At 41.6% G+C, this 72,089-nt stretch overlaps 1 protein-coding gene across 1 annotated transcript; it reads left to right on the top strand.

Moving 5' to 3' along the window:
* Positions 1-30,983: 30,983 nt before the first annotated feature.
* Positions 30,984-59,265, top strand: LOC147610629 (serine/threonine protein phosphatase 2A 57 kDa regulatory subunit B' beta isoform-like). Its single transcript, XM_086786132.1, has 2 exons — positions 30,984-32,463; positions 58,700-59,265. Exons 1-2 carry the CDS (start codon positions 31,315-31,317, stop codon positions 59,024-59,026), a joined length of 1,476 nt encoding a protein of 491 aa, XP_086642258.1. The 5' UTR covers positions 30,984-31,314; the 3' UTR covers positions 59,027-59,265.
* The last annotated feature ends 12,824 nt before the right edge of the window (positions 59,266-72,089 follow it).

The following is a 72,089-nucleotide window of genomic DNA, read 5'->3' as shown; positions in this document are numbered from 1 at the left end:
TATTCTAAAAGACTAGGCCAGCGGCTGTGCCTTGCATGGATGAGGAAAAAAGTGTTGCCTCTAGAAATCAAGTCTAGTAGTTGCCCAATTGATGATCAATTACCCTATGGGTGATTTGATTTTTAGAAGATCACGCTCCCCCTGCGGGATAGGACTAGGTCTTACCTATGAATCGTATCCTTGAATCTCTACATGGTCAAGGTTTCGATAAATATGAGATTTTCTCCAAGTTAAGACTTAGTGGACTATCTTAAGTGTTTCTCCTATTTTAGAAGGGGTGAACATTACAATTGGTATCAGAGCCGATCTTAGCTCCTAGGAATTGCCATTTAAGGACTGTTTTACAATGAATGTTTTACCTAACATAATGCTAATTAATAAAAATATCCTACTAAAAAAAACAAGTTGAATTAATGTTTGAATGATTATAGAAAGAGGAAGATGCCTACTCGAAGTTTCTAGTTTTCCAATGCATCTTCACGAGACTGCTAGTCACTCCTCAAATTTTGAGTTCCGTGACACCATGGTGCAAATACTAGAGAGGATGTCCCTCCCTCATTTCTCTCGTATTGAAAGAGGATGGGGTAGAGATTTCTGGAGTCGATATTTCTTCATCCGAGCAGATCGAATTGGGAACCTTACCACCGACCTAAAGTAGATTCGTTGGATTGAAAAGTTGAAGATGATCCGTTTATTTTGGTTCGTCGGTACCCCCAGGGCCGACACTTCTGTGACTATAGATGGGATTCGCATACCTCAAGATCGTTGGGTGTATGACCGAGTGATGCAAGTCTTACCTACTGAGATAGAGTAGCTGTGTTGGGACCTACCCCAATCTAGAGTCTACCACCCTTACCATCAGTTTTTAGAGTCTTAGAAACTACAGCGGAACCCCAATATTTCACCTATGTGGACCGCTCTACCCTTATCTCATAGTCAAGCTTAGGAATTTCCCTTGATGGCAAATAAGACTAATTATATTAGTCTCAGATCTTTGTAATAAAACTCGTCCTTGTAAATATTTGGAAATAAAATGATTTCAATGCTTTACTCTCCAAAATAAGCGTTGTGCAAGTATGAATCTTGTAATCTTAAAATTATTTTTACAATGATGGCCAGGACGATCACTCTCCACTTCCCAATGCGCTTTACACTGATATCCAGGAGAAGAAGCTCCTGCTCAAGCAAATGCAACCTCCCTCCTTTAAAGGAGAAGGTTCAAAGATTGAGAAGGATGCTGAAGTCTGGATTGAAACGATGGACGATTATTTCTCTGCCACCCGATACTGAAGTAGCAAATCAGTCTATGCTTGCACGGTTTGCCTCATCGGAAATGCTAAACTCTGGTGGAAACAATGGTGTGACAAGGAAGTCACCGAGCATTCTCAAACATGGGAAGACATCAAGCAGGCCGTGAAGGAAAGATATCTTCCCCCATCCCATGAATCCATAAAGATGAATGAGTTTTTTAGTCTTAGGCAATGCAGCTTAACTCTTGAGGACTACTATTCCAAATTTATCACTCTTCGGAAGTATGCCCCAGCTATGACTACTTTCCAGCAAGTGGCTCATTTTTGCTAAGGGTTAAATGAACCCTTAGATTCCCGCCTTGAAGCAATGAGGCCAAGAACATTACAGGATGCTCTCATACGAGCAAAGCCCCTTGTGAAAGAAATGAGGACTGACAAACCTAAGCCTCAAAAGAGATCTTACCCTAAGGCAAATCCTAAAGATCAACCCTACAAGAAACCCTAACAGAATTTTCCCTACTACAATAGAGGGCGACAAAGCAACTCTTTTATCCCCCGCTCGTATGCTACTTCTTCCAGAGAAGGCCCTCTGCATTTTGAGTGCAATGAGCTGGGACACTTTAGGGCCAACTGTCCCAAGATGGCAACATCGTTTCCCCAAGGTGGCAGAGAAAATCAAGACCGTGGAACCTCTATCCCACCACCAAGGTGCAAGAGGCGGTGGGCGTGGCAGAGGCCCCTGCGGAGGAGCAGTTGCTAGGACCGCCTGTATTATAAGTGAAGAACCAACCTTGGAAATGGCTGAAGAAGAGCGCGCCACCGTCCATGCGGCAGTAGAACACCAAGGTCCGAATAAACAATTTGGTGTAATCCAAACCCCAACCACTCATCATGGTAAGCCATTCCAGCTTTTGATTGATTGTGGCAGTACCCATTCATTTCCTTCTCCTAGGTGTTTGCAAAAATTAAATTTGGGTCAAAAAACAGCTAAAAGAATGACTGTAGAGTTAGCTAGTGGAAAAGAAGTAGTCTCGCCACTCTATAGAAAACCTTGATTTTGAGCTGGGTAATGAGCAAACTCATGGCCACTTTAGAGTCTTGCCATTAGGAATTTATGATGGAATCCTTGGGATGGATTGGTTAATTGCAAACAAAGCTAGCATTCATTGTAACCAGGGGAGTATCACTTTTGAAAATGAGCATGGCTAAGTAATATCTATTCAGGGAATAACAGGAAATCTAAATCTAGGGTAGTCAAGGCAAAATATCTTCTCAAGGGAACACGTAAGGGTTAGCAAGTTTTCTTAGTCAAGCTCAACAAATCCATTGAACCTACTAGTAAGGAGACAGAACCCTCTTGGCTCCAAGAATTCTCTGACATCTTCCCTGATGAGCTTACAGGGCTACCGCCTCCTCGAGAAGTCGATCATGAAATTGAGGTGATCCCTGGAGCTCAACCCGTCTCAAAAACGCCCTATAAAATGTCCCTTCCTAAAGCTATTAAACTTAAAGAGCAACTTACCCAACTAATTGAGCAAGGATTCGTACGCCCTAGTAGCTCTCCTTGGGAGGCACCTGTTCTTTTCCAAAAAAAGAAGGACGAAACTCTCTGCCTTTGCATAGATTATCAAGGACTAAATCAAGTCACTGTCAAGAATAAGTATCCTATTCCTTGTATCGACGAACTTCTTGACAGGCTTCATGGGGCCAAAGTCTTCTCAAAAATAGATTTGAGGTCTAGTTACTATCAGATCAAAGTCAAGGAAGCAGATGTACCCAAGACAGCCTTCAATACCCGTTATGGCCACTATGAGTTTACTGTAATGTCATTCGGGTTAACCAATGCTCCTGCAACCTTCAACCGCATGCAAGATATATTCCGTCCTTACTTGGATGAATTTGTGCTTGTTTTTTTTATGACATCTTAATCTACTCCAAATCAATGGAAAAGCATGAAAAGCATGTGCGTAGAGTTCTGCAATTGTTGCGCAGACACAAACTCTATGCCAAGAAGAGCAAATGTACCTTCTTTACTCATCAAATTGAGTATCTTGGGTTCATCGTTTCCAAATATGGCATTTCAGTAGACCCCGCCAAGGTCAAAGATATTCTGGAGTGGCCACCCCCTAAATCAGTTCGTGGGTTTTTGGGAATCACGGGATGGTATAGGATTTTTATCAAAGATTATATCTTGGTAGCTGCACCTTTAACGGATCTTCTTAAGAAGGATTGCAAAATAGTGTGGCTGCCAATCCATCAAAACAGTTTTGATCAGCTCAAGGTTATTATTACTCTTACCCCAATCCTGAAACTTCCTGATTTCACCAAGTAATTTGAAGTGGTTACTAATGCCAGTAGTCTAGCACTTGGTGGTGTCTTAGGCCAAGAAGGAAGACCAGTCGCTTATACTTCTCGCAAGCTGAAGCAATATGAAACAAATTATGCCACCCATGATTTGGAGCTCTTAGCAGTTGTTCATTGCCTCAAATTATGGAGACATTATCTCGTGGGGAGCAAATTCCAGCTTATAACTGACCACAAAAGTCTGAAGTGGATCTTCGCCCAGCCTAACCTCAACATGCGGCAAAGGAGATGGATTAAAATTCTACAAGAATATGACTTCGACATCAAATTCTGACCTGGGAAATATAAGAAGCTCAGCCCTAGGTATTGTGGTCCCCCTATACAGTTATCAAGTGTCTAGGTAAAAGTGCCTATAAACTCCAACTCCCAGTCCGTATCAAAGTCCACAATGTATTTCATGTAAGTTTGTTAAAACCTTATGTACCCAGTCTCACTCTTGTAGAACATCTAGTACACTGGAAAGATTACCCTGAAAAGAGGATGCAACTTGGGAAGATGAAGCTACACTCTTAAAGGATTATCCCCAATTCATGAACGAGATAAGGAGATCTCGATTTCTTTAAGGGGGGAAGGATGTAACATACCCATCTTCACTAATAAAGAAATGTCCATGTAATAGATAAATTTATGAGTTTTTATCGTATAAAAATCAATGATTTTATTAAATGAGTCAATTCTACTTAGAATCTTTAAATTTTGAGCCCAAATTTGAAATTTGCGTGCGATTTTACCCTAATATAGGATTTTATAGCATCCAAAACGGACACCGAATCAAGCTTATACGCAAATTTCAGTCATTTTTAGTTAAAAAGTGACGACCTTTAAACCTTAATAAATGCACGACCGAGCGTCCGATTGACGAACGGTCTACAACCCAACGACCAGGAGAACATCTCAGACCTTTAAAAAAAAAATCGCCCCCCGGGGCGGTCCGGCACGCAAATCGAGGTCGACGCCCCAAATTTGGAGACCCCGCTCCAAAATTTGGACCGTACACACTTACTAGGGTGCCCATATGATGGCCGTACAAGAACCAAAGGACGGTTGCCCATTGTGTGGTCCACACGTACCGCTACATGGACACCCATGCTACCCCTAACCAGATAAGGTACATGCGTACCACTCCTTTCCCTGTTAACCGACACCGTACCTTTCCCCCAGAGCCATACAGGCCGCTAATCTACAGCCTTTGCTGGTACACCATCCTTTCGTCCTTGCTTTGCGCAATGCCCATACCCGTACCCCATAGTTATATAAACCCTCGGGTTACTCCATGGGCAACACGCATTTCTACGTAGCTTATTCTCTACTGTGCCGCCGTCCGTACCGTCGTCTGTCCCTGTGTAGTGTACTTGTTGTAGTACAGCCGCCCCTTACAGCCACCCCTCTCCACACCCCCTCATTTACCACTTTTCAGATGAGGCAATTTTCCTCTATCCCTCTCTTGCTAGGAGGCAGTGTCCTTGACTCTTCTCCCCCCCATGTGAAGAGACTTACACCAGCCTTCTCCCCTTCAGCAAAACGTTTTTGTGTTAAGGACATCTCACAATCCCCCCCCATTTGCGTAAACTTTAGTAAGAGGTTTTAGCCTTAAGAGAGGGTTCATGTGCTGTGGTCTTTTGCTCATACGGTGAGCAAACCATCTCAGAATTGAGATTTGACTGGAGCGTTTCGACCGCGACAGCGAGTTCTACAAGACGACGTCCAAGATGGCCCCTTCCCAAAAATGTCAGAATATTGCCTCAAAAGAGGAGCGCGCAACAACGAGATTAGAGAAGATGCTCCCGATGCGGCTCCAACCCTCCCTTTACAAGCTCCTCAAGGAAATGGTGGCTAGGTTAGCTTGGTCATCTTTTAAAGAAGAGTTTTTTTTTAATATTAGTGTTAATAAATGTGTATTTATCTTAAAGAGTGCAAGTTTTTCCTAGCTTCGACACTAACTCCGTTCCGTGCTTGTGTAGTCGAGCAACGTCGTTAGCAAAGCTCGGGAATGGCCCAAGGTATCCCTCATACCATTGGGAGAATAAGGTTCGCCGATTGAGGCGAGAGATTATGATGCTATCTAGTTCTGAGGGCCTAGGCTAGTGCAGTGATGAAGAAGCCCACCCTAGTGTGCAGACATCCCTCTGAGGGACGGGAGGATCGAGCGATGGAGCCTGAGACGGTGAGAGGTCGTCGGCTTGAGTCGTCGCCAGCGATGAGGTGTATGGTCCCGTAGGGTTTTGCCTAGCATGTAGAGGCTGAGACGGCGAGAGGCTGCCGGCTTGAGTCATCACCAGCGGTCGACGATGAGGTGTATGGTCCCGTAGGGTTTTGCCTAGCATGTAGAGGCTGGAAGGCCGAATTCTAGATCATCGGCAGTATAAAGGAAAAGAATAAGAGAGCCGGTTTGGCTTGTATAGAATTGATTCATGTATAAACTTTTTATATATATCTTGTCTTTGGCATTATTGTATTGTGGAAAAAGACTCTTTTAACAAATCTTGTGAAAAGGGCCTTAATTAAGGAACATGTTTATTTATGTCAAACAGTGCGGTAGGATTAATTAGAAAACAAATTGACGCGTGAGTAGGGTGGACAGTGGGAGGATGGAATGCCCCGACGGCACCATCCTATGGACGGGTGGACCCCATTAGTCGGGTAGCTTTCCAACAGATTAAGTGAAAGCCCTACACTAGATAAATTGGTTCTTGGGCAACTCTGTTCTAGAAGACTAGGCCAGCGGCTATGCCTTGCATGGATGAGGAAAAAAGCGATGCCTCTAGAAATCGAGTCTAGTAGTTGCCCAATTTATGATCAATTACCCTATGGGTGATTTGATTTTTAGAAGATCACGCTCCCCCTGCGAGATAGGACTAGATCTTACCTATGAATCGTATCCTTGAATCTCTACATGGTCAAGGTGTCAAGATTTTCTCCTCCAAGTTAAGACCTAGTGGACTATCTTAAGTGTTTCTCCTATTTTAGAAGGGAGAAACCTTACAATTTAGTTGGGAAACTCCTTCTTACTATCCAAATGCTCCCAGCCAACTATGGCAACACATATTTATAGCTGCTTCTGGGAGGACAATGCACCATCACTAGATTCCCTTATAGCCTCTTATGGGAGGATGCCGCACCATCCCTAGATTCCCTTATAGCCTCTTATGGGAGGATGTTGCACGTGTAGACGCTTGAGAATGCCGCACCATTGCTGGATCCCCTTATACTTTGCAAAGCAACCATATGTAGAGTTTGTATTGGGACTAGAGGTGGACTACATTAGTGCCCATCCTCATGATGGTGCGGGTAGGTGTCGCTTGGGCGAGTAGATATGCCACACCCCCCCAGTCCCTTCAAATTATTAAGGCCAACCCAACCTTTGTGCAACTTTCTAGTGTTAAGGATCTTGGATCTCAGATTGGGGTTCATTAATGTACTACCACCACAGAGACTATCTAGCACGTGGTGTGGCTATTTTTGCACGTAGCACCCATAGTGACTCAAGTTGGCATCTCTCTTTGATTTTCTTACTTAAATGTAGATCAATTTCTCGTGTATTTTTCCTATATATCGTAAATTTCATGTTTTTTCTTTCATGAAGACCACTTACAAATACAGTGTAGATAGTTTCTACATAGGTGGAGCATATGAGATTGGAGATAGAGAAAATGAGAGCATAGATGGGGGACTAGAGACAAAGGCTCTATGAGCAGGTTACAGATGGCACATGGCAGAGCATAGAGCCAATCATTTCTTCTAGTAGACTTGATAGATTTCTCACAGTCAAGGAGGAGTGTGCAATGACCCCTATCTTACTCCGTGATTGGTTAGATTTGGACACTAATGGTTAGAATGTGGGGGCCACACGCCTTCTTTTTCATGTATCTTGGCCTTAGAGAGCCCCCTCAAAATTAGGCCTTTAGTCCACATATTCTAACCAAATGAGCTCTGATGACCAAAATTTATAAAAGTGAGGGAGGAGTCCACGTACACACTTGTAAAGTTTGTTCGATATCAGAGCACATTTGGTTAGAATGTGCAAGCTAGACATCTACTTTTGCTAATGTGTAAGGCCTTAGAGATCCCCCTTAAAATTGGGCCTTTGGTCCACTACAACCAAAAGAGCTCGAATCATGAAGAAAACTTGCAAGAGTGAGAGTAGGGTCCACATGTACACACATGCAAAGTTTGGCTACCATTCGAGCACATTTAGTTGAAATGTGCGGGCCAAACGCTTACTTTTTAATCTCTCTTGGCCTTAGAGAACCGCCTCTAAATTGGGACTTTGGCCTGCACATTCTAACCAAATGAGCTCTAATGGTGACCAAAATTTACAAGAGTGAGAGCAGTATCCATATGTATACACTTATAAAATTTGTCACATATCGAAGAGCATCTGGTTGGAATGTGCGAGCTAGATGCCTGCTTTTTAATGTGTCTTGGCCTTAGAGAGCCCCCTCAAAATTAGGCCTTTAGCTTATACATTGCAACCAAATGAGCTCAGATGGTGACAACTTTTCAAGAGTGAGAGTATGGTCCATATGTACACATTTGTAAAGTTTAGTCACCTTGGAGCACATTTGGTTGGAATGTGTAAGCCAAATGTCTACTTTTTAATGTGTATTGGCCTTAGAGAGCCACCTCAAAATTTGGTTTTAACTTTGCAAGAGGATGGCTTCCGTATGTACACACTTACAAAGTTTAGTCCACCATGGGAGAACATTTGGTTGAAATCCGTAGGCCAAATGCCTACTTCTTAATGTAAAAAATACACTCAATACTTGCATCTCATCACGTATCTCACATTGATGTTTGGTTCACATTTGTAAAGGCCCCCATTATGAGGAGAAGCCATTGGTGCATGTTTCTTTGGTGGGAACCATGGCTTAGATGCCGAGATGGTCACGAGTTCAAGCATTAGCTGGGACTTAGTGTGTTAGCCCTAGCTGAGGCGACCATTGATGGGGGTTAGGAGATGGTGAGGGCTTAAAGCACTAGTTGGGACTTGAGGTATATCCTTGGTGGCTAGGGTGACCACATTGATGGTTAGGAGATGGTCAGGGGTTTGAGCATTAGCTAGGGCTTGGGGCATTGGGCTCTAGCTGTGAGGGCTCTAGCTGAGGAATCCCATGGGGGCAAGGGTCTAGGGGTTGGGATCCCCCATACCAATGGCATGGATTCATTATTAGTATTAGGCAATGGTTTGGTCAGTTGGCTGCATTGAGGGTGGTGACCATGCTTATGACTCATCACCCATTCTATATACATTTAGCACTATAACCCATACCAATGTATTTAAAAATCATACATAGCTATTTACAATAACACTCTACTCACATTCCCACCTCTTACAAAATATTACAAAACAACCTTGGAATCCTTCATGTGAAACCAAATACTTGGAGCCAGATCATCATAAATCCATGCCGCTGCTAAGCCGCCAACTTCTCAGGCAAGTTGCCATCAAAATCTCATGAAAAAGTATTCACATAAGCTTAGATTCTTCTTAGTGATCATGATTGGCATACATGCCGAGTCATCCCCCCACATGGATAATCACCACACATATAAATTCTACATTATAATAAATAAGCATCAACAAAAGGAAATTTTTTATATTACATCTCCCCTAAACCAATATGGAACTCTATCCTCAAAGTTTGACTACATCCCATAAAGATCCACGTGCATGAAATAAAGTCAACTTATACTAATTCACCCAATGTGAGCATGTCTCATCAATATCCTCTAATTCATAGTGTGCCTCCTTCACATAGTATGGACCAAACCACCATGGTAAAAACTTATTACTAATCTACTTTTCATGACGGGCATTAAATTTCTTCATCATGTCACCTTCATTAAACAATTGTGTCTTCAATTTTGCATTAAATGCCTTCTTATACCTGATTTGTGCCCTCAAAACATTATTTTTTGCAGCTATATGATGGCATTCATCAAGATAAGGCAAATCTAAAATATGATGCTTAAGATCTCCTAAATGCTTTATGGTTGAGGTCCTCTAAGTAGCAATATCATACTCAATAGGAAGCATCCCCTCAGCACCATAAACCACTCTAAAAGGAATAAGATTAGTAGAAGAGCTAGGAGCACATTATAAGACCATAATATAGCATGATCCTTCTTATCCCATGATCTTTTCTCTTCTAAGACCTCAACCTCCTTATAGCAATCATTCTACATAAAGTGTGATTAGTTTTCTTGACCAATAGGCTTATAAGATGTGGTGACTCTTGGAAAAAACCAAGAGTAACCACACTGCCCCATGATGTGTCATGGTTCACACACCAAAGAAGAAATTGACGGTTGGCCAACATCTGTGCCGCCCAATGTTCCCCTTCTACGAAGCATCTAGCACCCCTAGAGGAACACACATCCACATGGTCCTATGGAGACTCTCGCATGCTAGGTCAGGTTCCCACTCTACCTAACTAGCCCTCCAATCTTCTACATAACACAATCCCAGGGGAGTTGAAGATAGGAGGAGGTCCCTTTGGACTATATATACCCTTTCATCTTCCACGTTGCCTTGCATGTGGGATTACTTGGTATCCCTTTTTCCATCTTGTAATCCCCACTACCCATGTAAGATACCCATGTAAGATCTACACCTCCAACACCCGCTCCAATCGAGCATGGAAGGAAGTGGCCTTGGATCATGAACCAGGGCTGTGATACCATCTGGGAAACCAAGAGTTTCCACAATACCCATGATGTGTCATGGTTCACACACCAAGGAATAAATCGATGGGGTTAGCTAACATATGTTCCCAACATACCCCTTTCATGAGGGCCTCTAGCACCCTTGGAGGCATACATATTTACATGGGCCTACTGCAAGGCTCTAGCATGTTAAGGCAGGTCCCCACTCTTCCTAACTAACCCTCCAGCCTTCTAGGGTGAAATCAGGGTAAGGTGGACCACTTACACAACTTCTTTGGATTTTAAAAAGCACCTTGGAAGTGGTCCACCTTACCTTACTTTATGAGTTATTCTAGTGTTTCTAGAGCTTTGAAGGTATAAGAGATCCTAAAATCACATTACCTTATGTGGATTTGTAGTCTAAGTACCTTAAATCACCCAAAAAAACAGTGTAAAAGTAGTGTTAAGGACACAGCTTTTGGGTCCACCTTAATTTTCTTTCATCCTCCACAAAAGAAAAGCTTATCGGAGTTGAAGATAGGAGGAGTCCCTTTAGACTATATGTACCCTTTACATGTTGGATTACTTTGGTATCCCTTTTCCCATCTTGTAATCCCCACTACTACCCATGTAAGATTCTCCTTTTCCCATCTTGTAATCCCCATTACCCATGTAAGATTTTCACCTCCAAAAGTGACATGATGCTTAATACAAAACCTATCTATCAATGCTACCACAACATCACCAAGAAAGTTCATACCTTGATTAGACACTATCTCCTTTGGGCATCCAAAGTGAGTAATGATCCTTTCATACATGAAGCATGCAATCTCCTCCCCTATCAGATTCTTGATAGGTCTTGCATCAACCCATTTGATGAGATCCTTAGTGGCTACCACAATAAACTACTTCCTCCTAGGTGTTATGAAGAGTGTGGCCCAATAATTTCTATCCTCCATTTTTCAAAAGGACTAAGAGGAGGGATAGGATGAAGTGGTCCCTGTAGTTGGCCTATTTGCAAAGGTTTGACAAATATCACAAGTACAACAAAAATTAAAATCATCCTTAAAACGATAAGGCCAATAATACCCTACAATAATAAGGATTTTGTGAGTAGTAGCCTTGCCAGCATAATGACCTCCACATAATCCTTCATAAAACAGTTACTCCTCAAGAAGCTTTTTCCCATCTGTATGTGAAACCACCTTACAAAAAATCCCATCACCACATTGGAAATAGATATTATTTCTAATTACTATATAAGGTCAACTACTTTTCTTCTTCTTCTTATCTGCACTAGTAGGATATTTTCCTTTTGTAAGATAATCCCAAATTTCTCGAAAACCCTATAAGGTCAACTACTTTTCTTCTTCTTCTTACATTGGAAATAGATATTATTTCTAATTACTATATAAGGTCAACTACTTTTCTTCTTCTTCTTATCTGCACTAGTAGGATATTTTCCTTTTGTAAGATAATCCCAAATTTCTCGAAAACCCTATGGAACAACATCTATAACCATAAGGTTAGCATCAAGAAAATCATCATCCTTTGATTTGTTCCCCACATCATAATATGCTCAAGATAATGCATCTGCATTAATATGCTTAGACCATGTCCTATCAAAAACCTCAAACTCATATTCTTACAAAATAATAATTCATCTTACAATGCGACTAGTTGGATTAGGTTTATTAAAAATAAACCTTAAAGCTCTATTTTAGAAATGATAACAAATGAACTTATTCCCCAAAAGGTAATGGCAAAACTTTTTTGTAGCAAAAGCTTCTCTCTTTCAATGACATAGTAGCTTCTTTCTACTGGTATGAACTACCAACTTACAAAATGAATAGGATAGTCATGTCCTTGTTTATTCTTTTGGCTCAAATTACTCCCAATAGCATGTAAATAAGCCTCTATGTACACCAAAAACTCTCTCTCCCAGTTAAGTCAACTCAAAAAGAGGTGTAAGAGTGCCACCTACTTCTCAAATTCATCATATGCATTCTCATCAGGATTAAAATGTAAATCCTTCTTAGTCAAGTGATGATGATAAATTTGAGAAAACATAGAATAAACCTTGTATAATACCCCACATGCCCTAAAAAATACCTTAACTTTGTCTTTGTAATAGGAAAAGATAAGTCAAATATCTTTGTAACTTTATCTAGAGATCCATAGCAATTCCTTCATAATAAAAAGGAAAAGGAAAAGAGAAGCAACAAGATCCCAAAAATTAATTATCTCCTTCTCTATGTATATGGCAAGGACATAACACTTGCTGCTGCAAGTTTTTTGGCATACCAGGCATACTATATTTTGTATCCATGAGTCACACCCATAAGGAAGAATCCTCACTCCTCTTAAGCAAAGGGTTGCCATGCATATTAGGAATAAGAGGTAATTGATGCATAGAGGATAACAAAAAATATCTTTTTTTCTTCTTGATTAAGATTCACAACCTTAAAATAACATCAATACATGCACATGCCATGATATTTCATACTTAAGAATATGAAGGATAAGATTGCAAGATTTCCCTTAATCTCTCAGAACCAAAACAAAAATGATGAGTTGTTGATGGAAAATCTTGTGACTCATTATTATAAGATTCACAAACAAGGTGGGGGAGGGTTGGTTAGGTTGGACGCAAGGATTTGGATGATGAAATATTGAGTCATGAAATGGGTTTTTACATCCCCTTCACGTCTCTTTAATTTGGTGGCAGCAGTGAAGAACCCAAAATTGATGACTCTAAGGTAAAGCTCCTCTACTCCTCCCTTGAATTTGATGAGGTCCTAACAATAGAACCAAAAGATAAACACTCTCACTAATCTAAATTCTAGGGCTCCTCATTTCTGACCTTATTGAGTGCATATAATTTTTGAAGTATAATGAGAAGTTAGGAACAAGATTCAACTCGACACATTCTAAAAGAGGTAATGAAGAGACACAATAAAGAGAACACAGACACAAGCATGAGTCACTTCACATATATATGTAGACAAGCTTATTAAATAAGAATATGACCATCAAGATCCAAGGAAACTAGAATTCCATTACTAGCACACATCAAGGAGGAAAGCAATAAGCTACAAGAGTGAGGGTATCTCTAACATCTACTAGGGAAACACTATGGCTCAATATGCTAATATGCCTCAATATTTCTAATGTGCTTTATAAGTGAGCAATTGAGCTTTTTATATAGGAGATTTCTCACCCTCTTCTCAAGAATTACGTTAAGAGATAAAAGAAGAATTCAACTTGGAATTGCCTAAGCATGGATGTCACTATCACTCATCCTTCTCAGCTACTTTTGGCATGTGTCTCCTTGAATTATTTAACCAATGATTTGTTGGGTTAGAAGATAGGATCAACCCCACCTTGAACCCACATAAAGGCCCCTCAATTACACATCCAAAGTCTTCTTAGTCCACATAGGACCTCTAGAATAATTCTTCCCTATTATGCATACTTCCACACTCTTCCACATGCTCTCCACATGCCTTCACAAGCTTGGCATGTGTTATGCGTCTTGTTTTACTAGAATTACCGTTCTATGTAGACATAAGACCCACTCGTATTTTATGACTCATCACCCATTATATATACGTTTAGCACAATAACCCATACCAATGTTTTTATAAATCATACACATAGTATTTATAATAAAAATTCCACTCATTCTCACACCTAATACAAAATATTACATAGAAACCCTTGCAATCCTTCATGTGAAACCAATCTTTGGAGTTGGATCATCATAAATCCATTTGAAGATGATTCACCATGCCACTGCCAAGTCGCTAGCTTCTCATCTTGTTTTGCTAGAATTACCATTCTATGTAGACATACCAAGCCCACTCATATTTTATGACTCATCACCCATTTTATATACATTTAGCACAATAACCCATACCAATGTTTTTATAAATCATACACATAGCATTTATAATAAACACTTCACCCATTATCACACCTAATACAAAATATTACATATAAACCCTTGGAATCCTTCATGTGAAACCAAATATTTGGAGTTGGATCATCATAAAGCCATTTGAAGACACCGCCAAGTCACCAACTTCTCATATAAGCTTCCCGAGTTGCCTTAAAAAATTCATGAGTAAGTATTCACATAAGCTTAGCATCTTGTACAACCTCCTTCTCAGTGTGATGAGCCTTATTGGAATACCAAATCCGGGTCCCACATGGATAGTCACCACATATATATTATACATTATAAGCCTCAACAAATGAAAAATTTTTAGTATTACAGGATGTCAATATTTGTGAGCCTAGTGGCTCCTGGCCCATTAAGCCTAATATTACAGGATGTCAATATTTTTGAGCCTATGTGGGTCCTGGCCCATTAAGCTCAACCCATATTCCGGATGAAATTCCTCTTTGGTTTTGTAGAACTTCTCCTGCTTCATGACTTTATATGGAGAAATTACCTAGCAAGCCATCCTAAATAGCACAATAAGAAAACACATAACCTTTTTAGAGATCAGGACTCAATAGTAACTTAGACCTATTCCATAGTAGGGAGAAATCATGTAAGGATAGACTTATCCTTTCATAAGTTTAGTATATACTATCCATATGAGTATTGTAATCAATGTTATGGGGTTCTAAGGAGAGAGAGACCTTAATGAAAACTCCCATACTATCCCTATAAGTTCTACAATCACTATCATAAGGATAAAAGGAGAGAGAGCAAACAATCAAAACTCACTAAACCATGTTTTGATGCAAAAAATGTAGGAAATGTGGTGTGTGTGCACGCACGCACGCACATGTGTGTGTGTGTGTGTGTTTTATACTAATAAAATATCCATAGCCAAACCAAAAATTCAAGAACCCAGACAGTCTTGATAAATGAAGTGTTAAACATGATTACAATACAAAAGTATTGTCTACAATAATCATGTTATCGGTAATGAGAGACTGTCTCAAGTAGTAAACCATATGTCTTAAAGCTTAAACTGTGAGACATTTGAGAGGGTAGAACTTGTTACCTGCATCCATCCAACACAGACAAACAAATAGTTAACCTGTGTGTGTATTACATATGTCTTAGGACCTACCACAATGGAGAGACAGATACATAAGCAATGCTTCTATCACCGTTGTCCTACTATTCCATGGGGAAGGAGATGCATACAGAGCTAGTCAAAATGGAGGGAGGGGGAAGAAGGGGGGGAGGTATAACACACTTTTTTTAAGGAAGGCTTAAAATCCCACACACTTTTTTAAATCATCATATGAGGCCCGCACACATTTTTGAATCATCATATGTATAATGTAACTATATTTTTAGAGTTTTTTTAAATGTTCAAAAAACATGCTATTAGTGTCATTACCAAGAGCTTGTTTGTGAGAGCTAGTAAAGGCTTGCTATTTACACTAATAGTGTACCACCTTAACATGCTTCCACCCTTATGGGCTAATTAGGGGGCTCTTCAAATTTTGATTAAAAGCAAGGGAAATTTTTGCTTACTATATAGACAATTAGGGGGCAAGGCAAGAGGCAAAGTAATAAGCTAACTAAATGCTTTAAATGAGGCAACCTTGAAGAGGGATTAAGGGGAGGGGATGGGAGAAGGGATTCTCTAACTTTCATAGAATTTGGGCCTTATTTGAAGAACCCAATCCATACAATATGGGCTTAATAGCAATGAGAATTTAGCTTAACATGTGAGAAATTGACTCAAAATTGAGTGGGTAAGACTAGAAGATAATCAAACATGTGGGCAATTGAGTTGGCAAGACTAGAAGCTAATCAAACACTCAAATGCAAAACAATAGAAGGGAGAAGGAGAGGGATAATTTGCGCTATTTCTAGGCTGAATTGGGAGCTTCAATTGAGAGCACAAGAGCATGGATATAACAAACTTGCTAAAATTTAAATTTTCTCTTATTTTTAATATTTTTAATATTACCCACCCAACAACCATAGTGTAGGCATAAAACCTTAATTATAAGTTCACCCTTCTATTTTTCTAAGAGCTTAATGCCATTATGGTTCTAAGAATATTTTCGTTATTACTAAGGTCATGGGGGTCACCAAATTATCAAAGTTAATTGCTCCTTTTGCAATGGACATGGGCATGGGCATGAGACTAGTTTCTAGAAGTGAAGGAGGCATTTACACATATCACTTATAGCTTCTTGCCTTAATCAATCTTGTAAAACATTTATTTTAAATTCAAAGGGCCCACAAGATCTCTAAAATAATGTTATTTTAATTTTTTTAGATTTAATCCTTGCTAATGACCCTAATGAGTTAACTTGGTTTGTTATAGGCTAAACACACCAACAAAGTCTGGTTTGATTAAAAAAAACTCTAACAAGGGGGATTTTTCAACCATAAGCTCTAACACACAAGAGAAAATCTAGATTTTTTTCAGGTCCACTTATTAATTCACATAGTGACCCTGTCTCTTTACACAAGAATGAGTCGTGCCATGGTCAGTGCCCATAAGGTTAAGTTTCTCTCTAATTAACCTAGGTCAGACAAAACCAAATCAATTTACCTTGAACTAGATGTCTAAAGATATTTGCATTTACATCACTTAGAGTTTATACTGCCAACAAAGACGAAGAGAGTGTAAGGGTCAACTTATATCTTTGGTCACAAGATTCCATTATCTAGGTTGCAAGAACTCAATTAGGCTCAAAATGGTGACAATTGGGAACTATACTTGGGATCATTTTTTAAAAACCATGGAGAAGAAAACTTCAATTGTCTACACACAGGGTACTGCACCTCCCTTACAAGCTAATTACCAAGGTACAAATAGACCCTTTATTCAAAAGTATAATTTTTTCCCTTGTATTTTAATTTTCTATTCCATGATAAATTAAGTTTAGACTAAATAAAATTCTTGCATTATCATTGTCTACATAACTCCCAAGAACAAAGTTCTCTGAGGTGAAAAATTGACCTTACAGCCTTAGGGAATTTAAATATATACTTAACCTTATGGATACCTTATTGAATTTATTGAAGTCTCTTGTTGGCATAGTATTATAGTGAAATCAAGAATTAAGATAAGTTTATCCAAGGTATAGGAAAATTTAATATTTAATTAATTTATGACTAGCCTTAGGTTAAATAATTCCTAGAGAGAAACAATTTAGCTAGGTGCACTAGTATGCATAAATGATGTGTATTCAAGTTTAGGATAAATTTTATATTAGTATATGGAAGGTTAAATAATTCTTAAAGAGAGAAAAAAAAACCTAAGTGCACTAGTATGCACTTAGGTGAATGTTTTCCTAGAGAGATCACCTAGGTGCACTAGTATGCACAGATGAGGTGTATCCAAGTTTAGGATAAATTTTAGATTAGTATGTGGAAGGTTGAATTTAATTAGGAAGATAAGATATAAATTATGAATTAGGGATACCCCATGTGTAAAGAAAGAAGAAGAAATTAACAGTGTAGAGAGAGAAGTAATAGAGAGATCGGCATCACCCAAACTTATTAGAAACATTTAAAATCATTAGGTTTGGGAATTTAGAATCTCTCTTAGGAAAATAAAATAAAAAATAGGTATATTTTACATAATAATGTTAGATTTATAGAGTTAATGCTTGCTTGCATGCATTAAATGTGCATGGATGAATGAGGGGTAATGCAAGTCAAAAACCTTAGGATTAAATTTGAAAGAATAAAAGTCAATTTGTGGAAAGTATGTTAGACTTGGATAAATCTCTTCAAAGACGATCTACTTTTAGAGAGAAAATATCCTATTTGCTCCATAAATCAAGGGCATTATCTATCCAAACACTTAAGTGCATACCCTAATTTGTTTTTGAAAAGAAATTGTTAAAGCAAAGTCCTATGATCATTGATGTGTGCAAATGAAATTGTTAACGAAAAGTCCTTTGAGTAGTAATGTGTGCAAATAAAATTGTTAACGAAAAGTCCTATGAGCAGTAATGTGTATAAATTAAATGCTCCTTAGTGATAGGGTAAAGTCCAATAATAAGAATTGGAATACTAACACCAATTCTAGAGAAATCAAGGACTATAAGCGTCTAGATTAAAGAGACAAAGTCCATTTAGAATAAAAAATGGCTCTCTAAGAAAAGCCATGTCATCACTTTGCTATATAAAAAAAGGGGCCATGGTGAACCTTATAAATCTTACGTCAAAACCCTCACATGTGACATATCATTTTAGAAAGCCTTTAAAAGTAGATTCATCTATCACCTCGACAAATTTAGAGTCGATATGCTCAAGTTAGGCCTTCCCCACTAAAAGGTAGATTTCAATGATTGTGACGTCCATATTACATGGATGTCACAATCATTGGAATCTGTACCTTTTTGGAAAAGGCCTAACTTGAGCATATCAACTCCAAATTTGTCAAAGATAGTAGATTTAGACTCTAGTTTTCAAGAGCTTTCCAATAAAATGTCACAAGTGGGGGTATTAACATATTAAGATTGATTATGGTCACCAATGCCCCCCTTTTTCCTAGCAAAGTAATGACTAGATCTTCTTAGGGGTCCTTTTTTAGTCCAAATTTTGCCTAATGCTTAATCTTATAGAAGAATTGTCGGTCTACCAACAACAAGAAGCAATTATTCCAAAAGAGAAATCTAAAGTTGGGATTGGTGAGATACATGAGATCTCTAAGAAAAAAAATGAAGACCCTAACTCTATGTGCATAAGAATGCACCATAAGACTTTTAAATAATTTCAACATCAAGATAAAACCCAAATAAGAAAAATAAGTAAATAACCTTAGAAAGACCTTCTTTGTAAGATAACAACCCAAAAAAGAGAAAGAAGTAGATAACCTTAGAAAGACCTTCTTTGTACATGAAGAATTCTACTTTAAAGCAGAAATGAATGACTTAGAATTTGTAATCTTCTAAAAGAAACTAAGAAATTAGACAGTAAATGTCTTGATAAAACCTTGCTAATATTTTTGCTACTTGAGGAATTCAACTTGCTCAAAAACTCCAGAGTGAAATAAAACAAAAATAGTTACAAACATTACAATGCTTGAGTTTTGTAATACTTATACTTATGTATGTGACCCCATGGGTCTATTTTGTTATGTCCTTTCGCCTCCATCTTATCAAGGAGAGTTGTCTTGTATGTTCCAATGTTAGGGAGTGGGATAGGACCAAGGGCAATCTAGCCACCCTAGTAGGTTTAGATTCTAGTCTTTAAGCAGATCAAGAATCCTTCACGAGGGAGGATACCATAACAGGATTTTGGGGTATTAGCCCAATTCAACATCCAAACTTGGATATGGCCAAATGAGACCATGGAGTGTTTGAAGGAGACAAAATGCCCCAAGCTAGAAGACCAATGGGTGAGAGAAGGGCTAGAGCGAACAAATAAGGGGCCAGGCTAGCAACACGGGAACTAGTGAAGCATACGTCTTACAATGTTACAGCTTCCACACAACTAACCAAGTCCTAGACTTCATTGATGACGCAAATGGGATACTCTTGGAGAGATGGCCAATGCCATCAATGCACATGGAATTGAGCCAAACCTCTTGCACAACCCATGAGTGTTATTCTTAACTAGTGAGAACCAAGAGTTCTATCTAGACTCTGATGAGACGGTGCATATCCCAATAAGGGACATCGAGAAGGTTAGACATTTAGCCATGGTTGATGAGATAGAAAGGCCTAGACGATTGTAAGATAATATGAGAGCTCAAACAAATCCTATAAGGACTCAGGTTCCTAATCTCATTGATAAATTCTTCTTGAGGAGGCTTAGAGTCGATAATGAAGGAATGGTGCTATGAGAGGATGCCTTATATGAACTCTACACGATCATTGATACTCCAAGATAGACTTTTAGGGGGTCATTTTGATTCTTTTGATAAACCCCTAGTGAGCAAGCATTAGCACCAAGCCACTGATCAAACAATATATGTTAATGAGGAAGGTAACACCTATACCCCAAGACTTGCCGAGGAGGCAAGAAATACAGAAAGCTCTAGGCAAGGGAGAGTCACACCACCATTAGTCTACCAAAGTTAAAGGGCAACAAGAGGAAGGAAGTGAGTACCTCTCGAGGAGGTAATTACTTCAAGAAGAGGTAGCAATCCAATGGCATGGAGGAGAAAGAATGATCACAACCAAGATAATATCCAAGTTCAAAGGATCAGGGGATCCTTACACATATCCAAGCTAATATCCGAGTTCAAAGGATCAGGGAATCCTTATAGCCACCTAGCCACATTTAGACAAATTTTCAGAGAGGGTAACCAATCCTAGAAGTAAGATCGATGTTTTTGGATTGACCTCTTAGAAGATAATGCATTATTATGGTTTCAAATGCTAGAATATTCACAAAAAGGAACCATGGAGAATCTCAAGCTAGCATTTACCACGGGATCGAAACGGACTCCAAACAACAATTTTAAGTCTAAAGAGAGCTAAAAATCACAAAATTGCAATCCATTACATTGTTTGATGCAATGGATACAAACTGAACCTAACACACTCTATGTGCACACTTAGCAAACACTAAAGCTAGATTAAAACTAACAAAACAACACATTTAAGCGAAAAAATCATTCTTTCAAAAGACAAAAAAGAGAGCTACTTCTCACAAAATCACACATAAATCTCCATCAAAACCACATCTTTTTCATGGGAAACCACTAATCAAGACAAAAGGGCAATGGGTATGCATAGATTAGAGAACAAACAATGGAAAAAGCCAAGGGATGGATCCCCAGTAGTGGAGTCAAAAAATGTTATGGGTTGCCCAAATCCTCATCGAAACACATCCAACAAAAAGATTACCTGGTGAACCACAACTGTCGTGGTGGTGGGGATCTTTCCGATGGCCAAACTCGTAACCCTTGAGGTCTCCAAGCTCCACAACTCGTTGAGAAGTAATTCCATCGTACCTCCCATGAGCATTGTCACACCGCCGCATTGCACTACGTGTACTCATCCCTCCTCTCACCTCACTTCACTCACACACACTCACTAGCATGGATAAGAGAGAGATTAGCAAGAGCAAGACTCTATTACACAATGGAAGAGTCCTTTGTATTATGAGAGATTTTTACTTATATACATGGCCATAAGTCCACACTCACTAAATTGTGGACCGTAAACTTGTTGGATATGATAATTCAACTAAGAAGATTGATCAAAACATACTCAAGGTGGATCAAAGATTGTACAAAACATCATGAATATGAGAGACGAAAATCTGGTATATGCAGAAAATTGCTTTGAGATTAACACAAGAAGACACTAATTATGATTAAGCATGAACCAAACTTACATAATCACTTGATCATGACTTGTACCTTATTTAGAGACTCCTCTACCCTATTTTTAGTTGCATGAGTTGCATGAACAACATGCACCAACCATTTGTAGGCTTTACACACCAACCACTGACCACTAGCCTAATAACCACATATTAAATTGGACTGAGTTGGGATTACATTTATCCAACAATCCCCCCTTAAGACCAACTTCTTACAAGAACATGAACAAGACTAACACACCTCCTTGACACAATGAGTAAGAGTCTCCTCTTAACAACAACATAGGGTAGTGTACTCTCCTCTAGAACTCGTCAAGTTGGAACAACATAAGTCTTGACTCAACCACATACATGACATAATCTAAAAAGCATACTCATCATCTACATCTTTTATACTAAGACTAGAACAAAGATTTGTTTCTTCCTGTTGGTTGACTTCTTCAACCACATGTGCCTTTGCTAGCTTTTGATCTGCAGTTATTTTTCATATTATGAATGTCTCAAATCTGTTCCCACCTTGATTTCTTTCATGGTATCAGAGCCAATTATGTTCCCAAGGCCCTCATTAAGTTAATTTATTAGTTACTTAGCATATTAATTAAGTTATTAATCACCCACCATTAATGGAGCCAAAATAGGCTTTTCCAAAACAGCACCTACCTGCATTGGAGGGCTTCCACCGCCTTCTACATGCAAAATCATTGCGCATTTTCTTCACAAGAAATCTTCCTTTACTCAGGGCGCATGTTGCCATCACTTCAATTAATCGATTTCACTACTATATGACCCGGCGGCCATTTCCCCCAATTCGTCATGGTTTCTGAGTAGGCTGCTCTGCAGAGCTTTGTTCTCTCTCCACAAAAGGAATTGCGTTAATTCCTTTAAGCCACAAGTGCACCAAAGGTGCTCTAGCTTCCCCGAAAAGGGCTTTCCAAATGGTGTAGCCAATCTCCAATGCCAAGTTGGTTTGTAGAGGGGGGTTCTACTGCAGATTTTCTACATAAGCATTTTAATGCTTGGTGGTAATGATCTTGCTTAATCCTTTTTTACTGATCATAATAATGTTATCTCATGCACTAAAAGCTTTGATTAAGCATTATCACATCTCTATTCACATAGATAATATATGTGTACATGTGGTTATGAAGCTTGAATGCCACCTCTTGTAAAGGGATTATAGACATTGCCCTGAGTCTATCTTCTCAGTGGGGTAAGACCTCCCTATCTATGGCATCCACATCAATCATGGCTTCTAATTCTAAGTGTCCAGATAAGTTCAATGGCATAAGGTTTCACACCTAGAAAACAAAGGTCAAGGGTCATTTAATGAGAAAGAACTTATGAAGCTTAGTCAAACCACAAGTAGAAGGAGAGGGAGAAGGAGTTGTCACTAGAGCTACCACTGTTGCTTTGCAAGCAAAGGATGAACAAGCTTTAGGGATAATAATCACAGCATTAGATGATAATTTTATACATTATATAGATGATGTTGACACTGTATCTCAAGCTTGGGAAACACTTAAGAAAATCTTTTGGTGCTAAAGCAAAGCTTCACTTTGTAGAAGTCTCTGGTATTGTTGGACACCTAGAGATGATGATGATTCCTATGCTTTGTAAAAAGGTTATCATTGTCCACTCTTGTATGGTCAAAAATCCTTAGTTGTTTTCTTCCCTTGTTGTTTGTAATGAGTACGCAAACCTTGTTATTGTATGGTTAAGACTCTAATGTATCAAGGGGGGATGTTATTTGGCTCAAAACTTTTACTAGAGTGTCAAGTTTGGCTTAAGGGGGGTGTTAGAAATATAAGCCCAACTTGTCCCTTAGCCATAAAACAAATGTGCATAGGATGAAATGTTATCCTAAGCTAAAATCAAAGTGTGTAGCATCACTCCACATGTCCATCCACATGTTAAGGGACATCCCTACATCAAAAGAGTCATGGAGCATCTTTAGGAGAAGCATCTAGCTCATCTACATCATTAGTGATGTCATCCAGGACTAGATCCAAAGACTATATAAAGCCCATGTAGCACTCACATTGGTAATGAAGCAATGCAATTATTTTTCATATTATGAATGTCTCAAATCTCTTCCCACCTTGATTTCTTTCAGTTTTCGGAATAGATTCAAGCTTTAGCTATGCTACAGGACCTTTAGTACATGGAGATTTGAATATTCCACAGATTGATTAATAAGGAAAATAAACCATAGCATAACTCAAGAGCATAAAAATCAATGAACACAAGATTGGGTGCAATCCCCCCCCACATGTGTGGCTCCTCTCCAACATGCGGTATTTAAATCATATTTCATAAATTTAGCTCTTCGAGCCATAAATAGCATAGCTTTTTCAAAATTGGGCTTTTTACAAAATTAAACCATAAAACTATCTTATCAAAAATAAACCTTGCCCAACATATGTACAATGGACCAAACCATACAAAATTAATTATTTTGCACACATGTACATAGCTAGATAGTTCTGTCGAATGTCCACCTTCGTTGTGTTGAACTTATCATCTATACTCAACACATAATCCACAGTGTAAGATCACAATTACTTTGGATTCACTCACAAAAATAATAATGATCCCACATTGGATTCACGCACGTGTCACAAAGTTGATTGGATTCACTCACAATCAAACTCACACCACACGTCTCACACATGTTATTGTTAATCGGATTTACTTACAATCAACTTAGCTTGGGCACGTCTCACACGTTTTACTTTTGAATTGAATTCACTCACAATCAACTTAGCTTGAACACCCAAGATATTCTTTTCACTTGTTGTGTCATCCAAAAATTAATAAATTTATTACCATAACATCCCTCTTGCTTGGGTTGCAACTGTCCTCAATTGCATATTTAATTTTAGCAAGTGAAAAGAGTCAGGATAGAGTGTCAGTCACAGATAGAATCCCTCTCAACACTTAATTGTGATAAGTTATCCGTCACACAGATAACTATCACTAAAAGTATCCATCACGAACATTGAAAAGAGTATCCTTCACGAAAATCAACATGAGTATCCTTCATAGACCCCGTTAAATTTTCTTGGTATTGAGATGAAGATAATTGTAATAAATTGAAGTGATTTTATGTATAATAAAATCTATGGGTTCAATGTGAAATGACAATAAGTGACATATATCCTTCAATGATCAATCAAAAAACATATATGCATCATTGTTAGTTCATTAAAATCTTAATAGTCAATGGTCTAGAATGTATTTTCTTTCATGTTTAAAAAGTACATTTAAGTCATTGAAACTTTGACGAATAATTTGAATTTAACTAAGTACTATTCTTTGACTATTTAGGAAATCAGTAAACATACCCTAGAAGAAAATTTTCCCTCTTTCTTGGCAAAAAGGCCACTGATGGAGTCTAAATTTCTTTTCGTACTGAACAATGCATAAGAATGAGTTTTAGGCTTACCTTGCTAGTCATAGAAGTCATGATTTGGATTACCTTCTTGATTTGGTTAGTCGTCGTTGTCCTTCTTTGTCACATTTGTAGTATGTAATCGCATGAGGCTTTTGGTCTCCATTGTTATTCTTCTTTATTGGTTCGGTCTTCTTTCCATTTGCTTATGAACCATTATCCTTCACTGCTTCACTTTTACATTGAAATTTCTCTAAAGGTTTGGAAAGAGGGCTAAATCAAGGAAACTGAGCAATGTGAGAATCCACCACTATAGTTTCCTTTGAAAATCCATTCTTCTTCTCACAGTTTGTAGCTAGAGAAATGGCATTGCTAAGAGGATGAGAATGGAACATGTTCACTTCTGCTCTAATGACTGGCTTCAATCTAGCTATAAACTTCCTCCTTTGCTCTTTTTCACGCACTTTCTATAGCTTGAAGTTGTAATAAAGATTGCTAAAATCTGTCAAGATAAGATGACATATTCTCCTTTTCCAACTGCCTAAATATATCCCATTGTTGCCTGGCTTCACTCTTGTATGATGGAGGTAAGAAATCCTTCTTAATCAGCTTCTTGAATTCTTTCCATGACTTTGGTTTGAATTTTCCCTGTCTAATAACATTCCCACCAAAGAATTGCACTACCTGGCAAATGATTTAATAGCACGTTTAACCTTATCCTTCTTATAAAATTTCTTTCCAGAAAAGTAATCATCAAGTTAGCTCAACCGTGCGAGTATGACGTGGGCATCCTTTTTGCTATCACAATCCTAAAAAGTAAAAGCCTTTCTACTAATCTTGCTTCCCTTCTTTGTTTCCTGTGCTTGAAGAGTAGCCTGTATTGTCTTGCGTATGTGATCCCCCTCAGAATATGAAGAATCAAATCTGGAAGGCAACCTTCTTCTTTTCTTGCATGAAATTCTTCTCTTTGATTATGCTCAGTGTGGCGAGTTGAGCTTAAAGTGCATTTAATTAATCTTGGATAGTTGACGGTAGATTGCCATTGTAGGAAGAACCAAGCAAATTAATATGGAAGTGCGAAAGTAAAATTTAAAAAAATAACAAGCTTTATCTGACTCTCGTGTATTTGAAAGAAGGCTTGTTGAAGCGCCCGAAGTCGATAGCGTCCAACAAACCATAAGAATAACAATCCAATAGTGCCTTGATGTTGACAATAAACCCAAATAATAACTCATTGAAGAAGTCTTCACATGAGTATAAAATTTGTCGAAGAAGAAATCCCACTCCTTGAATTTTCGAGCGACGCTGAAAAAAAAATCACATTCTATAGTAGTCTTCGAAAACCCAAAACTCCCCACATGTACCACCCCTTGGCTTGACTTTGTGTATTTCAATTGCTAAACTTTGAAGCTTTGTTAAAAAACCTTTGAGTGATGTGACTTTTTTTAGTTAAAGCTTAACCAAGCTTATTACTTAAAAAAAATAGAGCTTAACTCTCAGTGTAAGGGTGAATTCGGCCGTTGTGTAGAGAAAAGAAGGAGAGGGTTGACGTTGTCTGTCTGTTATGGATTTACATGGTCTTCATCAACTAACAAAACCAAATTTAGAACATGAAGCTTGCTTCCACGCTGATTGCATCCATCCATATGGTTAGTGTGCCCCATAATAATTTCCGTTATGGGTGAGTATAGCACTATTTTGTAGGAAGCTCTTTGCCGTTTTACAACCTTCGCCATTATGCAATAAACCAAGGCTTAAAGCTTTAAAATCTAAGGCTTTTAAACCCTTTGCCTAAAGGATAAAGCCTATAAACCCTTTTGTCCCCAAAGGTTCTTAGACCTCTCCTTTACTTTACCCAAAAGATCCACAAAAGTCTCCTCTTCATCATATTGGAGTTGGTTTTCTTTTGATGAAGACTTTCCAAAATTATACATGCTTTTGTTGACAACCTTTGCTCCATATTCCTTCATAAAATCAAATTTCTTGATTTTTCTTCTTCAAGTCTCCATGACCCAAATTCAATATTTGAATTTGCAATGCTCTCATACCAGTGTTAGGACCTTTGGTACATGGATATTTGAATATTCCACAAATTGATTAATAAGAAAAATAAACCTTAAATACCATAGCATAACTCAAGAGCATAAAAATCAAAGAACACAAGATTGGGTGCAATCCTCCCCCTGAAATGTGTGGCTCCTCTCCCACACTGTTATGTGAGTGAAATTTCTTGAGAATTTAATTATATTTATTCAATAAAAATTATAGTTAGAGATGAGAGTATATGAATATCTCTAAACAATTAGAGAAATATAAAGAAAATATATTTATGAACACAAGACAAAAGCCTTAGGTCCAATCTGCCCCCCATATGTAAGACCCGCGGTCTCACATATGAGTATTTCAATGATTTATTAAGATATAAAGTAATTTGATACGATCATACATCTTCTCATACATATGAGTATTTCAATGATTTATTAAGATATAAAGTAATTTGATACAATCATACATCTTCTCATCAGAGGAGAAAAGAGAAGATAGAAAGAAAAGAGAGCTTCATCCAAGGAACTTGCAATTCTTACAAACCATGTTTAATCTCTCTCTCTCTCTCTCTCTCTCTCTCTCTCTCTCTCATGAAATAATTAAACCATATAAGGAAAACAATAAGAGAATTAATACAGCCTATCTTGACTCCCTGTATACGGGTACAGGCCTGCAACTTGCAGCTACTGTATCTCTCTGGTTTTTTTGTCAGAATATAGTCGAGTTGGTACTTAAAATTACGAGAATAGGCCTGGTCTATAACATTACACGAGCCGTTTCGCTAAATTCAACCGTATGCAAAAATTGACCTACTTTTTGGGATCTTTATCATAAATATGCTATTTTTAACATAAATTTATTTTCTTTATATTTCTCTAATTGTTTAAAGATATTCATGTACTCTCATCTTTAACTATAATTTTTATTGATAAATATAATTAAATTCTCAAGAAAGTTCACTCATATAACAGTCCTCCCAGTTAAGAAAGCAACTGTCCTCAGTTGCGTAGCTTGGAAAACCTGGCCTAAAAATTTGACAAAAGAAAAGTCCAACAAACTAGTAGGGTTGTACACATGGTACATTAGATCATACATTACCAATAAAATGTGTTTGGCAAGTACTACCAAAACCATCAATAACAAAGTATGCATGTTGTTAAATGTTTTTTTTTCTTCAAAAAATTAATAATAGTTGATAAGAAGAAGATATCAACCATCTCGATCCATTGTCTTATATTCATGCCATATTCACCCTGGCTAATGAGCAACACATGCTCACACTCTTTCCAACTATACTAGTTGTCCACCATCACATAATGTTAGCAGCTCACAACTACTAACACCGATAGCAATCATGAGTACTAATCCGTACTCAAGTCCAGTTTTCTCTAAGCCATGGGTATCCCCGATGGCCCCAGTAGGGCGATCAAACATATCAGATCAGTGCCTCTTTCCTGAGAAAACAACTGTCGTCCAGTGTGTGGCTGAGAAAACCCTTCTCGATAATTACTCACACCATATCACCACCATCACGTCCCAGCCATTCCAGCTTACGAGCACAAAGCCCGTCAATCTCACCAACCTACACAAGGTTATCCATTTAAACACACTACAAGTTAGCAACACATGCTAAAAGTCCACGACAGCACATAAGTAATAAATCCAATACTTAGTTCCACCTAATTTCATATGTCGTACATATGGAATATTCGGAATCACCCAAGTGCCATGCTACGAACATAGCGGTTATTAGGTGTCCCTAATTAACCACAAACAGATGGACGGACAAACTGTGACACACACGCGGTATTTGAATCATATTTCATAAATTTAGTCCTTGGAGCCATAAATAACATAACTTTTCCAAAATCGGGCTTTTACAAAATTGAACCACATTCCAATTCTTTTTAAAGTATTTTATCGAAAATAAACCTTGCCCCAACATATGTACAATGGGCCAAACCATACAAAAGTAATTATTTTGCACACATGTGCACGACTAGATAGTTTCCTCCAATGTCCACCTTCGTTGTCCCAAACTTATGATCCATACTCAAAGACAGTCCACAGTGTTAGATCACAATCACTTTGGATTCACTCATAAAAATAATAACGACAAGTGGTAAACATTATCTAGATTCACTCTCGATTATTCACTCACTGCTATGTGAAACATAATTAATTGGATTCACTCCCACGTTGGATTCACTCACAATGTCTTCGCATGCATTTGCATGTGTCACAGAGTTGATCAGATTCACTCACAATCAAACTCACACCACATGTCTCACACGTGTTACCGTTGACTGGATTCCCTCACAAATTAACTTAGCTTGGGTACGTCTCACTTGTGTTACCATTGATCGGATTCGCTCACAATCAACTTAGCTTGAATACCCAAGATACTCTTTTCACTTGTTGGGTCACCCAATAATTAATAAACTAATTACCATAACACGATGGCATTTTTTGGGTCTAAAACACTAAAATTCGCCTATCTTGCTCCTCCCTAAAACACTAAAATTACCCTATCTTGATCCTTGAATAGAATCTCAACATGCCATTTTTTCTTAAGTGTGTAACCTATCTCACACCAAAGTAATTCCTTTTTGGGTTCTTATCAAGTTTCCCAACAGTCATCCAAATCTGCCCTATAGCATTATGCTAGATCCTTACTATCCTACCTACTAGAGAGAGGGGTTGAGCCTATAAAAATATCTTCAAAGAGCACCCCATATTTGCAAACACCAATAGATATTCAAAGTAGATTATCCTCCAATGCACTTTCTATCAATGTTTAAGTCAATAGCTTACCTCAACCTTGTTAAATTATATGTGTCATTGGGTCTTGCCTTCGAGCCATAAATATGCAACTCCCCAATGTGGGTACACTAGCTCTCGTCCATCATGTCCTCACTCCGTTGTCACACCAGAATGCTCCTTTGCTAAGGGGGTGAAGGTAAAGCTCTCTATGCCTAGATGAATAGAAAAAGAGAATGTCCTTTTCTCTCTCACAAAAGGTAGGGGAAGAAGAAGATAACGAGAGGGAGCAACCAAGCAATCCTATTCAAGCAAGCAATCTTCTAACATGCAAGAATCTAATAGCATACATGTAAGCAAGAATCTAATAGCATACATGTAAGCAAGAATAGAGAAGATAAGAGCTCACGAATATTCTATTACAAGGGGATGATTATGTCTTGCTTAGTGTTAAAATTGACTTATGTAGGGAATGGAGAGAGGCCATGTGGCATATCACATAACACCACGTGACTTCTCTTTGTTTCCTTAGTACTATTAGGTCCTTTACACACAACCATCATTCTCCTTTTTGCTTGCCCATTCTATGGGCATGTTTGCGAACCAAGTTCTACATAAATTTGTAACTTGGTTGAGCACCCTTTACACACAGCCAAATGCTCTCAAGAAAAAAGTGAGACAGTGGGACCCTCTTGAGGGTCTTTGTGTTTTCTAGCCTATCCATCCATGTCAATTTTGGCTACCGAAGATGACCTTTTAGGTGGCATCCTTGTCACCATGGGCACGAAACACTTTTTTCTTTTTGTAAAGGGAGAGTGCCCAAGAAATGAATTAGAGTCTTTTGATTGGCTATTCAGACAAAAAGCTTGGGCAGTCCTCTTTGTATGTACATGACCTTAGACTGATACACAACATAAGCACAAGACAATGTTATGAGCCTGAAGGCAAGCGAAACTACTATTGCCAATTCATGCATGGGCATGAACTGACTAGGAATCGCCCAGGATTCATGCATGAATCCTGGGCGATCATAGAGCAAACATGGAAGCGGTTTAGATTTCTGTGTAAAAGGGCTAGCATCCATACATTGTTCTCAATCAATTGATTCATACAAAAAAAAGAGTAGAGATATATATACATATCTATGGTTTAAAAATGACCTTGCAACAAGGTGTTGCTTTGGAGGCGGGACATTTCAACGCAGATCCACGTCAGCAGGATGGTGGGTCCGAGAAAGGGGCTTCCGTCCCTGTGGCAGAAACTCTCCTCTCCACCCTCTCTTTCTATCTCTGTGTGTGTCTCTCTCTCTCAGCGTTCGCCATAGCCATACCTCCCTTTGCGGAACATGTAAATTTCCCTCCCTCCACCCTTGCCCTAACGATTTCATCTCTCTCTCTCTGCAGCATGCTTTGCTCGTTCTCCTACACAGTTTTCATGAACTCCGCCATAGAGAGTATTTTCTGATGCATAACGACCCTTGCATCGTCGCAGATCTCGACGGAACGAGCTCCTTCCGGAGAGCTTTGTCCTCTTAGGCGACAACCCTGCCGTGGCATGCTAGGCGAGTCCGGTAGCTAGGCATGTTCAACAAGTTCATCCGCAAGCCGAAGGGTAGTAAACCCTCGAAGCCGGACGGCAATGAAGCTGCAGCTGCTGCTGCTACAATGGCAACGGCGACGGCAATGGCCGTCGAGGTGCCAGCAGCAAACAACGTGCCGGCAGTCCCTCCGGTTCAATCCCTGCATACTGCTCCGGCCAACGGCCTCGAAGCCCTACCCACCCTGCGCGACGTGCCGACCTCCGACAGGCCTTCGCTGTTCAGAAAGAAGCTCGCCCTCTGCTTTGTGGTGTACGACTTCACCGATCCAACAAAGAACCCTAGAGAGAAGGACATCAAACGGCAGGCTCTACTAGAGCTCGTGGATTATGTGGCCTTTGGTACGGCGAAGCTCAACGAGAGTGCACTTGAGGAGAGCTTCAAGATGATATCTGCCAATCTGTTCAGATCGCTGCCTGTGTCCCCGCACGATGCCCATGCCCCAGGTGGTGGCGATGTTTTTGATCCAGAAGAAGAAGAGCCTACCATGGATCCTTCATGGCAACACCTGCAGCTCGTGTATGAGTTCCTCCTGCGTTACCTCGTTTCTCAGGAAACCGATGCCAAGACAGCCAAAAAGTATATTGATCACTACTTTGTTCTTCGGTTGTTGGACCTTTTTGACACAGAGGATCCCAGGGAGAGAGACTACCTCAAGACAATTCTACACCGTATCTATGGGAAATTCATGGTTCACCGGCCATTCATCCGCAAAGCCATCAACAACATATTCTACCGTTTCATTTTTGAGACAGAGAAGCACAATGGCATCGGTGAACTGTTGGAAATCCTGGGAAGCATCATCAATGGATTTGCGCTCCCTTTGAAAGAAGAGCATAAGCTGTTTCTTGCTCGTGCATTGATTCCACTGCATAAACCCAAGTGCCTTGGGATGTACCATCAGCAGCTTTCCTACTGCATAACTCAGTTTGTGGAGAAGGATTTCAAGCTGGCAGATATCGTTATCAGAGGATTGCTGAAGTACTGGCCAGTAACAAACACCCAGAAAGAGGTCTTAATGCTTGGGGAGCTGGAAGAAGTCTTGGAAGCCACTCAGGCAGTAGAGTTTCAGAGATGCATGATACCGCTGTTCCGCCAAATCAGTCGTAGTCTTAACAGCTCACATTTCCAGGTCGGTTGATTCTGCTCGAGATCTCAGTATCCAATCTCTTGAAGGGTAGTGCTCTGGTTTGTGTCATTCTTTTTCAAGGTCCTACTATTGCAACACATTTCTTTTGTCTCTGCACGAGATGTTGTCAATACATCGGCTTTGCACACCTCAGCGCATATATGCAAAGATGGTACACAATGTGTGCGTTTGTGTGCTTTGTGCACAGACACTACCTTGGCAACCAAAGTATGTGTGCCCCATGCCCTTTTCCAGTGATACTCAGTCTGCATGAGGCCTCACCCTCCACTTTCTTGTAGGTTAGTACTCTGGTTTGTGCCATCCCTTTTTCAAGATCCTAGTGTGGCAAAGTGTTTATTTCATCCTTGACATGCGCACCTCAGATCACAAGGTTAAGGCATCAACAGCCTAGGCATTTGACCATGCACGTAACAAGGTTTGCATAAAAGATTTTAATAATTCACTTAATCAACAACAAGATGATGCAAGTATGACATGCAAAGATGGTGCACTGTGCTTGTGTATACGTGCTTTGTGCACAGACACCCCGGTGGGGATGAAGTTGTCAGAATACGCAGCGGAGATGATGACCAGATCTGGGAACACGAGCAAAACGCAGTGCAGAAAATCACAGCACAAGAGTGTGAGAGATAGAGGCGTGTAACTCTGCTCTATATACACAAGAAGATCCCGGAAATAGTACAAAATGGAATTCGGGGCTGGGGGCCATTTTATATGGCCCCATATACCCAGTCGGCCTGTGCTAAAGGCAGCCGACTGGTCCTGAAACTCCACGACCAGCATATGCAGCCAGTCGGCCAGCTGTGAGCAGTCGGCCACGTTGGACCTCTCCTAGGCGCGCCCCTCGCCGCCCCCCCCCCCCCCCCCCCGCCGCCGCCCCTTCCTCGCTGTCTCCCCCCCTTCCTCCTCCACCTTCGCCTCTGACCTTTCCTGCAAACAGTTTCCTCTGCTCTGTCCTCTTCTTCCGAGCCCGGCCCTCCCCCCCCCCTTCTCTAGAGCACTCCCGTCACCCCCCAACAGCCCCCGACCTAGAGCGGAGGCAGCCGGCGAGTTCTGTTCGCGCCGCTTGGTTCACCGTTTCTCTGAGCCAGTGGAGATGACCATTGCCACCTCCCCAGTGAGGGCTCTCTTGCCAGAGTCCCCAGGCTCCCCCCCCCCCCCAAGGATCTTGGGGCAGCTTGTGAATTATAGTTTCTTTCGATGTCTACTGGGGGAAGGGATAGATATGTTTGAGGGGACATTAGCTCTTATTTGGGTATTTGTGGTTTTCCATCACTCCAAACCCTCTACGCCAGATAATGGCGTGATGATCTTCTCTTTCCTCTTTAGTGCAGCCCCAAGGACGGAGTGGGACTCAGAGTCGATGGCGGCCACCATCCAAGGACAGGCAGTCGAGCTTGAGCTCTCCCACCATCTTCACGATCTTCGCATCACCGATGTACTTACCCATCTATGACCTTTGGCTAGGATGGAACTTGGAGGCTCAGCCCATAGAGACCAAGATGGGGAGATGGTGGTCTCCAACCTGGAGTTGTTGCTCTTTGTGTTCATGCACACTTCCGCCGCAGTACCTCTCCCCCCTTCTTATAGATAACTCCATTGTGATCGATGGAGCCGGGAGTATGCACACACTCGCGCTTGGATAGAGTGGCGTCACATGGAGGAAAAGATCCGTGCTTAGTTGGCTCGACTTCGTTCCAGGACGGATTGTGCTTACTCTCGTCTAAACCCTTACCCAAGACTCTTCGAGTGGAGGGCAATTTTGCTAGTGCCGCCTCACACAGAGATTGATATGCAGATAGTCTCATGGAACATTCAAGGTTTAGGGGGGGGCCTCAGTGCTTTTAGAGACGAGGCGTCCTTAGAGGAGAGCTTTAGAGAGCCACAGTTGGAGGGCTCATCGACATTCTATTCCCATCAGAAGGAGGAGTGTGTCTTTTTGTTAGTGAGCAGCTGCTGTCGGCAGTGGTGACAGGCTCAGGAGTCATAGTCCCGAGGCGTGCACAGTTGTCACATGCACTCTGCACCGTAGTGCATGGTGACAAATTGACTCATCATCATCAGTGCAACATTGTAACAGTATTAGTTCCATTTAGGATGATATTTGTGGTACGCCGTTACCCCATTGTAATCCTCAGTCCAGGATAAGTTAGGCACAAGCTACGTAGGTCATTCTCAGCCATAGCAAGTCAGTCAGTCAGTCTAAGTCCCTAACCCACTTAAAGAGACGCATTCATGCATATACAGTTAGTAGAAACCTTAGGGTTTGCATTAGAAAGCATCCTACATATTGCACATCATTCATGCACAGCATCTAGACCATTGCAGGAACCCCAGATACCATCCAGTATTTATCAAGATATTTACTAAGATTTTTTGGGTATTTTTCCCAGCATTTTTCAGCATTTTATACACATTTATGTATTATTTATTGGACATGAGCAGTCGGCCAGCTCAGTAGCCAGCCGACTGGCTCATATGGTCCATATAAATAGAGCCCTTGCATAATCATTCATTCATATTCAGCCAAGGAGCATTCAGGTGCTTAGCATCTTCAGCACAAGGAGCAAAGCAATTGCAGTTTTCAGCCTCCTCATCTCAGCGTTTTCCTCCTACAGCAGTAGGCGCCTCAACGCACGAGCATTCAGCCATCTTGCATCAGTAAAACGCAGCAGTTCAGCATTCAGCCTTCAGTCCACCTTGCGTTTTCTGCATCCATACAGTTTTCAGCATTCATCTCATCGTCGTTTTGCTCCAGCCACTTGGTGAAGGTAAAACGCAACATTCATACTCAGTCTAGGACAGTCTCAAACAGCCCCTCTCTCAGCCCTAGCTTTGCATCCCTCCCTCATTCCATTGGGAAGAGTGCATAGGCTCGAGATTGGACATCTTTGGTGTTTCTATGGTAGTGCACAGTTCAGCCCAACACTTGGTCTTCAGAGGTCTTGCGTTTGGCTTATCGTCAGTCTCTTTAAAGATAATAAAGCAAATACTATCTCGGTAACGGGATAGGGGGCCCTTCAGTGGGTAATTCGGGACCCCATACGGTGTACAGTTCTCATCTCTATCTCTCATATCTCTCTAAAGTTTGAAGTCTTAAGTGGATTGCTAAACTCGCGAAACTCAGGATACAGAAGATGGTGTGAGCATTTGTGTGACAGGATCCTCCAATACGAATACTTCTGCTGCATGTTACATTGGTATCAGATTCAGCTTGTCCACACACACTGTATCCTAGCGTGAGGTCATCCTTGGATGGTCAGATTGCATTCCGGCACGACCACCGACTCAAGCATCATGTCTACAGAGGAGAGTACCCATCAGCGGAAAAAGTCTCCCTCGAAGGAGACCTTGCTCTTCTGTCTACCGCAGACACCATAGCTCTTCGTAGAGCTCAGAACAAATTGCTCATGGAGCGTCTCCAACTCTTGGAGGCAGCAGCCGCACCTCCAGCAGCACCTGACTACATCTCCCTCTTCTTTCAGATGGAACAACAAAGGAGAGAAGATGAGGCCCGAAGGAGAGAAGAAAAAGCAGAAGCAGAAGCTAGAAAGCAACAAGAAAAAGCAGAAAGATGGGACTATGAGGAAGCCCAACGCAGGATCGATGAAGACCGGCGTCAGGCTGAACTCGCCGCTCGGGAGCACCAACGAGAGCTCGATCGAGAATGAATGTTACTCGAGCACCAAATGGAAAAGGAGACCATCCATCTTAGATACCAGCACCTCTCTTCAGCATCCCCAGCCTCAGGTGCCACCAGCCAGCAGTCCGCAGCATCAACTACCGTCATTCGCAGTCAACCAAATTTCAGTAAGTATGATGGTAAGTGTGATCATTTAGCAGTAAATCAGTTTATTCATCAATTTACTTCTCATTTTCCATTAGCCAGGATCACAGATCCTCAGGATAGAGTCCACGTAGCGACTCCCCATCTCACTAGTGAGGTAGTCACTTGGTGGCAGCATTGGTCTAATCTTTATATAGACCAGACCACAGGTGTCATTGCTTTTAGCTGGGATACCTTTGTCCATGACCTGAAGACCAGATTCCTCCCGCCCCAGTACATGATCGGTCTGGCAGATGAGTTCTATGGACTCAGACAGAACGGATCCCCAGTGCTTCAGTTTTCCGGAAAGGTTATTACTTTAGCACAGCAGTTAGGGTTATCTGTGTAGGGCAAGATGGAGCAATTCATTTGTGGATTGGATCCTAACATTCGGTTCACAGCTCGTAACTTTGAACCCAGTACATATGACCGGGCTTTGACTCTCGCTCTCAGAATGAAGAAATAAAGATGAACGGAGGCAAGCCCAAGCAGTCATCTCAGTCCAGTACCAAACCCCAGCAGCAGCAATCCACTGCACAGCTAGGGAAAGGTAATGCATCTTCTAAAGATGCTAAGAAGGATGGTAGTAATAGCTCCAGTTCAGGGGTAAAAAAGATAAAGAATCTAAGCCTAAGAAAACCTCTGATGAAAAGGCTAAAGCAGGCATTATTGGAGGTTATCTTCCTTCAGAGGAGCAAAAGAAGTATCAGTCAGAAAATAGATGTTTTTTCTGTCACATCACAAGGCATGGTAAGAAGGATTGCCACAAATGGCAAGCGGAATAAGCCGCTAAAGCCCCTTCTGCCATAGTTGCCATAGCCTTCCCAGCTCCTCCATCCCCGCCTACTACCACCAATGCAGTACAACTTTTACCTTCTATGCATCCTATGCCATCAGTGGTATTTGATGCTAAGCAGGAGGGTGAGAGCGATGCTGCACAGAAAAGCCTCATCGGAGCTTATGGCTCTGCCAAGGGCCGATAGTTTGTAGTCCTGTTCGATATGGGTAGTTTTGAAGACGCCATCTCTCCCCATTTGGCTAACAAAATGAATTGCACATTAGTCTCGTGTTGTGTGGATCTGGACGGGTTTACACCTGGTCTTCGCACCCACATTTCGCGGAAGAGACAACAATTTGCCTTTGAAGTTCAAAAGGCCTCATTTCAACGAGATTTCATCGTCTCGCCTCTGTTGGGGTGTGACATGATTTGAGGAATCCAGTGGTTTCGTCAGTATGAACCTATTCCCAATTGGGGACGACAGGACACCTTTATTATCTCTAAAGGTTTTCTTGAGCCTGTCATGATTCGGGGGGATAGGAGCATTCTTGGCATTCTTATGGTTTCTCATCTTCAGGCTCGACGAGCTATCCGCAAGGGAGCAGAAGGAGCATTGATTTATGCTCAGACAGCTTCTATCTCATCGATAACCGATGTCTCATCTTCTTCAATCCCTCAGTTGGCAGATCTCCTTTCTCATTCAGACATTCTTAAGGATGATCTCCCACCAAGTTGTTAGAAGTCATCTCCTGTCTAGTTTTATACACCAGGGCCTTTGTTGTGGGTGTGCCCGCCCTTATCAGGTGTTTTACCATTTTTCCTCACTCCCCGCATTTTCCCCCTTTTTTTTTCCATTTTTCTGAGGCTTGGGAGGGCTGCTAGATGATGCCAGGAGCACTCCAATGCTGGCCGACTGGATGTTCATCAGTCGTGGGCTACTGGGCTGCTGGCGGACCAGATTTCATCAGTCGTGGGCATCTGTGTGCTGGCCGACTGCATTTATGCAGTCGTGGGACCTATTCAGCAGTCGTGGGCACTTTATCTGCTGGCCGACTGCCCTCTCAGGGATGTATATATAGGCCCCCAGCCCCCATACCCTATTTGTATCATTTCTCGGGATCTTCTTGTGTATATAGAGCAGAGTTACACGCCTACATCTCTCTCTTGTGTTGTTTTCTGCCTGCGTTTTTGCTCGTGTTCCCAGATCTGGTCATCATCTCCGCTGCGTATTCTGACATGGTATCAGAGCCCTAGGCTCTAGATAGGTCTTGGGATTTGTGTGAGCAAGAGGGGGACTGTTTTGTGGCTGATTGGTGGACTGTTTTGGGCTGATCGGGAAGAGGAGAAGCAAGAGGAAGGCGGGCTGATTTGCTGGACAGCCACTTGCAGGTTTTAGTTCTTCTTTGTTCCCACCCACCCACCCTTTTCAGAGTACATCCCCGCTATGGCAGATCTGTTTGAGATGGCCGAGAGGCATGTGAAGATCCCGACACTCCCCACGTTCTCGGTGGACCGTTAGTTGGACGGGAGCAACTACGGCATATGGAAGGTGATGATGGAATCTGTTCTGGAGTCCTACGACCTCGCCGATTTTGTCGTTGGTGTTCCACGGCCGGAAGTAGAGGAAGGGGAGTTACTGTCAACCCGAAAGGACCGGGAGGCCCAGACACAGATGTGGGATCGTGTCAACGCCAGGGTCCGTTCGTTTATTTTCCTCAACTGCACACCACAGGTAATCAATCATGTAAAGCATATGACGCTGGCCAGAGGTATATGGTAGCATTTGGCCTCACTTTACAACAGGGTATCGCCCATGAAGAGGATTTCCTTGGAAGTACAGATGCAGGTTATGAGCCCTGCAAAGTCGTCGACGATGCTGGAGCATATTAACAAGCTGCAGTGTAAAGCTTTTATAGCTTTATTAACATGATTAAGACTTAATTAACAAACATAAGACAAATGCGGATAGAAAGATTGAGATTGTTTGCATTGAGACAGGGGCCTTTCTTAAATAGAGGCCGAAAGGTTACAAGTGAAGAGACACATCCCTGGGAAGGGGTGTGGCTCTTGAGTCAATGGTTATGTCCTTTGGACTTAGGGGTGTGCCTTTTAATGAATAGACATGCCCTTTGATAGTGACCTATGTGTAAGGGTGTGACCCTTCACAGGTGTCCTTTCAGTTAATAAGGAATTAATGAGTAATTAAGGAGAGATTAAGAGAGTTAGGAGATTAAGAGAGTTAGTCACAATCGTGACATTTCCTCCCACTTAAAATAAGACTCCGGCTGAGAAGAGATGGTCGTCTTTGAAAGAATTTCCGAAGAAGTTCTGGATATTCCTGTAAGTCTTCATCACTTTGTCAAGTAGAGTCAGAATCATCAAGATCTCTCCATTTAACCAAAAATTCTGTAGTGAGTTTATGTCTTGTTTCTTTCTATCTGACATCAAGAATTATCTCTGGAATTAAGAGTATGTGTTCATCTTCGATTTCTGGAACATAATCCAAATGATCTAAAACTGGAGAATCACCGTCCACAAACTTCTTAAGCCAAGAAATGTGGAAAGTTGGATGAATTCTACCCCAAGAAGGTGGTAACTCCAACTTATAACTGAGAGATGAGTTCTTCTTAATAATACGAAAGGGTCCATAATATCTTGGACGAAGCTTTGGGAAAACTGATTTCACTGTCTTGTATCGATGAGGGGCAATATATAATAATACCAAGTCTCCTTCTTGAAATTCAATGTGTCGATGACGCTTATTAGCTGTGCGTTGATATTGCTCTTGGATGCTGATCATCTTATCCTTAAGCTGTAATAGAATATTGATCTGCTAAAGCCACTTTATGTTGAAGAACAAAGTTGGCAGGAATAAGGGGAGTATGGCCATAAGTTGCTTGAAAAGGTGTCATTCCAATAGCTGAATGATAAGAATTGTTATAAGCAAATTCTACCAACGGTGAATATTCTTCCCATGAAGCTAATCGAGACTGAACATAATGTCGCAGCATTTCTTCCAGAATCTGATTAACTCGTTCCGTTTGGCCATCTGTCTGAGGATGATAAGCAGAGCTAAAGAGTTAATTTGTACCAAGAGACTTGAATATGGAAGTCCAAAAATGTCCTGTAAACTTTGGATCTCGATCCGAAACTATAGATTTTGGCAATCCATGAAGTTTGAAGATATACTGTATAAACAATACTGCAATATCTGAAGCTTGAGTTGCTTTCTTGCACGGGATGAAATGTGCCATTTTAGAAAATCTATCAACCACCACAAGAATCTGTGTATTGCCTTTAGAAGAACGTGGCAATGAAGTGATAAAATCCATACTAACACTTTCCCAGCGTTCATTTGGAACTGGAAGTGGTTGAAGAAGACCAGCTGGAACTTGTCTGCTAGCTTTCATACGTTGGCACGAGAGACACGCTGTAACAAACTTAATAACATCTTGCTTCATTTGAGACCAATAGTATGTAGCTGTCAAAAGACGATAAGTCTTGTTGATGCTTGGGTGTGCAGCATAAGTGACCTCGTGATGTTCTTTCACCAATACTCTGCGAACATGAGTATCATGAGGTACACAAATACGGTCCTGATAATATAATAAATCATCCACTATTGTATATGCGCCATAAATCTTTAAGTCGGAAGGAGTTGCATTCTGAGAATTGAGAATTCGAAATGCATTTCCAAAATCACGATCTTGTTGAATAACGGTCCTTGAAACTTTGAGGTATATCCATTTCAACTGTAGAAATAGCCAAGACTGAAGCTGACAGCATACGACTGAGGGCATCCGCAACCACATTGATAAGACCAAGAACATACTCAATTGTCATATGAAAATTGGCTAAGAATTCGACGCAACGTGCTTGCCTAGCATTCATAACTAGCTGCGTGAAGATATATTTCAAAGAATGATGATCTGTTTTCACCACTGAATCTGCACCAAGGAGATAATGTTTCCATGCTCGATAGGCATGAACAATAGCTAAAAATTCCTTGTCATATACCGGGTATCTTCCTTGAATTGCAGAGTGCTTATGACTGTCAAATGCAATAGCACGTCCTTGTTGCATTAAGACGGCACCAGTGGCAATATCAGAAGCATCCGTGTAAACATCAAAGGGGAGAGTAGGGTCTGGAATAGCCATGACAGGAGTTGTTGTCAAAGCTGTCTTTAAATTTTCAAAAGCTTCTATTGCGGCTTCAGTCCATTGGAATGCAGGAGCGGACTTTAAAAGTTCAGTGAGAGGAGCAGCTATTTCGGAAAATCGATGAACCTTTGTGTGATAGAAGTTGGCAAGTCCCCAAAAAGAACGAACATCATGGATGTTTGTGGGAGTTGGCCAATTGACAATAACTTGTATTTTCTTTGGATCCACGGAAATTCCGTCTGCTGAAACAACATGTCCAAGGTATTCCAAGGATGTCTTGAAAAATTCACTTTTGCTTGGATTAATATAAAGAGCATTGTCTCGAAGCACCTTGAAAACGATCTTAAGATGTGCCTTGTGTTCTTCCATATTGCGACTGAACACCAGGATGTCGTCGAGATAAATAATGACGAACTTGTTCAAAAAAGGACGAAAAAGATCGTTCATCAGACTCATAAATGTTGCAGGGGCATTGGTTAACCTGAATGGCATGACTAGGTACTCGTAATGACCATATTTTGTGTGAAAAGCTGTCTTATATTCATCACCTTCGCGAATGCAAATTTGATGATATTCAGACTTAAGATCAATTTTGGAGAAGACCTTTGCATGGAGCAATTGATCAAACAATTCATCAATGCGTGCAAGAGGATACTTATTCTTGATAGTTAACTTATTAAGGGCACGATAGTCGATGCAAAGACGCATAGACTTATCCTTCTTTTTCACCAAAAGCACTGGAGCTCCAAAAGGGCTTTTACTTGGTCGAATATGTCCTTTCCCCAAAAGCTCAGTAAGTTGTCGCTGTATCTCCTGAGATTCCGTAAAAGAAACTCGATATGGAGCACGAGTAGGTGGAGCACTGCCAGGAAGAATATCAATAGCATGGTCGATTGGTCGACGAGGTGGGAGAAGCGCAGGAAGCTCCTGAGGAAAAAGATCCAAGTATGGAGCAAAGAAAGGTTGCCTGAGATACATCACCTTTGTATCTATGTCCTCGGTGTCACCAATTGGCCGACCATTTGGTCCATCTCCAGTTTTTGCGTCTCGTTCACTTGAGGCCAGGACGGTGTCTCATGTGAAGAGGCCAGTATTTTTGCTGACATGGACGGGAGCCAGACTGGTGCCACCCGTGTGTTAGCAGGTTGGTGTCGTATGGACGGGAGCCAGACCAGTGCCACCCGTGTATGACCTGGACTGTGTTCGACCCATGGAACTGTCACGCCATGGAAGAGCCAGTATTCGTGCCGTGTTTTGCCTATGGGACTGTCACACCATAGGGAAACTCGTGCATGGAACTGTGTCTTACCTATGGGACTGTCACTCCATAGGAAGACCAGGTTTTTATGTTTTATGTCGTGCCAGTTTTGTGCCGACAGATACTTTGTACTTGTTCCATGAACGGGAGATATGTCCATGTTACTATTTGCACATGCACACATATTTTGCATGTTTGAAACTGTTTTTCGCATGACATGTATTTGTGTGTTTGCCTGCCTGACGTGTTACTTACTGAGCGGGGACGCCTGCCAGTGAGTCGTGAAGTCTGCTTTGTATTCTGACAAGTTTTGGTGCATGTGAACAGGTGGTAAGTATGTCGCACTTGTTGTTTTAATGTTTTATATTCTAACCCTTTATTTTATAAGGTTAGGTGTTCACATTTATTTAAAAGTGGGCACCCCCTTTGGGCACCCACTTTGGGGCCAAGGTGGGGAGCCCCACTTTTAAGTGAATGTGGGGGTGGGCATGGTCACCTACCCCCACTAGTTCCCCCACATGCATGCGTGGGTATCACTAAAGTTAAACCCCACTTTAATTTTATAAAAAAAAAGGCTTTCACCTTCTTACGTAGAGAACCGGCGACCACCATCTCTGCGCATATTTCCAAAAGCGGCTACTGAACTGATGCGCATAATTCATCCAGGCGACTTCTGAAACCACTGCACGTACCCTCTCAGTCGGCTGCATACTCAACGCCATCTTTTCCTCAGGTTGAACCAGGCGGCTGCAACCAGACGGCTGCTTTAATTGAAGCTGGCAGCTGCGTTGATTCACCAGCAGGCTGCCCTCTTCGCCTGGCAACTAAACTTACTGCAAACTGGCTGCCATCTCCTACTGTACGGCTACATCTGCTTCTGGCGGCTGTTTACCCACAAGCTGTGCTGCCTAGTTCCTTTGCAGGCAGGCGTAGGCCATCTTCAGCAGCATATTACAGCAACCAGCTGTGTGACCATCACCAGCCGACCGTGAACCCATCACCAGCCGACCGTGAACATACTTCTCCAACACGCTGCACTCTGCAGCCGGGCTGTTGTTCCATCACCAGCAGGCCACGCTTCAGCTACTCAGGTGGCTGTATCTTCATGCGTAGCTGCTTCTGTTGGTAGCTGTGTTCCTACAAGAGGACTTTACCTCTCCTAAGGCGGCAGCTCCATCTTCTTTTTGGCAAAAGGTTGTACTTCTTTTCCATTGGCGGCTACAAGAAGACTTCACATCTCTTGGGTGACTTCATATTCTACACAAACACCACAAGTATTGGTTTTCTATCAACCATCTACAAGTAAGTGATTTTCAGATTTGAGTAAAGTATTTTATGTTTAAATCTGATAAAGGATTCATCCCGCTCGGCCAACACCCGTTCGGTGCCGGGTTGTCCAAGCTATATTGGCGAACCTCGGTCCAAAGGTGCTGAGATCGGGAGAGCCAGGCGTTAGTACGAGAGCGCCTGTTTGTGCGTGGTCTCGGAACACCAGTGAGGCGCTCTCCGCGGAGTCCAGTGAAAGCACAGGACCGTAGAGATTGGACCACACTAGTGGTCGTTCTGCTTCGAGCTTCTACATCGAAATTCGAGTCTATTTGTTTGGTACTGTTTTCATATGTACATGGACATTATCTGGTTCTTGGAATCCATGGAGCATTGTATTTATTAAATACTCCCAATAAATATATCATATATTGAGGGGGGGGGTCGGCCCGTTCCGGCCCCAGTGCTGGTGTCCATCTTTCCATTTCATTTCATTTAAATTTCAAGTTGTTTTAAGTTGTCCATTTCAAATTTGTGGTTTTAAAGTTGTGCTATTAAGCGTGTGGGTGTCCAACGGAGTCTTTCCCACTTGACGGGATCGGTTTCATTGGTATCAGAGCACGATTGTTTCTCTTCCTAGTGGGGAAACGAACCTGTGTACTGGACATCCCGCTTTTAGCAAACTTAAAACACAATGGACAGCCAAGGCAACCCTTTGGAAGTGCCAAATTTGAGGGGTCCATCTAGTGCTTCTCGTGGGTCTGATGCCCTGCGTGGTAGGCACAAGCCCCTTGAAAGGGTTATGGATAGTGAATCAAAGGGTCAACTGTCTCCAGGAAAGACAGTTATGCTTGAACAAGAGCCTGATGCTATGAGGGCTGAAATGGAACATATGAGAAAACTTTTGTAGGCTCAAGAGCAAGAGTTAAAGTTTTTGCATGAAGATCCCCATCTGCAAAGTGCTATTGAAGCCAGGAAGGCTGATGCTATGGTTGATGTAACTTTTGAATCAATGGCTCGTGAAGTGGGCAAGAAACCAAGGGAGTTGGCACTTGCCTATCTCCTTCGCAAAGGTGATATCAAAGAGGGGGATGACGGAGAGCTGAAATTCAGAAATCCACCTCGTTTGAAGCATGGAGATCCCGCATCCCAGAGGCTGAAATCTTTTATGCAAAAGGAAGAGGTGACTGTCACCTCTCGTCATGCATCTTCTCCCCAAGGCACAAAGCCTGATAGATATATGTATGCCAGTGCTCATGGAGGGCATGAAAGTCACATGCATGCAAGATATGTATCTCATGGTGACAGGTCTACTTCCAGAAAAATTTTGCCTTCTGAGTTGTCTCATGGAGAGACAATGCCATATGCAGGTAAGTCACATGCATCTGAGTTTCGAGTTCGTGGAGCACATGCCACCGTGTCCCATGAAGCTTCTATGACGGCCCATGGAGTCCATGCAGACAGGGCTACCCCGTTGGAAAAGGGGAAAAGAAAAAGAGAAGACCATGAGCCTCATGCCAGGAAGCTCAAGGAATTCAAAGCAGGTGACAAATCTGTTAAATTTGATGCTTTTCATGGTGAACATGATGCTTCTAAGGTGTTAGCGTTTGTGGCACAGTTCGACATTGCTTTTAGCGATGAGGATTTCACAGAAAAATCAAAGGTGCGTCATGCTAGCATGTTTTTGAAAGGGACTGCTGCCCATTGGTGGATCACTGAAAAGATCACCAAGGATCCCATCTCCACTTGGAAGGAATTCAAAGACAGATTTTATGCTCAGTTCTTGCCACCCAATGCAGAGCAAACTCTCACTCAAAAGTGGGACAGGCTGGAACAAAAAGATAATGAGAGTGTGCAACAGTATGTTAACAAATTTTGGAAAGTGTTGCTGGAAGTGACTCCCTTCATGCAAATCACAGAGGATGAAAGAAAGAGGAAGTTTCGTTCTGGACTGCAACCAGCATATAGATCGAGTATTGAATTGCATCCAAAACATACGTTGCAACAACTCACAGCTTCTGCTCTTGCTACAGAGCAATTGGTGCTCAAGATTAAGCAGGATCAAGGAGGTTCCAAGGGGAAGGACAAGGCTGTCCCAAATCAGCAAAAGGGTGGACAGCCACCTAAAAAGAACTTCCGGGAGCCTTACAAGGGTGGTAAAGCTGAAAATAACACATCAAAAGAACAGGGCCCAAGGAAGAACAAATTTGGATTAACCCCGGAGCAAAGAGAGCAATATGCCAAGGATGGAAAATGCTTTTCTTGTGGTAGCAAAGACCACATGTTTCGGCAATGCCCAGATCGCAAATCAAAGCACGAGGACAAGCACACCAAAGCTAATGTACATGCAGTTCCTGATGTGCAAGGTAATACAGGTCATGATGCAAAAGAGCGTATGGTTTGCAAGGCTTGGGGGCAAATCAAGGATCAGCCCGCACTCTTTATGTTTGATGACTGTGCAACTGACAATTTCATCTCTATGCAAATGGCAGCTGCATTGGGTATTGAGGTTGAAAACATGGGACCTCAGATTGAAGCCGAAGCTGCATTTATTGGTAAAGAGGTGCAGGTTACCCCTTTGATAGGGAAGTTGCGCATCCATATACAGGGCTATCTTGATAATGAGCATTTCTTAGTTGCTCCACTAAATGGATGTGATGTATTGTTGGGCAAGCCGTGGCATCATAGGCTTGAGCCCCGCAAAGACTACAAGTCTAATATGATTTCTTTTATGCATAAAGGCGGCATGCACTTTATTGATGCTGGCAAAGAAGGGGATTCCATCCCAGTTGTATCACACATCCAAATTAATAAAGCAATGAAAAAGAGTCTTTCAGCGTACTTGGTTTTTGTTCGTGATAGTCTTGTGCCAAATCATCAAAATGTGGATGCTATGTCTAATGATAGGCTGAATTTTCTCAATGCATTCAACGACTGTTTTGCTGACTCGTTGCCAGGTGAATTACCTCCCCAAAGGCTCGAAGATCACCGTATAGATCTTGTGCCAGGTAGTTCTCCACCTAACAAACCCGCATACCGAGTGAGTGCTGCACAACAAGAAGAAATTATGAAGCAGGTAAACGAGCTTTTAGAGAAAGGTTTGGTTCAGCCGAGTTCCTCACCTTACTGCTCTCCTGTGCTTCTTGTTCAAAAGAAGGACGGATCATTCCGTATGTGTGTGGACTATAGAGCTTTGAACAAGCTTACCATCAAGAACAGATTTCCAATTCCACGTATTGATGATATCTTGGATAAGCTTGATGGTTCGGCTTGTTTTAGCAGACTTGATTTGAAGAGTGGTTATCACCAGATCCGAGTGGTGCCACAAGATGTCCATAAGACTGCTTTCAGGACAGCCTTCGGATTATATGAATTCTTGGTAATGCCTTTTGGTCTCACCAATGCTCCTGCTACTTTTAATCGTATGATGGATAGGATATTCCGACCCCATCGCAAGCTTACAGGAGTCTTCTTTGATGATATCTTGGTTTTCTCCAAGAATGAACAGGAACACAGAACTCATTTGGTCACAGTGTTCGAAGAGTTGCGGAAGCATAAACTTTTCGTCAATGCCAAGAAAAGTGAGTTTTTCCTTTCAGAGATTCATTATCTGGGACATATTGTATCCAAAGATGGAGTTACAATGGATCCTGCAAAGATCGAGACTATTCGGAATTGGCCCGAATTGCAAAACGTACATCAAGTACGTAGTTTTCTGGGATTATGTTCGTATTACAGGCGTTTCATAAGGCATTTCGCCATGATTGCCACTCCTCTACATGATCTCACGAAGAAGAAAACTGCTTTCAAATGGACTTCAAAGGAATAGGATGCTTTCTTGCAGCTCAAGCATGCTATTATATGTGGTCCAGTATTGATTGTTCCTGACTTGCACAAGTCATTCGTGGTTGAATGTGATGCTTGTGGTGATTGCATAGGAGCTGTCCTAAATCAAGAAGGGCATGCAGTTGCATACGAGAGCCCTCGTTTGCATGATGCTGAGCTTCATATGGATATCTATGAGAAAGAGCTCTTGGCTGTAATTCACGCCTTAAAGATTTGGAAACACTACCTTCTTGGGGCTGAATTTGTAGTCAAGACAGATCATCAAAGCTTGAGATACTTTCTATCTCAAAACAAAGCTTTCAGAGAAGCAGATGAGAATGGCAAATTTTCTTTCCATGTTTCATTTTCAGATTGTGCATACTCCAGGAAAGAAAAATGTAGTGGCCGATGCACTATCTAGGAGGCCTTATGTTGCTGCAGTCTCAGTGGCCTCTCATGGAGATCTATCTGCTATGAGAGATTTGTATCATTTGGATGCAGATTTTTGCCATATATGGACTGATTTGATGGCTGGTCGTTCCCATGCCTCTTATGTTATCAACGAGGGATATCTCATGAAGGATAATTGCCTATGTGTGGTAAAGGATTTACGTCCAAAGGTTATGGACGAATGTCACGCTCCACCATATGCTGGTCATAGAGGTATTATGCCTACTACTCGCATGATTCAGAGGTATTTCTTTTGGCCAAGCATGCGTAAAGACATTGAGGCTTATGTGCGTGCATGTATTACTTGCCAAAAGGTGAAATTTGACAGGCAAAAACCTCCAGGTTTGCTTCAGCCATTGCCTATTCCCTCGCAACCTTGGGAAAGTATCACGATGGATTTTATTATGGACTTGCCTAGATCCCAGCATGGGAATGATGCTATTTGGACTATTGTGGACAGGTTTAGCAAGCAAGCTCACTTCTTGCCCGTCAAGAAAACCATCAAAGCTGATCATATGGTAAAGCTTTTTCTTGCTAATATTTTCAAGCATCATGGTATGCCTAAATCCATTATTGGGGATAGAGATCCCAGGACTACAAGCCTATTTTGGAGGGCTTTGTTTGATAATATGGGTACTAAGCTTGAGTTTTCATCAGCTTATCATCCCTAAACGGATGGCCAAAGTGAAGCTGCAAATTCAGCCGTGTTGGATTTGTTGAAGTGTTATGTAGCAGATCAAAAGAGTGCACGGGAGAAGTATCTTCCACTTGTTGAGTTTGCCTACAACAATACAATCCATGCTTCCACAGGAAAGGCTCCGTTTGAGATTATTTATGGCAGAGTGGTCTTGCCACCCATCCTTCGTACTAAGGATGAGATTTTTGCAGCTGATGAATATGTTCGTGACTTAGATGTTGCCTTTGGTCAGGTGCGGACAGCCATTGCAAGATCTCAGGATAAGCATAAAATGGCTGCTGACAAGCATAGAAGGGACATGAAAGTCAAAGAAGGTGATTGGGTATTGCTGAAATTTGAGAAGGCTAGGCTTCGCAAGAGGCCAGGACGAGAAGGATCATATCCTAAGCTTTCTCCTCGCTATTATGGACCCTTCAAGGTGATTCACAAGATCAATGAAGTGTCCTACAGGCTTGCTTTACCTAGTCATTGGAAGATTCACAATGCTTTTCACGTGAGTCTATTTCGGAAATATGTGGGGCCAGATCCTGATGAGCCTGTCACAGAAGATCCGCCGGAGATTGAAGAGCTTGAGGAGATCCTCCAGCCAGAACAGATTGTTTTTCACAAGGAGAGAAAGCTACCTGCAGGAAAGCTTTCCAGGAGATACCTTGTGAAGTTTAAGAATTATTTGCCTATTGATGCCAAGTGGGTAAATGAGGATTATTTTGCAGATTATCCACAATTGTTGCAGGCATATCTTAAGGCTTTTCAGTTGAGGTCAACTCTTTAGAAGCCCGGGGGGATGTCACCAATTGGCCGACCATTTGGTCCATCTCCAGTTTTTGCGTCTCGTTCACTTGAGGCCAGGACGGTGTCTCATGTGAAGAGGCCAGTATTTTTGCTGACATGGACGGGAGCCAGACTGGTGCCACCCGTGTGTTAGCAGGTTGGTGTCGTATGGACGGGAGCCAGACCAGTGCCACCCGTGTATGACCTGGACTGTGTTCGATCCATGGGACTGTCACGCCATGGAAGAGCCAGTATTCGTGCCGTGTTTTGCCTATGGGACTGTCACACCATAGGGAAACTCGTGCCTGGAACTGTGTCTTACCTATGGGACTGTCACTCCATAGGAAGACCAGGTTTTTATGTTTTATGTCGTGCCAGTTTTGTGCCGACAGATACTTTGTACTTGTTCCATGAACAGGAGATATGTCCATGTTACTATTTGCACATGCACACATATTTTGCATGTTTGAAACTGTTTTTCGCATGACATGTATTTGTGTGTTTGCCTGCCTGACGTGTTACTTACTGAGCGGGGACGCCTGCCAGTGAGTCGTGAAGTCTGCTCTGTATTCTGACAAGTTTTGGTGCATGTGAACAGGTGGTAAGTATGTCGCACTTGTTGTTTTAATGTTTTATATTCTAACCCTTTATTTTATAAGGTTAGGTGTTCACATTTATTTAAAAGTGGGCACCCCCTTTGGGCACCCACTTTGGGGCCAAGGTGGGGAGCCCCACTTTTAAGTGAATGTGGGGGTGGGCATGGTCACCTACCCCCACTAGTTCCCCCACATGCATGCGTGGGTATCACTAAAGTTAAACCCCACTTTAATTTTATAAAAAAAAAGGCTTTCACCTTCTTACGTAGAGAACCGGCGACCACCATCTCTGCGCATATTTCCAAAAGCGGCTACTGAACTGATGCGCATAATTCATCCAGGCGACTTCTGAAACCACTGCACGTACCCTCTCAGTCGGCTGCATACTCAACGCCATCTTTTCCTCAGGTTGAACCAGGCGGTTGCAACCAGACGGCTGCTTTAATTGAAGCTGGCAGCTGCGTTGATTCACCAGCAGCCTGCCCTCTTCGCCTGGCAACTAAACTTACTGCAAACTGGCTGCCATCTCCTACTGTACGGCTACATCTGCTTCTGGCGGCTGTTTACCCACAGGCTGTGCTGCCTAGTTATTTTGCAGGCAGGCGTAGGCCATCTTCAGCAGCATATTACAGCAACCAGCTGTGTGACCATCACCAGCCGACCATGAACATACTTCTCCAACACGCTGCACTCTGCAGCCGGGCTGTTGCTCCATCACCAGCAGGCCACGCTCCAGCTACTCAGGTGGTTGTATCTTCATGCGTAGCTGCTTCTGTTGGTAGCTGTGTTCCTACAAGAGGACTTTACCTCTCCTAAGGCGGCAGCTCCATCTTCTTTTTGGCAAAAGGTTGTACTTCTTTTCCATTGGCGGCTACAAGAAGACTTCACATCTCTTGGGTGACTTCATATTCTACACAAACACCACAAGTATTGGTTTTCTATCAACCATCTACAAGTAAGTGATTTTCAGATTTGAGTAAAGTATTTTATGTTTAAATCTGATAAAGGATTCATCCCGCTCGGCCAACACCCGTTCGGTGCCGGGTTGTCCAAGCTATATTGGCGAACCTCGGTCCAAAGGTGCTGAGATCGGGAGAGCCAGGCGTTAGTACGAGAGCGCCTGTTTGTGCGTGGTCTCGGAACACCAGTGAGGCGCTCTCCGCGGAGTCTAGTGAAAGCACAGGACCGTAGCGATTGGCCACACTAGTGGTCGTTCTGCTTCGAGCTTCTACATCGAAATTCGAGCCTATTTGTTTGGTACTGTTTTCATATGTACATGGACATTATCTGGTTCTTGGAACCCATGGAGCATTGTATTTATTAAATACTCCCAATAAATATATCATATATTGAGGGGGGGGTCGGCCCGTTCCGGCCCCAGTGCTGGTGTCCATCTTTCCATTTCATTTCATTTAAATTTCAAGTTCTTAGTTGTCCATTTCAAATTTGTGGTTTTAAAGTTGTGCTATTAAGCGTGTGGGTGTCCAACGGAGTCTTTCCCACTTGACGGGATCGGTTTCACTCGGGAGGGTCGTTTACTGAATAGACCATTAAAAGTGCTGAGGAACAACCACTCTTGCGGACCCACCGTTTCACTTGAAGAGGTGAAAGGGTTGATGTAGAAGGTTGGTCTCTGATTTCTTCGAGAGCCACAAGCATATCATTTTGAGCAAATTGTATAGAATGGTTCCGGAAACTGATCAGGGGATCATATTGATACAACCATTCTTGACCAAGAATCATATCATAATGTGCCAAATTCATGACTTGGAAATCCAATTTGTCACGATAGTGCTGAATTCGAAAGGAGAGGTGTTTGACAATGGTGTTACACGAGGATGTGGAACCATCGGCAAGCTCTACTTCATAAACAACATTACTTGGAGAAGTTCGAATCTTCAATCTTTGAGTCAAGGTGGTTTCCACAAAATTATGAGAACACCCACTGTCAATGAGCACCTGAATAGGGTGACTGGAAATAGAACCTTGAAGAACCAAAACTTGAGTAGACCGCTGAGGCAACGGTGAAGAGGCAGGTTGTGCTGTAGCAGTAGCGGTGATTACTGAAGCATGTGCAATAGCATGGTGATTAACTGCACGCTTGCCTTTGTCAGCAACTAGGGGGTTTAGCATTAGAATTCTGTCGATGAGTTGGTCTTTTGGGCACTCAAACCAACGATGAGGTCCATTACAAATTGTGCATAATCCTGTCTTTTGTTGATCCCGTCCAGAAGGAACAGTAGAAGGACGAGGATTGCGAGATTGGTCACGTCGTTTGTCCTGTCCACGATCCGAACTGCGTGGTTGGAAGGAGTTAGGACGTCGGAACCGAAAAGAGGGATCGGCGAGGTTGTTGAGAATTATTCCATTGAGGATTAGGCCGGGAGTTAGAAGAGCCAGATGTCTCTCTGCGACTGTCTCGGCTCATACGAGATCCACTGGCTTTCTGAAAGTCATTAGTTCGACCGGAAGAGGTCGAATTTCGAGAATTAATGTCTGCAACACGCTCGGCATATCGTATGGCATCGGCAAGATCGACAGGGTTATATTTCTGGACATCGGCACGCAGTGTGGGGTTAAGCCCTTCAATGAAGGCATGAAGTTCGTCCGCTGGGGACAAAGAATCAATCTCCAGTATCAAGTTGGTGAATTGGGAGATATAAGAGGCCAAGGAACCAGTTTGGTCCAAATGGCGTAAGCGAGTACGGGCTTGGAAATCCGCATTGGCAGGTATGAACTGCTTACGGAGGAACCGCTCGAATTTTTCCCACGTTGTAACCGTTTTTCCAGAGTGCTGTCGTCGTTGCCACCATAATAAAGCAGTGTCTTTGAGGAGGGATACCGCAAAAATCACCTTTTTGGAATCAGAAAGGGTCATGGATTCAAAGTATAACTGCAGTTTGTAGAGCCATTGGTCTAAGATGCGCTTATTGCGCTGACCACCATAAGAGTCAGGGGGTTTAATTTCCAATTTCTTTGTTTTACTGGCTTGTCTGCCAAGCTAAGCAGGAGGGAATGTCACATGCACTCTGCATTGTAGTGCATGGTGACAAACTGGCTCATCATCATCAGTGCAACATTGTAACAGTATTAGTTCCATTCAGGATGATATTTGTCGTATGCCGTGACCCCATTGTTATCCTCACTCCAGGATAAGTCAGGCACAAGCTACGTAGGTCATTCTCAGCCATAGCTAGCAAGTCATTCATGCATAGCATCTAGACCATTGCAGGAACCCCAGATACCATCCAGTATTTATCAAGATATTTACTAGGATTTTTTGGGTATTTTTCCCCAGCATTTTTCAGCATTTTATACACATTTATGTATTATTTATTGGACACGAGCAGTTGGCCAGCTCAGTAGCCAGCCGACTGGCTCATATGGTCCATATATATCGAGCCCTTGCATAATCATTCATTCATATTCAGCCAAGGAGCATTCAGACGCTTAGCATCTTCAGCACAAGGAGCAAAGCAATTGCAGTTTTCAGCCTCCTCATCTCAGCGTTTTCCTCCTACAGCAGTAGGCGCCTCAATGCACGAGCATTCAGCCATCTTGCATTAGTAAAACGCAGCAGTTCAGCATTCAGTCTTCAGTCCACCTTGCGTTTTCTGCATCCATACAGTTTTCAGCATTCATCTCATCATCGTTTTGCTCCAGCCACTTGGTGAAGGTAAAACGCAGCATTCATACTCAGTCTAGAACAGTCCCAAACAGCCCCTCTCTCAGCCCTAGCTTTGCATCCCTCCCTCATTCCATTGCGAAGAGTGCATAGGCTCGATATTGGTGGATATCTTTGGTGTTTCTACGGTAGTGCACAGTTCAGCCCAACACTTGGTCTTCAGAGGTCTTGCGTTTGGCTTATCGTCAGTCACACCGTCCGTCTCTTTAAAGATAATAAAGCAAATACTATCTCGGTAACGAGATAGGGGGCCCTTCAGTGGGTAATTCGGGACCCCATACGGTGTACAGTTCTCATCTTTATCTCTCATATCTCTCTAAAGTTTGAAGTCTTAAAGTGGATTGCTAAACTCGTAAAACTCAGGATACAGAAGACGGTGTGAGCATTTGTGTGACAGGATCTTGGATCTCCCCTCTGCTGGGGCGAGTGCTGACTATACGGCAGATGGTGGAATGTGCCTGGAGGCGTTCCACCTCTGCGGCGAGGCTCGCTTCCTCTTTTGGCGAAAGAGAAAGCGTGATGGGGGTATCCTCAGGGGCGGGCGAGGGGGCTGCGGAAGAGTCCCTCTGAGGTGGGGCGGGAGGAGCCTCCATCAGTGTCTGAAGCTTTGACGGAGGCGAAGCGTAAACGGAAAGCCCTGTAGGAACCGAGCTGCACAAGAGGCGGAGCGGGGAGGGGCGGAGGGGGGAAAGGCAGAAGACAGCGGAGGAGGGGGAGAACAAAGGGGGGCGGAAAGAAAATGAGGGGAGGGGATTAAAACAAAGGCGGCGAAAGGGCGGCCCGGGGGGGGGGGGGGGGGGGATGAAACACGAAAAGGGGGGGGGGGGAGAGGGCGAAGGCGGGCGGAGGGGGCGGGTCACGCGGGTCACGGAGAAAGGGGAGAGCGCGAAGGAGACGGAGAGGGGGGGGGCTGGCGCGAATGAGCCGAGGCGCGCTTTGGGGGGGGGGGGGGGCGAATGAGCAGAGGCGGGGGGGCGCTAATGAGCAGAGGCGGGTGTGCGTGCATGCTGCAGCGCGAGTAGGGGGGGATGGAAGCTTCAGCGAGCGAGGATCAAATAGTTTTTGCTTGGATCTTTTCCTTTTATGGAAGGGCATTTATATGGACACCGTGTAGCTGAGGAGAATGTGACACACCTCACGTGGTGTGCACAGAGGATAGCATGTACAGGCCCATGGGCAGGCACATGTGCCATGTGGTAGGTGATAAACGTTGTAGCTCGTGGACTGGCCGACAACAGTAAAACAAGCTGACTAGCATGTGGAAGCATACTTATAATACGTACGTAGCATATTCGTCATTTCCATCAGCATTTGTTCGGTGTTTGGGGCCTACAGAGTGATTCTCTATCAGAAGGGCTAGTCAAGGGACCTTCATTAGAGCATAGGGCTGCAACTTGTCGTCTACAATCTCAGCTGCTCTTTTGTACTTGAGATTCAGTTGTAATACTTCTTCTTGTACATAATACATGATTGTAGTTTTCGGACTTGTGTGTGTGCTGTGTGATTCCCCCACACTTCTTTCTATCTCTGAAAACCTGCATCTCTTGCTGCCATTGGGTGAGAATAGGTTCGTCTTCAATGATGGGTTCATCCGCCATGGTAAGGGATGGAATTGGATTGCTTTGTTGCAGCTCGTGTTGGTGTTGGTGTTGCTGTGCTCTAGTGAGAACCATTGTTGGGAGAGCGAATGGGTGCCATGGAGGAAGGTCGGGGCGAGGTTGTCAAGGGGGGAGTAGGAATAGACCACCCGGTGTAGCGGGGGCGACCAGAGGAGAGAGTAAGGGACCGGGGCTGGCAGCCAGTGGTGAAGGAGTGGGTGTCCGAGGAGTATATGTCGGTGTTGCAAGTTGGACACTGTAAACCAAAGGAGCATGGTCCGGGTATGTACTGATCTCCTGAAGTTGTGAAGGCAAAGAAGACACACGCAAGTTCTTACACAGGAAAGACGACAAGGGTATGTGGATTTGGTTTCCTATTGAGATCTTGTTGTGGTTCAATAAGTCAAAATCAAATGGTGCATATGCTTAAGGTAATCAAGCTTAAGGTGCATATTCTTAAGGTAATCAAGCTTGTATTTTGAATGGTGATTCATTTGATAATATTGGACATATTTTGAATTTAGCTCTTGTCTGTTGTAAATCCTTCAAACGGGGATGACTGGTTTGAGGTGCTTTGGGGTCTATCATTTGAAAGCATAGAGTTTACTAGCACATAAGCACACAAGTGTTCTGCAGTTTGGATCCTCATTTGTTCATCTCAGATAATCATGGAGTCCTCCATCAAAGCGAGCGACTCTTAGGGTGTTGGATGGGACTTGTGATTATACTTACCATGTACAAAACTCATAAAATCATGTGCTAGGTGTCGAATAGAATCTAGCACACATGCCCTCAGGGATTACCTTGGCATCTGCAGTCCTGTGGACATCTAGAGGCATTAAAATTTAGGCAATGTCCACACAAGAAAACAAGTTCATGCATGCATGACACTCCCAATCAGACATGTTTAATTTAAAAGCACAGTTCAATTAACGAACTACAGGCAATCTCCAATGTAGTACTGTCTGTTAGAGAAAATATGGACCGATTGCGGACAATCTACAGTGCCATCCAATCTTCTCTGAGTGTTTCTTATAGCACAATCTCGGAGATCTCTGCCAAGTTGGTGACACGCATAGTACTCCACAAAATGGTAATAAAACATTGTCAGGAACACAAAATTTTGAAGTTTATGTAACTGTTGGGATCCATGGGATCCCATTTGCAGAGATGAGAGATGGTACTTTTACAAGAAAAGTGACTTCTTCAGAAGAATTGTACTTCTGGATTAGTCCCATAATGATCTTGACATGGACCATGTGCTCCTCTATGGCTTCTGCCTTGGCCTCACTACTATGCATCTTCAGATTCAGGCAGAGCTTGTTGATGTGGTTGATGCAATCATAGTAGAATCACTGTCTGGATGTCTGGAAAGCCTCTTTTTTGAGAGTGACAAGGAAACAAAGCTTTTCGGCTAGTATCATCCTTTCCATCTTTAGTCATTACTTGCCTTGTCCTGGCCTATCCATCTGCAAGTTTGATAGTTTGATTCCTCCTTTGAGGGAAAATTTGCAGTCAGCCTTCTTCAAGCTTGGGATACCCTGAAACCAGCCCTTGTCCGGTTCTTGCCCACCACAGATGAGGAGTGCTTGTGCCAGCAAGCCTTGTTTTGGACCCCCTACAAAAACCTTAAGTGGAAAGTCTACTGCTGTTCTTTCCACTTCAAGTGGCTCCTTAACTCCCCAAATATTTCTGTTCTTGCTATTTTTGAGCTTCGATTGTGAGATACCTTTGAATGAACTCTGAATGCAACAAATTGAGGCCAGAAGAATACACGACGGAAAAATAATCGGAGAAATTGCGAGTGACAGAAGTTTTAAAGCTGAAGCAATGTAACAGGACCCTGGGTCAAAACTGATCAGGGCAGCATCAGTCGAAGAAGAACAAATTTATGACGTGTTTCCTATACTGGATCTCTTAAAAACGGTAGTGTTGGAGTCGTGATATGTCACATGCGGAAGCTCTGGGAGTCTTCTTTCCACCCTAAACACCATCTTGGAACAACGTGATGCAAAACGCAAGCGAGAGAGAGAAATGAAATGATATATTAACGTCTTCAAAAGGCCAAAATGACCTATGAGACCAACAAGGTTACAACAATTGGTGGATCTGATACAATGTCTGTAAAAAAAGCTAAAACAACTAAACAACTAACTGAAACTGAAACAACAACTATGAGGAAAAGTAAGGTACTAGGAGCTCCTAATGGATAACATGTGGGAAGGAAAACTCCAGCAACAAAGGTAAGCATCATATACATCACTATCCAAAGATCTAGGAGCTCCTAATGGATAACATCTGGGAAGGAAAACTCCAGCAACAAAGGTAAGCATCATATACATCACTATCCAAAGATGTCTCTCATCGGTCGATGGCGGATATCCTCAATGTCCTCCATGGTGAGTACTCTGACTGGACGTCTCCCATGCCGTGCTAGTATGGTCCTGATCCTCTGTTGTAGTCTCCGCCGGTGTCGAGATGGGACCGCCCCAGCTCTATAGCCCGATCAATCAGTGTACCTGTGGTGCGGCTATACCCTGGGACTAGCTGCAATGGCTGTTGGCTTGATTGCTAAATCTATGGTCGAAAGAAGTCTGTAATCTGCCTCTGTAGGTGTCTCTCCCTCTCTGATCCCCTCCCTCTCAAGAGACCCGAGAGAGAGAGAGAGAGAGAGAGAGAGAGAGAGAGAGAGAGAGAGCTGGGTTTCAGTATATTTATATAGTACAAAAAGGCGTACATCATGGAAAGCCTTTGGCTGCCCCTCAAAAGGTGGTAAACACCTAGTCTAAATCTAGTCTATTGACCCTACTTCCTAAAGGAGTGAGTGCCTCAACCAATGGGCAAGTGTGCCTTTTATAGGCCTTGGCAATCCCTTATGGACTGGCCGTCCTGCTGTCGGCCAGGTCCATGGACAAATAATCCCTTCTTACTGCAGCCGACAGAAACATATCTTATCTATGTGCTGGCCGACAGCCTCCTGAGTCCTCCACAAAGTATTCCTGCCCATACTAGTAGCACAAGCTCCTGTATATCTGGTTCTACCTGGTTCTTTATCTGTTGCCCTTCAAGGAAATAGCCTTGGGAATGAGCATGCACATGTCTTGCACATGACATGATAAGTGCTATAAAGTACCTTTCTTCAAATTCATTTGATATGGACTACAAAAGTAAAATAAAATGTATGGTCTGACTTCCCACTAAATGCTCCTTACATTCATGATAAAGATTCACAGAGCATGATTGTTCGGATATTCTTAGATCAAGCATGGAGTACTCAACATTTACTCTAAAATGGGTTCTCATGCAGGTGGCTGAGCGAGCACTTTTGTTGTGGAATAGTGAACATGTTGTGAGCTTGGTTGCACAAAACCGTCGAGTGATTCTGCCTTTGATCTTCAGCGCCCTGGAGAAAAACTCTACCAGTCATTGGAATCAAGCCGTGCATGGTCTAACACAGAATGTGAGAAAGATGTTTCAGGACTTGGACACAGAGCTATTCCAGGAATGTGTGAAAGCCTATCATGATGAGGAGGCTAAGGCAAAAGCTAGAGAAGAGCAGAGGGATGCGATTTGGAAACGCCTGGAAGCAGTAGCTGCAGCAAACACTAGTGCTGGATTTGTGTTGGTCACATGAAGTCTAGCCCGATGCCTGCATCACTGCAGCTGGGCATCTGCGCTAAGACAAAATGAGATCCAATTGTTGTGCCCAAAAAGGGTAAGAGGTTTTACATTGTAGAATTACGCACTATTTAGCCCCCCAAAGACTAGTGGGTAGGAGGAGAAAGCTTGGCCCTATGTTGAAATTGGTCTCTGGCAATGAATGGCAGACAGAGAAGTGTAATTTAAATATGTGGTGGTTTATGCTTTTACTTACAAGCCCTTGGTATGTCATCTAAGCTATGTTGTTGTCTGGGTCAATAAGTGTCGTCTCCATGTATATTTCGATTGTGTGGTGTGAAGTCTATTGACAACCCTTCCAAAAGTCATGGTTTAAGCTTGGTTTGGCATGCATCACATCCTTGTATCAAGCAGTGTTTGTTGTCAAAGAGTGCCTGCACAGCTTGCAAATGAGGGAATAAAGATTGAAGAGAGTATTGAGCTCTCAATGGAGGTGAGGGAGTTGGTGTGGGAGAGATGGATTGCATGAATCAAGTGTTTGATAGATGGCAAGATGTTTTTTTTTGGTTGGGGAGACGGGTGGGTGTGTGTGTGTGTGTGTTGCAATGGATACAACTGTGAGAATTCTCTTTAGATTTGTAATCACCATAGTTTTTCCTTTTAAACACAAGATTTGTATATGTTCAGGGCTAATTGAAAAGTTAATTGTTTATGATGGTTTTTACATCTTAAAAATTGATGAGGTTGCACATTTCAAGGATTGCATTTGTTAGTAAGTTGGGGCTTTGTTATAGAAATATGTTGTGGTCTCGTGATAGAAATCAGGTGAAGGCTAATGTATTGTTGGGATGTATACTAGCATTTCCGTTTGGTGGCAAGTAACTTGGGAGTAGAGCAAGTTATCATCAGAGGAAGAGCGGCACACTTAAGTAAGTTAACAAGACAAGATGAGGATGCTCTTGGCCGTGCACCCGCAAGCAGCAAAGCCAAGATTCATGAAACAAAGCCATCTCGCTCCTTGTAAAAGTACAACTTGGGTGCTTTTCACGGGGGTCTTATTTCATCAGAGAAGGTACGAGGGCTAAAGCCAAGATTGATTTGTTTTGACGAAGAGAGTATTCTTAGTAAGGGATTCTTGATGAAAGGCCAACAATGGCTATCATAGACAAGAAAGGCCAACAATGGCTATCATAGACAAGCCATTAAAAAGCTGAGAAAATTATGAAAATTATCACATGAGAGCGCAAACTGGTTTTAAGAGGAGTTACTCCATCTCGTATCAAATAATCACTTTGAGAGCCATTATTTATTGAGGAGGCATATGGCGCTAAGGAAGAAATTGTTATACTAGCTGCAAACATTAACTAGAGGAAAGGAAGGTGGCTATGGCACAAATTCAAGAGGCAAGAAATAGGATGCTTTTAATATGGGAAAGTTTGCATCAACGAGATGTCACATGCCAGGGTGTAGGTAATGACAGGTTAGAGTTGCAATGGCACTTTGTGGATAGATCCTAAATAATCTAATGACAGTTACACAAATAGAGACATCACTTTCATATAGCTCTAGACACAGTAGTGTCCACCTATTGGAGCTTATCATATTTGTGTCACCTTCTACCTCAGAGTCTCAAAACAACCCAATTGACAAGTAGCAGCTCATGCAAAGGTTTTCTTTGGAATGCCAAATGCAGGATGTTTATTATGAACACTATGTGGTGTACTTTGCATTTGTTACGTTTTCTTGGCTCACACAATCAATACATCAAGCTGTGCCCTAAGTTATTTTCTTCGTACTACTAGGACCCCCATGCATGAAGTCAATATATGCAACCATTCCTTGAAGTTCCCTACTAGTCATCACTAAATCTCTCACATATACCTAGACCTTGTACATTCTCTTTATTTAGACACCATTTCAAAACTCCTTACAAGGGCCTGAAAACAAAGTTTTTATAAGATAATTGCTCGTCTTAGTGCAAACGTTTAATGATACTATGGGTATAAGATAATTGCTTCTCTTAGTGCAACTTTTTAATGATACTATGTGCCACGGGTTTCCTCAAATTGGATTGTCAACTCCATAATTTCTTTTCATGAGGCTAGAGATGGACCATGGAACCAAAACCATCATGGTGAACTATACTATAATTGAGATCTAAGCCTCAACACTATAGTACATGGAACCAAAATTACATAACCATCAATGCCTATAGTACATGGAACCAAAACTACATAACCATCTATGGTGAACTATACTATCTATGCCTCAACACTTTAGTACATGATAAGCTGATAAAGGATGAGAACCAAAGGATAGTCTAATTTGATACACAATTGCTCCGCTTTGGATTGAGGGCATTTATTAAGGGTACATGGTATGTGTATTGCTATTATTAAGGATACATGGTATGTGTATTGCTATTATTTAGACGTTCCTAAGGCTTTAGGTATACTTCCATGCAAAAGATCTTTGATTGGATTTGGGGGGTTGAATTTTGAAATAATTTGATTTGGGGCGTAATGACCCTCTATGAGTAGGTTACAAGGTTTATCAATGCATTAGAAAGAATGTTGAAAAAGATCAAAAGCATGATATGGATTGAAGTAGTGCTATTTGTTATTTAGACGTTCCTAGGGCTTTAGGTATACTTCCATGCAAAAGATCTTTGATTGGATTTGGGGGGTTGAATTTTGAAATAATTTGATTTGGGGCGTAATGACCCTCTATGAGTAGGTTACAAGGTTTATCAATGCATTAGAAAGAATGTTGAAAAAGATCAAAAGCATGATATGGATTGAAGTAGTGCTATTTGTTGTCTCCAACTCTCTTTAGAATCTATATTGATGCAGTGCTAATTCTATAGAGAGGGTAAAGAACCTCACTCTATTTTGTGAAAACATCTTGTAGATTTTTCATTGTATCAAATTAGAAATACAGTCTTAGCACATCCTTTTCACAAAGGGTGATGAAGAAGAGGCATGCACTCAATGCTTGGTACAATTGAAAGATTTGAATGACAACTCATTGTAGGCCCTACAGAACCTTGAGGCATATTAACAAAAACTCAACACAAATCATAATGCAACGAGGAAGAAGAAGCCCGAGATTGAGAAGTGAACCTTGGTGATAAGATTTGATAAGCATGCACATAAGCAACCAGACAATAATCTATTTTGCAAATGGAACAAGCCTTCATGAGTAAATAAGAGGTTCAATAATGGGGTTTTCTTTCTTCAAGATGCAAAAGGCAAAGAGATCCTTGATCACAACTATTTGCTGAAAACCTTCAATGCTTGCACTTCCTAGTCAACAGACTTCCCCAACTGCTAGGGGAATTTGGTTGGGCATGGGGTGGGGGGGAAGTGAGAAATAAATATAATACCCTCTCTATTTTCACCTTTCTGCACAAATAATCTCAAATAGTAGAAATGCTAATGCATTTTGATGATGGATTTTCTACTGTAGACATGTTTTACATATGGAATAATCATCTATGACAATCCCAGTAAGTAATGAGTGGCATATTGATAAATGTCATTATCGCCACATACTTATCGGCACTGCCGAATGGCTTCTCGCGCGGGCGGGACTTCATCCACCATAGATGAGGCGATCGTGCAACACTCAACTTGTAACTGTGTCTTCATGAAAGGTCCCACATTTTTTGCTGGGATGTCGTTTAGACTTCCGTCCCCTACACTTGGAATAATAAGTCAACTAAAAATACACTCGGAAAAGGTAGAATGAAGCATTGCAAACACCATAGTTATGGTTTGAGAAAGGGTAAAACTATGGATAATCTGCTTGAAAAACCCATGTGCACACATGTATGAAAAATCCATATGTCTACACACACACACACACACACACACACACACACACACACACACACACACACACACACACACACACACACGTGTGTGTATGTGTGTACACACGGTTTGTGCCCAACATAGTTCCCCTAGCCCCAGAGGTATACCTGGAGGGTTGGCGTAGGCGAGGTTAGTTGTAGGTGCATGTATTTGTGTGTGCTGTGAGATATGGAAAAATATGTGATGTGCATAGTGAAATATGTAGGTGACGTGCATGGGCAATGTGTGTACTCCAAAAACTTGAAGATTTCTCCAACTCAATTGCTCTCTTTGACTGTCTTTGTTTCTTGCTTTGACATTTTCTTGGCATCACTTTTCTTAGGGAGTCAAGATTATTAGATTGTTGAGGCATCACTTTTCTTAGGGAGTCAAGATTATTAGATTGTTGAGGCATGGTAGCGGACTTTTCACATAGCTGTGATTGAGCTATGAGGTGTCCTCTATGGCTGAAGAGATTTGGTGTTAGTAGCGAGTAGTGGGGATAGAGACAATGTGGTCAACGGGGTGGGGGGGCTGAAGAAGAGGCTATAAAAGGTTTCTATTGATTTGAGGAAGGTGTAGGCAATGGGGCGTACCATGGCCAGGCTTATGTCCGCCATGGTCCCCTCGCTCCAGAAATGTACTTGGACGACTATCAATGATGAGGCTTAATGTATGTGCTTAAGATGTAGAAGCTCCTTCCGACGGTGAAAACTCCAATACACCACTTTCTTCGACACTTATTTGTCTTTTTTCTTCGACTCTTACACATGGTTTGAGATAGGGAATTGAGTGTTCATATTTAATGAGTCTTGTCGGATAAGGCGAGCGTGAATGAGGTTAGATTGTCCACCATGATAATGGAAGAACTTATGACACTTAATATGGCATGTACATTGGTAAAATACAAGTGATAAGATGTGTGAATGAGGTTGGGTTGTCCATAAGAATGGAAGAATTCAGGATACCCAGTATGGCATGTATGTTGGTGGGTGGGTTGTCAGATAATGCCGACAGTGGGATGCGGCTTTGTAGTGACTTGGGCATCTCTACCTTCTTTGATTAGCATAGTTGTAGGGATAGTTAACCACTTTGTAGGTTAACATAGTTTCACCCACCACTCGACGTACCATTGTTGTCTTACCCGCTTGAATGGGCACTTATCTTTTATAAAACGGCACTAGAACATATAAAGAAACCTTACCTTGTGCTTAATGTCAAATAGGAAAAGTCTAAGGACTTTTTGTATATACTTGCTTAAGAGACTAGTTATAGAGGCTGGACCATTTTTAAGTTTGTGGGTTGTGAGATAATGCCAACAGTGGGATGCGGCTTTGTAGTGACCTGGGCATCTCTACCTTGTTTGATAAGTATGGTAGTTAACCACTATGTAGGTTAACATGGTTTCACCCCCATTGCCCGACCTACTGTCGTTGTCTTACCCACTTGAATGGGCACTTATCTTTTATAAAACGGCACTGGAACATATAAAGAAACCTTACCTAGTGCTTAATGTCAAATAGGGAAAGTCTAAGGACTTTGTGTATACACTTGCCTAAAACTAGTTTTATAAAGACCGGACCATTTTTAAATTTTGCTAGCCTAGAGTGAAAACTAGTCATTTGTACTGCTTACGACCTTTCACCTTGGTTGCTTGTTTGGCCTTCCCCACTGCGACACTTGGCATCCTTGGATGACAACAAAAGGTGCATGGAAACAAAGTGTTAGCACCGATTTAGTTCCCAACATGCATTTGAGGGTCTTGAGATCACCACCAAGGTGCCACTCTATTTCAAAGTCACCAGTGCCAGGCACATGCAAGACTTCACCATTTGATTGCCTGTGTATCACTCCTTGAATACCTGTACGGGTGAAGTACCACCTCAGACTGTCATGGTCCTCGTGCGAAAGGGTCCATGCTGCCTGTCACCATATGTTCTTCTCAGACTGCACTCCAAAGTAATCTTGCTTGCGTCGCTTTGTGTGCAAGTTATTCTCCGCATCACCTGTTTCATCTTCGCCGTCTAAGCTCTTTCACTTCAATGCCCCACTCATGAGTGTATGACTTGTACGTTCCACCCTTTGGCCCTTTACAACCTGACATTCATCCAATTTGAGGACAAATATAGCCTTTCCATCCGTCCCCTCTAATGTCATATCATAAAACTGAATCATAGCTCGTTGAAGCGCCTCCACCTCGACGTAAACATTGTTAAACTTGTTGTAAGCAAAATCTTTTGAATTTGACATTGGCATGCTTCCATCCCATCTGTAGCCGCCTAGCAAGTCGGCAATATTGTTGTTTGCTGACTTCCTTGCCATAACTATACTGTATGGTGTTGGAAGTATAGATCGTGTCATTCCTTTGCCTCGGAGACGTGCTGTGATGCAAGTATACAAAGCCATATATCCCTTATCACTGATACCTGCTATGTCGCACACAGTGAGCATGTCAACAGGACTGACAATCTGCTCGAATTCCTTGAGAAAATACTTTTGAATCCTGTCACGCAATGCACCATTTACTGGATTGGTTATCATATTGATTACTTTCTGCTCTGGAAGAATGTGCTCAAGGATAGACTCCTTAGTATTGGAACAACCTAATATTGCTTTAGCACATTCCCTGGACATCACCTAGTACAGAGTCAATGACATAACTATAAATTCCAATAAGGCTCATCACACTGGGAAGGAGGTTGTACAAGATGCTAAGCTTATGTGAATACTTACTCATGAATTTTTGATGGCAACTCGGGAATCTTATATGAGAAGTTGGCGACTTGGCGGTGGCATGGTGGCTTTATGATGATCCAACTCCAAATATTTGGTTTCACATGAAGGATTCCAAGGGTTTATATGTAATATTTTGTATTAGGTGTGATAATGGGTGAAGTGTTTATTATAAATGCTGTGTATGATTTATAAAAACATTGGTATGGGTTATTGTGCTAAATGTATATAAAATGGGTGATGAGTCATAAAATACGAGTGGGCCTGGTATGTCTACATAGAATGGTAGTTCTAGTAAAACAAGATGAGAAGCTAGCGACTTGGCGGTGGCATTGTGAATCATCTTCAAATGGATTTATGATGATCCAACTCGAAAGATTGGTTTCACATGAAGGATTGCAAGGGTTTCTATGTAATATTTTGCATTAGGTGTGAGAATGAGTGGAGTTTTTATTATAAATACTATGTGTATGATTTATAAAAACATTGGTATGTGTTATTGTGCTAAACATATATATAATGGGTGATGAGTCATAAAATACGAGTGGGTCTTATGTCTACATAGAACGGTAATTCTAGTAAAACAAGACACATAACACATGCCAAGCTTGTGAAGGCATGTGGAGAGCATGTGGAAGAGTGTGGAAGTATGCATAATAGGGAAGAATTATTCTAGAGGTCCTATGTGGACTAAGAAGACTTTGGACGTGTAATTGAGGGGCCTTTATGTGGGTTCAAGGTGGGGTTGATCCTATCTTCTAACCCAACAAATCATTGGTTAAATAATTCAAGGAGACACATGCCAAAAGTAGCTGAGAAGGATGAGTGATAGTGACATCCATGCTTAGACAATTCCAAGTTGAATGCTTCTTTTATCTCTTAACGTAATTCTTGAGAAGAGGGTGAGAAATCTCCTATATAAAAAGCTCAATTGCTCACTTATAAAGCACATTAGAAATATTGAGGCATATTAGCATATTGAGCCATAGTGTTTCCCTAGTAGATGTTAGAGATAATCTCACTCTTGTAGCTTATTGCTTTCCTCCTTGATGTGTGCTAGTAATGGAGTTCTAGTTTCCTTGGATCTTGATGGTCATATTCTAATTTAATAAGCTTGTCTACATATATATGTGAAGTGACTCATGCTTGTGTTTGTGTTCTCTTTATTGTGTCTCTTCATTACCTCTTTTAGAATGTGTCTAGTTGAGTCTTGTTCCTAACTTCTCATTATAATTCAAAAATTATATGCACCCAATAAGGTCAGAAATGAGGAGCCCTAGAATTTAGATTAGTGAGAGTGTTTATCTTTTGGTTCTATTGTTAGGACCTCATCAAATTCAAGGGAGGAGTAGAGGAGCTTTACCTTAGAGTCATCAATTTTGGGTTCTTCACTGCTGCCACCAAATTAAAGAGACGTGAAGGGGATGTAAAAACCCATTTCATGACTCAATATTTTATCATCCAAATCCTTGCGTCCAACCTAATCAACCCTTCCAACCCTCCCCCACCTTGTTTATGAATCTTATAATGAGTCACAAGATTTTCCATCAACAACTCATCATTTTTGTTTTGCGAGAGATTAAGGGAAATATTGCAATCACACCTCAACCCCTTATCCTTCCTATTCTTAAGTATGAAATATCATGGGATGTGCATGTATTGATATTATTTTAAGGTTGTGAATCTTAATTAAGAAGAAAAAAAGATATTTTTTGTTATCCTCTATGCATCAATTACCTCTTATTCCTAATATACATGGCAACCCTTTGCTTAAGAGGAGAGAGGATTCTTCCTTATGGGTGTGACTCATGGATACAACATATAGTATGCCTGGTATGCCAAAAAACTTGCAGCAAGTGTTATGTCCTTGCCATATACATAGGAGATAATTAATTTTTGGGATCTTGTTGCTTCTCTTTTCCTTTTCCTTTTTATTATGAAGGAATTACTATGGATCTCTAGATAAAGTTACAAAGATATTTGACTTACCTTTTCCTACTACAAAGACAAAGTTAAAGTATTTTTTAGGGCATGTGGGGTATTATACAAGGTTTATTCTATGTTTTTCTCAAATTTATCATCACTTGACTAAGAAGGATTTACATTTTAATCTCGATGAGAATGCATATGATGAATTTGAGAAGTAGGTGGCACTCTTACACCTCTTTTTGAGTTGACTTAACTGAGAGAGAGAGTTTTTGGTGTACATAGAGGCTTATTTACATGCTATTGGGGTTAATTTGAGCCAAAAGGATAAACAAGGACATGACTATCCTATTCATTTTGTAAGTTGGTAGTTCATACCAGCAGAAAGAAGCTATTATGTCATTGAAAGAGAGAAGCTTTTGCTACGAAAAAGTTTTGCCATTACCTTTTGGGGAATAAGTTCATTGTTATCATTTCTAAAATAGAGCTTTAAGGTTTATTTTTAATAAACCTAATCCAACTAGTTGCATTGTAAGATGAATTATTATTTTGTAAGAATATGAGTTTGAGGTTTTTGATAGGACATGGTCTAAGCATATTAATGCAGACGCATTATCTTGAGCATATTATGACGTGGGGAATAAATCAAAGGATGCTGATTTTCTTGATGCTAACCTTATGGTTATAGATGTTGTTCCCCATAGGGTTTTCAAGAAATTTGGGATTATCTTACAAAAGGAAAATATCCTATTGGTGCAGATAAGAAGAAGAAGAAAAGCAGTTGAACTTATATAGTAATTAGAAATAATATCTATTTCCAATGTGGTGATGGGATTTTTTGTAAGGTGGTTTCACATACAGATGGGAAAAAGCTTCTTGAGGAGTAACTGTTTTATGAAGGATTATGTGGAGGTCATTATGCTGGCAAGGCTACTACTCAAAAAATCCTTATTATTGTAGGGTATTATTGACCTTATCGTTTAAGGATGCTTTTAATTTTTGTTGTACTTGTGATATTTGTCAAACCTTTGCAAATAGGCCAACTACAGGGACCACTTCATCCTATCCCTCCTCTTAGTCCTTTTGAAAAATGGAGGATAGAAATTATTGGGCCACACTCTTTATAACACCTAGGAGGAACTAGTTTATTGTGGTAGCCACTAAGAATCTCATCAAATGGGCTGATGCAAGACCTATCAAGAATCTGATAGGGGAGGAGATTGCATGCTTCATGTATGAAAGGATCATTACTCACTTTGGATGCCCAAAGGAGATAGTGTCTAATCAAGGTATGAACTTTCTTGGTGATGTTGTGGTAGCATTGACAGATAGGTTTTGTATTAAGCATCATGTCACTTTTGGAGGTGAAAATCTTACATGGGTAATGGGGATTGCAAGATGGGAAAAGGAAAATCTTACATGGGTAGTAGTGGGGATTACAAGATGGGAAAAGGGATACCAAGTAATCCAACATGCAAAGGGTACATATAGTCTAAAGGGACTCCTCCTATCTTCAACTCCGATAAGCTTTTCTTTTGTGGAGGGCAAAAGAAAATTAAGGTAGACCCAAAAGCTGTGTCCTCCTTAACACTACTTTTACACTATTTTTTTGGGTGATTTAAGGTACTTAGACTACAAATCCACATAAGGTAATGTGATTTTAGGATCTCTTATACCTTCAAGGCTCTAGAAACACTCTAATAACTCATAAAGTAAGGTAAGGTGGACCACTTCCAAGGTGCTTTTTAAAATCCAAAGAAGTTGTGTAAGTGGTCCACCTTACCCTGATTTCACCCTAGAAGACTAGAGGGCTAGTTAGGAAGAGTGGCGACCTGCCTTAACATGCCAGAGCCTTGTAGTAGGCCCATGTAAATATGTATGCCTCCAAGGGTGCTAGAGGCCCTCATGAAAGGGGTATGTTGGGCACATATGTTAGCTAACCACATCAATTTCTTCCTTGGTTTGTGAACCATGACACATCATGGGGTATTGTGGAAACTCTTGGTTTCCCAGATGGTGTCAGAGCCCTGGTTCATGATCCAAGGCCACTTCCTTCCATGCTCGATTGGAGGGGGTGTTGGAGGTGCAAATCTTACATGGGTAGTGGGGATTTCAAGATGGAAAGAGGGATACCAAGTAATCCCACATGCAAGGCAACATGGAAGATGAAAGGGTATATATAGTCCAAAGGGACCTCCTCCTATCTTCAACTCACCCGGGATTGTGTTATGTGGAAGATTGGAGGGCTAGTTAGGCAGAGTGGGAACCTGACCTAGCATGCGAGAGTCTCCATAGGACTGGCATGTGGATGTGTGTTCCTCTAGGGGTGCTAGATGCCTCGTAGAAGGGGAACACTGGGCAGCACAGATGTTGGCCAACCGTCAATTTCTTCTTTGGTGTGTGAACCATGACACATCATGGGCAGTGTGGTTACTCTTGGTTTTTTCCAAGAGTCACCACATCTTATAAGCCTATTGGTCAAGAAAACTAATCACACTTTATGTAGAATGATTGCTAAGGAGGTTGAGGTCTTAGAAGAGAAAAGATCATGGGATAACAAGGATCATGCTATATTATGGTCTTCTAGATGTGCTCCTAGCTCTTCTACTAATCTTATTCCTTTTAGAGTGGTTTATGGTGCTGAGAGGATGCTTCCTATTGAGTATGATATTGATACTTAGAGGACCTCAACCATAAAGCATTTAGGAGATCTTAAGCATCATATTTTAGATTTGCCTTATCTTGATGAATGCCATCATATAGCTGCAAATAATGTTTTGAGGGCACAAATCAGGTATAAGAAGGCATTTAATGCAAAATTGAAGACATAATTGTTTAATGAAGGTGACATGATGAAGAAATTTAATGCCCATCATGAAAAGTAGATTAGTAAATTTTTTTTACCATGGTGGTTTGGTCCATACCATGTGAAGGAGGCACACTATGAATTAGAGGATATTGATGAGACATAATCACATTGGGTGAATTAGTATAAGTTGACTTTATTTCATGCACGTGGATCTTTATGGGATGTAGTCAAACTTTGAGGATAGAGTTCCATATTGGTTTAGGGGAGGTGTAATATAAAAAATTTCCTTTTGTTGATGCTTATTTATTATAATGTAGAATTTATATGTGTGGTGATTATCCATGTGGGGGGACGACTCGGCATGTATGCCAATCATGATCACTGAGAAGAATCTAAGCTTAAGTGAATACTTTTTCATGAGATTTTGATGGCAACTGGCCTGAGAAGTTGGCAGCTTAGCAGCAGCATTGATTTATGATGATTTGGCTCCAAGTATTTTTTTTTTCACATGAAGGATTCCAAGGTTGTTTTGTAATATTTTGTATTAGGTGTGAGAATGAGTACCGTGTTATTGTAAATACCTATGTATGATTTTTAAATACATTGGTATGGGTTATAGTGCTAAATGTATATAGAATGGGTGATGAGTCATAAGCATGGTCACCACCCTCAATGCAACCAACTGACCACCATTGCCTAATACTAATAATGAATCCATGCCATTGGTATGGGGGCTCCCACCCCCTAGACCCTTGCCCCCCTAGGATTCCTCAGCCAGGGCCCAATGCCCCAAGCCCTAGCTAATGCTCAAACCCCTGACCATCTCCTAACCATCAATGTGGTCACCCTAGCCACCAAGGATATACCTCAAGTCCCAACTAGTGCTTTAAGCCCTCACCATCTCCTAACCCCCATCAATGGTCGCCTCAGCTAGGGCTAACACACTAAGTCCCAGCTAATGCTTGAACTCGTGACCATCTCGGCATCTAAGCCATGGTTCCCACCAAAGAAACATGCACCAATGGCTTCTCCTCATAATGGGGGCCTTTACAAATGTGAACCAAACATCAATGTGAGATACGTGATGAGATGCAAGTATTGAGTGTATTTTTTACATTAAGAAGTAGGCATTTGGCCTACAGATTTCAACCAAATGTTCTCCCATGGTGGACTAAACTTTGTAAGTGTGTACATACGGAAGCCATCCTCTTGCAAAGTTAAAACCAAATTTTGAGGTGGCTCTCTAAGGCCAATACACATTAAAAAGTAGACATTTGGCTTACACATTCCAACCAAATGTGCTCCAAGGTGACTAAACTTTACAAATGTGTACATATGGACCATACTCTCACTCTTGAAAAGTTTGGTCACCATCTGAGCTCATTTGGTTGCAATGTATAAGCTAAAGGCCTGATTTCGAGGGGGCTCTCTAAGGCCAAGACACATTAAAAAGTAGGCATCTAGGTCGCACATTCCAACCAGATGCTCTTCGATGTGACAAATTTTATAAGTGTATACATGTGGATACCGCTCTCACTCTTGTAAATTTTGGTAACCATTAGAGCTCATTTGGTTAGAATGTGCAGGCCAAAGTCCCAATTTAGAGGGGGTTCTCTAAGGCCAAGAGAGATTAAAAAGTAAGCCTGCACAATTCAACTAAATGTGCTCGAATGGTAGCCAAACTTTGCATGTGTGTACATGTGGACCCTACTCTCACTCTTGCAAGTTTTTTTGATGATTCGAGCTCTTTTGGTTGT

This window comes from Cibotium barometz, chromosome 49 (genome assembly GCF_041138505.1).
Source record: "Cibotium barometz isolate CiBa-2024 chromosome 49, ASM4113850v1, whole genome shotgun sequence".
Classification (NCBI taxonomy): domain Eukaryota; kingdom Viridiplantae; phylum Streptophyta; class Polypodiopsida; order Cyatheales; family Cibotiaceae; genus Cibotium; species Cibotium barometz.
Note: the sequence above shows the minus strand (reverse complement) of the source record. Positions and strands in the feature narration are given on the sequence as shown.

Coding starts and splice junctions, on each gene's coding strand:
- LOC147610629 (XM_086786132.1), top strand. CDS start 31,315: ATGTTCAACAAGTTCATCCGCAAGCCGAAGGGTAGTAAACCCTCGAAG. Junction 32,464..58,699: donor TTAACAGCTCACATTTCCAG/GTCGGTTGATTC, acceptor GTTCTCATGCAG/GTGGCTGAGCGAGCACTTTT.